The 72089-nt window shown below is 41.5% G+C and overlaps 2 protein-coding genes across 4 annotated transcripts; one reads left to right on the forward strand and one right to left on the reverse strand.

Moving 5' to 3' along the window:
• Nucleotides 1-2289: 2289 nt before the first annotated feature.
• SUPT7L (SPT7 like, STAGA complex subunit gamma) lies at nucleotides 2290-23146 on the reverse strand. 3 transcript variants are annotated; one of them, XM_054978696.1, is made up of 6 exons: nucleotides 23042-23146; nucleotides 20660-20757; nucleotides 18425-18929; nucleotides 12065-12389; nucleotides 10715-10952; nucleotides 2290-7215 (listed from the first exon to the last, which is right to left on the reverse strand). In XM_054978696.1, the coding sequence occupies exons 3-6, from the start codon at nucleotides 18835-18837 to the stop codon at nucleotides 6950-6952; spliced, it is 1242 nt and encodes a 413-aa protein (XP_054834671.1). In that variant the 5' UTR covers nucleotides 18838-18929; nucleotides 20660-20757; nucleotides 23042-23146; the 3' UTR covers nucleotides 2290-6949. The 3 variants fall into 3 exon arrangements, with proteins under 3 accessions (XP_054834671.1, XP_054834662.1, XP_054834679.1); XM_054978687.1 differs by lacking the exon at nucleotides 23042-23146 and adding an exon at nucleotides 22458-22540; XM_054978704.1 differs by lacking the exon at nucleotides 23042-23146 and having other exon boundaries at nucleotides 18425-18908; nucleotides 20660-20673.
• On the forward strand, nucleotides 22521-46952 carry SLC4A1AP (solute carrier family 4 member 1 adaptor protein). Its single transcript, XM_054978674.1, has 14 exons — nucleotides 22521-23108; nucleotides 24830-25022; nucleotides 26946-27068; nucleotides 28343-28403; nucleotides 30163-30302; nucleotides 30776-30936; nucleotides 31298-31367; nucleotides 35055-35244; nucleotides 35671-35782; nucleotides 36133-36349; nucleotides 37682-37771; nucleotides 44280-44335; nucleotides 45669-45738; nucleotides 46642-46952. The coding sequence occupies exons 1-14, from the start codon at nucleotides 22572-22574 to the stop codon at nucleotides 46689-46691; spliced, it is 2070 nt and encodes a 689-aa protein (XP_054834649.1). The 5' UTR covers nucleotides 22521-22571; the 3' UTR covers nucleotides 46692-46952.
• Nucleotides 46953-72089: the final 25137 nt, after the last annotated feature.

A 72089-nucleotide genomic window follows, 5' to 3' on the forward strand; every position in this document is an offset into this window, starting at 1 on the left:
CTTAGCATCTGCCACCAGCATCTATCACCCCCCTCCTCACCATCTTCATGGCCCTCTCTGCCTGCCAACTAGTGCAAGGAAAGTGTTTGTCATTGTCCTAGGATTGCCAGCAGGCCTGGAGGAAAAGGGCCTGTCCCGTTAAAGGTTTAATGTGTGGAAATGGGCAATTGAATCTTTTCATGGCATAGAGGTAAATAGTAAATAAATAGGGTTGCCAGCTCCAGTTGACAAATTGCTGGAACGATTTGGGGATGGGGAGAAACACACCAATGTCATGCTGGTGTGCGCTGTCACTTCTAACAAAAACTGGAAGTGACATATGACATTGCAAGGCAACACACTAGGCACTAACCTAAATATTATGGTTAAACACTGACATATGAGTATCCCCCGTGCTGTCATGAAGTTACTTTGGTTTTTGCCGGAAGTTACATCACATGCTGGTGCAATGCTATTACACACACCCATTCCTCCCCCCCCATTTTTCTCCCACCAGTCTTTTGAGATGCCAGCAAGAAGCAGGGGGAATCACAGGTAAGTCTCCTGATATAGCAGGAGACCTACCACACCTATAAACAACTCAATCTCTCCAGTCTACACAGCACTTTGCATGCCAACAGTATTTTTTTTTTAATTTCAGAACACTTATATCCTGATTTTTCATTAAAAGGCACATAAAGGCTCACAGTAAAAAACAGGAAAATACTATAAAAATAACAAAATAAAACCAGAGTTAAACATCCAGCAGGACATTTAACAGAATCAACCACTGAAGACCTTCAGAAATAAATAGGTCTTTAAACTCTTCTGGAAGTTGTGCAGGAAAGAGAGCCACTTACAGGGATGCCAGCCCCCCTTTCAGCCTCCCTGGCCCTGCTCTCCTAGCTGGTGGGGTGGGAGGAGGGGTGGCAGCCCAGGATCCACTAGCGCATGCAGAGAAAGAGTGTGAGGATGCACTCCAGAGGCTGACGACAAACTTGTGGTTGAAAAATGGGGCATTTTGACCCTACTTGTGTACCTCACTTGGGGTCGAATATAGGAGTTATACGTTTATTAAAGTGGTTCCTTGGTAACATTCTGGCCACCTTGTTTTGTACCAATGGAAGTTTCTGAACTGTGGCCAGAGGCATATCCATGCAGTGCATGTTACAGGAATCCAGCCTAGATGATGACAAGGTAGTGTTATAGTGGCAAGGTCAGCTTTCTCCAGGAACAGCTGTAACTTGCACACTCATCTAACCTAGTAAAAAGCCTTCCTAGCCATTTTTGCTACCTATCAAGCAACAAAAAGCAGTCCACTAGTATCCCCAAGCTAAGAACTAGATCCTACAAATGGTGTGTGATGGTTTGGGGTGGGAGAAGCAGGCACTAAAATATTTTTAACATCCTTTTAGCTTCTTTCATCTGGAAGGAATATACAAGGAAACGATCAATTTTGGACATTGATGAATGTATTTAAGGCACTGCAGTACTTTCTGGACCGTCTAAAGAATATAACTTTGGGACTCTTTGTGGTTTATACAAACCTCCATTTGTATACTGACTTGTCAATTTGCACTTTATGGAGGTTGAAATTGGAATTGCTAATTATAACACTGCTTTTGAAAATTTCTCTTTGAAGAATTGTTAAATGTGGATCATAAGTTGGCTTGCAGTGGGAGTTTTACCTGTAGAAGTACTAAAAAAAAATTGGCAGGATCCTCCCCCCGACCAGTACCACTGTCCTCACAATAGCAGTGTGATGATCTGGGGAGTAAATGAGGATTACCTGACCACACCACACTAAGCACACCTGTGAAAGAGGCCAAAGCAGTGTTTATTTATTGGCCTGCCAGTGCTTGGCATTATTTATTGCTGGCCACGATGGAAGCAAATTATAGCGGTGTTCCTGAGGTATCCTCTGTCTTGCCTTGATAAATCCAATTATAATCTTTTCCACCCTTAATACCAAGGAGAACAGAGAATGAACACAACAAAAGAAAGTTTATTTAGTGGGGAAAGGAAGTAAACCGGGAATATTCAGAACCAACTTTATACTGCTGAAGAGCGAGTGAGTGTGTGTGAGAGAGTATGAGAGTGTGTGTGTATAAAATCCATATCATCCAAACATACCTGGAGTATTTGCAAAGTCTGGACCATGCCTAGCATACACGGCCCCAGAAAATGAAATAAGGCAAGCAGGACCCATGCTCCTACAGAATTAAAAGGCCTGTCCAAAGGCACTGAGAATTCCATGGTTGGCAGAAAATAGAAATATTATACACAGAAATCTCAATCAGGATGATCCTATTTGGCAGGAACTCATTTTTATTAACATGTACATACTGAGACTTCACAGTATTGTATGCTGTATATTGACGCTGGCAGGAAAAATTGTGCTTATTCTTTATCTTTTGATGACTGCTGCTTAGGTTGACACTAACCGGTTTCCTTCCCAACTAAGTGACCTGAGCTGGCCTATATGGAATTGTTCCTTCATTACATTTTTATGGGGTTTAAGCCCATCTCTTGAGTCCTAACCACTATACCAGGAAAGGACTAACTATTATACCATGCTCTCTCTCTTGGCACTGCAGTCGCAGTAGTTACAATGGTTAGAGTGCTCTTCAGCTCTCATTTACGGAGCCTGCCTTTCATGTTTTGCAGTCCTTGAATAATCCAGATTCAATCGCTGCACCTGGTTCAAGAGATTACAGCAGGGCTTTCTCACATTGAACTGAATCCCCTCCCTTTCCCCATTTATCTGTTACTCCATTAAATGCAACATACAATGTTAAGTCTTAAATACATACAGGTAAAAATGATGTTTCCCTGCTCCATCTGGTAGCTCTTATCCTGGTGATAAATCATCAATAGTATTTCAGTCAAATTTCAGAGTCTGCCCTAACTTTCCATACATGTTACGAAATGCTTTTAAAAAGTCTTAAATGGCTTGAGCTTTATGAACCTTACAAATTGGCTATTAAGAGCGTACAAAAGACAGAGACCTCACATTTCTCAGTGGTTCTCTGGACTTTTAACAGACTCAGGGCCTACAGATGGATTATAGCCACCTTTCTCAATTACTAATGATTAAAGCTTTCTGTATCTACCATCAACTAAGCAAATTCTCATTTGGTTCCTAAAAATCATCCTCAGTGACTTGCCAAATCAACCTTGAAATGTCACTTTTGCTCATGATAAAAGTCACTGAAAATGTATGCAACATTGCATAGAATGTGCAAAAAGAAAGAAAATCAACCGCAAGCATACACATGTTTAAGGTAGCACTTGGGAGGGGCATACAGGGAAGAGAAAAAGTAAAGATTAACTTTACTGTTGGTTTAAAAACAGCATACAAGCCAGGCTGATACATTTCTAATCTTTCTGCATAAACAGCCCTCTGAAAAAGAGAATCAATACCGCATCTCCCACTTACACTGTAGCTACATTGTGAAATCAATAGAGGTTGACTTTTCCTCTGTATTTAAATACAAACATGAAGTATACCAGCACCGCTAGTTCTTGCCTGTGGTGGTTGCACAGGTATGCATGGTGCCAAAAGGAACCCAGAAATGAACTGAAGACAAGAGCATATAGGCTCAAAGTAGTTTTAACAGCTATTTTCCTAGGGAACCATGGGAACTGTAGTTCTGCTAAGGGCAGGTAGGAATAAAAAAAAGAGAACCCTTGCAGTTCCTTAGATTCCTTGATGTTTATAGTATAAAATTTGTAGCATGGATGTTTATAGTCCATTACTAGCCTGGGAATGCTTCAGTGTCCATGATGGCAGAGGTGCCTGGGATTCACAAGAATCTTTTAAGGCAGCCATATAAAACCAGGCTTATCCACTGACTGGGTCTGACTGTTTTGGAGAGCAGAGAACAGAGATATGGAGGTTATGGAGCTAGAAAAATAAAAATCAAGGACAGAGTATAACTAAAATTAAGAGGGGATTAGGCACCAAAAGCTTTAAGGCTGCACTCTGGGGCATCCTTGGGATTAAAGTCCTTTGAACAGAGCAGGACTTTCTTCCAGGTAGTGGGATGTGCACACCTCTCGTCTTACTTTAAAATCCATTTTGTTATTTTAAACTTTCTTATGAAGTGATCAATAAACCTCCCTGAAGAACAGAAAATATAAAGCAGGGTACCCACAAGTACTTATGGTGAGGGGGACGGACTTCCTTTTCCTTCCCCCACTATTTCCTCTTTTCTTTCCCTGGGAGCCCCCATAGCCTCTCCTCTTTTCCTGCTTCTTTCTATCCTTCCTATTCACCAGCCAACTTGCTTTTTATCTGCCCCCCTTCAGCTTTCCCTCCTTCCCTCCCCCTTGGCAGCCTCTATCCAGGAAACTATGCCCCAGTTACAGTGTCAACTGCAGGGCCAGGCCCAATTGCTCAGTGAGGGACCTGTGAAAACTTGTGGGGAGGTACTTGGGGTTGCCAATTCAGGATTGGGAAATTCCTAGAGATTTGGGAGTGTAGCCTGGAGAGGGCAGGATTTGTGTAGGAAAGGGACATCAGCAGGATATAATGCCACAGACTCCACCCTTCGAAGCAGTCATCTTCTCCAGAGAAACTGATTTCTGTAGTCTGGAGATCAGTTGAATTCCAAGGTATCTCCAAGCCCACCTGGAGGTTTACAGTCCAAGGAGTACCTCACTTTCTCCTGTATCCCCTTCTCCACAGAGTTTCTTTTTTCCAGCCTTCAGGCAGCCCATCCTCAACCTTTCCCTGCTTCCGTCTTTTTCCCATCCATACACTCATTGACCCATCTTCAGCTATATTATTTAATTTATATCCTGTCTTCCTCCACAATAGGGACCCAAAGCAGCTTACATCATTCTCCTCTCTTCCATTTTATCCTCACAAAAATTCCATGAATCAGGTTAAGCTGAGAGTATGTCACTGACTTAATCACCCAATGAGATTCCAGAGCAGAGTGGGGATTCGAACTGGGGTCTTCCAGATTCTGGTCTGATTCTGGTCTGACACTCTAATCACTACCCCACACTGACTTTCATGTAGTGGCTGCCTCTGAACAGTACCAAGTGGTCAGCACTAGGCAAGTCATGTAAGTTGGGTGGTAGCAAGTCACCCAGTGATTGCTGCTGGGCCTCGCTCTCATGAGTTCTCCCTCGTACAAAACTGCCATGGAAAGGGCCTCACCACTCTCCTGCATTTTACTGACAGAAACCACACATCCAAGGTTGCCTATATGGTGTGGTTACCTAGCAACAGCTACGGAGGGCATTCGGGTTTTTTTTTAAATTTCAGGTGCTGCTCCCCCCCCCCCCCAATTTCAGATTTTTCTGCAAACGTCGGGCTTTTTTAAGTTTGTAAAAAAGATCTTTCTTGTCTGTTCATGTTCATAACTCCACCCTGGCTTTAAATATTCACAGATTTGGCCTTGTTGAGAATTAGATATATTATTGATGGACGTGGGAATAGGTTAATTATGTTCTGCCAACACTAATAAGAGTACTACATATTATACTGTTGTTTAATGGTTCCAGAATTCAGTTAGGTTATTAACTTTGAGCTCATAGCACCCCAGGGCCATATGTCCTGTTTTTATGGACCAAGAGTTTGCCACATGGAAAAGTCATATAGCTAGTAAGCAAGATTTTCCATTATCAAACATGTTTTAAAACAGGTGTGAAATCCTCATGCTGCAGCTTTGGAAACCTGTAGATGCAATTAAATGATGTCTCTTACTTACAAATATAAAACGCAACATTTCTACTAGCTTTTAGTTGTTGTGCCTTTTCAGCAGTTAATAAGGTATGCATCATTGCTTTAATCTGTTATTTTTAAGGTATTCTGCAGTCTGCTAAAGTCTATAGGAGACATGCTGCCAGTACTTTCTTGGTTTGAGGGTAATCTAGATCAGAGCTCTCAGGGTAAAACTAAGTTCCTATTCCCCAGTAACTCTTTATGGGCTAGCAAATTTATTGCAAAACAACATGGCTGACTATCTATATTTGTATAAAAAGCTATGGAATTATTTAATCAGAGACATAAATGCAGGCCTGGATGACACCTGCTATTCCACACAAACATAATACAAACTCAGAATTAATTTTTTTAAAGTAAACTTAAATGATTTCAAAAAATAGATTTTCAAGCCCAAACTCTCCTAGTGAAATCTCAGAAGCACAATAAGATTTTCCAATGGTTGTATCAAATCTTTAGTTCCCTTTTGGTATTTCCACATGACCAGCAGATGCAAAACAAATTTGCTGAATTAATATTTGCCACAGAATCCCGATTTTTTTGGCTTCATGGAAGTATATAGATAGAACTTATACATGTAGTAGCCTATGAATAGGAAAAACAACAAAAAGATAATACTGGAAAATAGAAATAGCATGCCTGAAGCTTGAAATTTACAAATTCCAATTTGGGGCAGGTTGTGAGTTCGAATGCAGATTCATACTGGACATATGCTCCTTCCCGTTTCTGATTCAATTGAAAAGATTCCATGAAATATTAGTTGCAGAATTATATAACCGACAATTATCATTCAAATACTACAGAGAAAGCAAGCACCAAAGCAGGCTTACTGTTCTCAAATAAATTAATGTCCAACCAGAGAAAAGCTCAGTAGGTCATATTGCCATGGGCATTCCCAGCAATCTGAACCAAACATTACTTTACTACCACAGCTAGCTTTAGGCAAAGTCAATCCTCTTTTACTCAACAAGGACCTCAAGCCGATGATCTTTGTTTAACCAAACCCTCTAATTATACTGAGAGTCTGAATTACGAGCTGGTTTCATTTTATGCTATCAGTAGAGCTATTAGATGAGGTGCGTGTGTATCCAGAGCACATTCAAAGCAAACTGCAGACAGGCAGTGAGAAGGATAGGATAAAGCACTGCAGCACCTCCCCACTCCAAAATTTCAAATTCAGAGCAGAACCTCTTGGTTAGAGTCTTATTCAGTTCATATTATTGCCCACCAAATTTACATCTTCTTCATCTTCTTCTTGCTGCGCTGGTTGAAGACTGGCGAGGATCCCATTAAGCTATCTGGAGAATGGGAGCCATAACTGCTCTCAGACCCATTTGGGCTCTGAGGCATGCCAGCCTCACTCATGCCAGACATAGGCTCCTCAAACACGTCACTGCCCAGGACCCCATGGTGCCCATGGACATTGCCCTCCTCACTCTCCTGTGGTTCTATTTTCACTTGAGCCAAGTTCCACAGAGGTGAAGTATTCACTTCACCACCTTGAAGGACAAAAAAAGAGAAAAGTGATGAAGCAATAAACATGAAATGGACATAAATAGGGGAAAGTAGTGCAACTTGTTTAAACAATGGAATACGTGGAATAGAGAAACAGCACATAAGACCTCCTTACATTCTCAGAATCTCCCACTCAGTTCAGAAGCTTTTAGAAGTTTGAATGGATTCCTTAATCAGCAAAATGAGTCCAATACTGAATACAAGGAAGCAAATAAAACAAAGGGGAAATTCTTCAAAGTAATTTTATGTTTACTCCCCTTGCTTCTTGCAGTTTTATGTGCTTTTTAAAAGTACCCAGTGGGACACTCTTCCACAACCTGGTTTGCAGCAAATGGGACCCGTTGCAAAGAAAATGAATTTTTCAAGGAAAAATAAAACCACAGCATTCTTAATTAGAAAACAGCAATCTGTTAACAGAAGAGCACCAATAATGCCAGCATGTTAACCTCTTGGTCTCACACAATAAACAATAAAATAAAGACTTTGAGATGAATCATTTGCGTCCCCAAATGATCAAATAATAGTATGCTGCATCCTCTCCACCCTTGAGGTGAGTATGTTTCAGAGGTACTGTAGAAAAAAACAATGAACCCCAGCAAAACATCAAAGAGCTTTGTGTTTTCAAAGCCCCAAATTAATAAGAGTGTGAGATCTGGGCTATCTTCAATATACAACATCTTAGATTAAGGTTAACAGAAGGACCTTAAGGCTTTTTTTTTTTTTTAAAAAATGGGTTTTAAGAAAAACACCTATAAAGAAAAATGTGGTTAAGGCTCTGCAAATTGTTTAAAAAACAAGAACAGTGCCTCTTGGGAAGCAAGAATTTCTTCAGGATCTTCTCCCAAGAAGACAGATATAGTGAAAGCAGTAGGCTTGAAAGCCCTATTGGCTGAAACATCTAATGAAAAGATGGAAATTCTTACAGTACCAACATGGTTTGTCCCACATTTGCTATTATGCATCGGTTAGAATGAAGAGCTTTGGACACAAGAAGCATTCCTGTTCTAATCCTTAAGCTATCTGCTTGAAATAGACAAGTGTACCAGTTCCAATACAGACATTAAACTAGGAAACCGAGGATAACAGCCTTGTTTATGTAACCAACTGAACACTTTCTGTAAGATAATAACCACTTCCACTGCTCTGAACTATGAAAGGCCTGTACACATAACCCTTCCACATGATGACAGAACGCATGAAGGAAGTACACTCTCTCCCCCTATGATTGACAACATTTGAAAAGCAGGATCCCTGATCGCAGGGAGGGAGTGTACATGCAGACAATTCCTCTATGCTTTCAAATGGAGTGGATGGCCCTGTGATTATACAGAAGTAGGGCTAGCACACTTATGCCTGCTTTCCTTCACCTTTTATTCAGTCAACATGCAGAGAGGTCATGTGTTGAGCACTAAAGTCTCACAGACTTGCATTACCATATCAACAGCCAGTTCATTTTTCTTTCCAATTTGGACTTTAACCTACTGTCTTAGAAGAAGTAAAAATCCAAACTGGCCAACTATTTGCAGGCATGCATATTCATGAGATGAAGGCCAGCTAACCTTTTTGACTCTCTTACCATCATAGAACTGAAGATCACATTGGAAAGATGAGTAGGGCAGTATATAAATTTAATGTTATTATTATTGTTGTTATTGTTATTATTAACTACATACTGCTTATAAACTAGCAGAAGTCAACATGGTGTACTTGCTTTGACATATTAGAGATTATTAGCTGCAATAACATTGGCATATACAAAACCCCTCACAGCGCTGAAATTAAACAGATGTGCTGGAGGCCTGTGAAGAAAGAAAGCAGAAAACTTGGGAACACCATGTCAGTAGCAATTCTGCAATCACCTTTTCCCACCCAGTTGTTGAACAAATGAAGATGCCTTATACTGAATCAGACTATTGGTCCATCAAGGTCAGTGATGTCTACTCAGACTGGCAGCGTCTCTCCAGGGTCTCAGGCCGAGGTCTTTCACGTCATCTACCACCTGATCCTTTTCACTGGAGATGCTGGGGATTGAATCTGGGACCTTCTTCATTCCAAACAGATGCTCTACTACTGAGCTACAGCCCTCCTCTGTTCAACTACAAGAATTGCCATTTTTATCCTCTAATCCCCCAACAGCACTCCATATTAACAAATATCCCCAAAGCTTCAGTAAATAATTGAAAATGTGACAAATGATAAATTGTTAAAAATAATCATCCCAAGTAAGTCCCCAGCACACTTGCTTGGGCATCGCTTTTGACTTCAAGCAAGAAAGCCATATCATGGAGTGCTTTCTATTTCAAAGGAAGTACTACTACTTTAAGTATGTCTGTCTGTCTGTTACATTTTTATCACATACCTCATCCAGGGAACTTAGGGCAGAATACATGTTGTCTCATCCTCATATTATCCTTACTATTTAGTTAGTTTGTTTCATTTATAGTCAGCCTTTCTTGCCAAGACTCAAGGCGAATGACAATTTTTAAATGTAATAAAAAGAGTACAAAACATACAAAAGCTGCTGTAGAATAGTAGTTGGGATGCAAAGTGACTGGAATGCAAATCAGCACTCTGCTGGTTCAAATCCCACTACTGTCATGAGCTCAACAGGTGATCTTGGGTAAGCCACTCCTCTCAACCCCAGCTTCATTGTGGGGATACCAATACTGACCTTGTTAACAGCTCTGAGTGGGGTAATAATTTGTCTAAAAGAGAGGTAAGCAAGCACAGCTATTATTATTGTTATAAAAATTGCTGTCAGGTTTCCAGACATTAAAAACTACAATCCTGTGCCCAGAGGTCATTTCCTAGAAAAAGAACTGCAGGAACTCATTAGCGTATCTCATTAGCATATGCCACACCCCCTGACATTGCTGGAAGTGTGTCAGAAGGCACCATCCACCCCTCAGGCCCCTTTCCCCAAAAATCTCCAGGTATTTCCTTAAAGCAGAATGACCTCAAAGCAGCTTACCTTCCTCTGGAGAGCCAGCCCTGCTTGCTTGCACACATGCACGCACTCTCTCTCAAGTCACAAATGAAAATAAAGCAGCAGAATGAATTCAAAGCAGCTTACATTCCTTTGGAGCCCAGCCCCACTCGGCTTGCACTCAGTCACTCATTCTCTCTCTCCCTCTCTCTCACAAGTCACAAATGAAAATAAAGCAGCAGAGCCTGCTGCTAAAGATGAGGACAGCTAGAAGGAAAAGGAATCACTTGGGAGGCGCATTCTGCCTCCAAATGAGCCCTGACTGTGCCCTTTAACAAGATGTTCACCTGAACAATTCCATTTACAACAACAGTGCGAAGCAAGTTAGAGAGTCTTTGGCCCAAGTTGACCCAGTGAGCTTCATGACAGAGTGGGCATTTGAACCCAGTCCAGTCGTAGCCCAACAACCTAACCACTACATCACACTGGCTCTCACTGGAATGGTTTTGTTTTCCTTCTGCAACTCAAAGTGCCTGCCAGCCCAAGGCAATGTGTACCTGAAGCTTGTGGAGAGGCTTCTGCTTCCAGGTTAGCCGAAAAACGCTCACTCTGAGCTCCAAGCACCCCCACAGGCAATGACTGGTCCCCAGATGCTAGATCTCCCTCTAGCTCCTCACTCATGGGAAATGTGATGTCACTGACTGGCTCCTCTTTGATTTTGACTGGTTTGGTGTCTTCTGCTGCCTTCTCAGGGTTTACAAGCTTCTCATATTCCTCAGAGAGCTGCTTGCTAACCTGTTGGTTGCCATATGAAGGAGAGAAAAGGGAGAGAGTGATCAGAAATCTCCTGCAGAGCAACAGTGGAAAAGAGTGGCAATGGCAAGCTGTGTAAGAACAGTTGCAATAGAAACATATTATATGATTTTAAAAATGGGAATGAATGTGTGCCTGGAACAAGAATAAAATGGTCTTACAACTTTAGAATATTGCTTTTCATATAGCTAACTGGCCATTGTGAAGATAATTACATCCCACTATTGCTTTTAATACAGCTAACTGGCCTCAGTGAAAATAATTCCATTTCACAACAGACACATTCAGAATATTTATTTCATTTTTCCCCCTTGGTCCAATGAGATCAGAGGGGCAGCTTATAGGAGTTCTTGGCTTACTTCCCATTCAGGCACTGACCCATTTAGCGGCAAAGAAGGAACTTTCCATAGGGCTGCCAACTGACCAGAGAGCGACCACGGCACAGCAGATTGCAAGCCAAAGGCTCCAAGTTCAATCTCTGGCACGTTCAGTTAAAGGATAGCAGGTGGAAGCTTGCGTGAAACTCTGGAAAGCCACTGCCAGACAATAAGAGCTAGATAGATCAATGGCCTGACTGTGAATAAGGCCATTCAAGACCATTCTCAGGATCAATGTTTTCTGTATCACAGGGCTGGCTTTCTACAATTAATGAATAAATGCCTTTGCTTTTCTTTCCAACCTAGTCATCTTCTTATTTACTCTTTCTTTATAAACTATTAGGTAACCATAATCTACGGGTTGGTATAATTCAGAAACAGTAAGGTGATCGCCCCAAAAGACAACTGGAGAGAATGGTCTCAGTAGGAAGGGGCAGAAGCTACTTCACTCAGCCCCCTCAAAGCCAGCAGTCAAAGCAAGCATAATACAGAGACTTAAGTGTTAGAAGAGGAACAGAGAAACTTGGACCCAAATCCTCATTTAGCCATTGGAGAACATGCCCAATAAGCAGATGGAACACAGTGCCCACAAAAATGAACAGCCTTCACCTCCGAACTCACCTGAACAGTTTTAAGTTCACAATAAAACAAAGAATACATACCAAGATATGTAGCAATTTGCAAATATCTGAGCACACTGCACCCTGTTCTTCTCACCTGTAGCATATAACTATGATAATCTTTAATGCGGTGTTGCCAGAACTTCTGCAGGGAGAGCACACTGCCAATGCCCACTTCGTGGAACACTTGCTCCATGACATCTGGAAAGGGTGTCTGCCCAAGCCGAGCTTCTCGGTCCACAGCAAAACGTAAAAGCTTGGTGAACTTCAGACAGTACTCATGAGCAATGTCCGTCAGTGTCTCCAAGACACTTTCATTGGCGCACTCAAAGCCTGCATGGGCCAAAATAGTCGCTATAGACTGGTAGAGAAGCTGACGGCAAGAAGTCCAGCTCAACTCAGTGACTGGCTCTCCTTTGCCTCTGTAAGCAAAAAGACAGCAGACAAAGACTTAAGTGAAAACTGGAAAAAATGTTACTGACTTCAACAAACATTTTGGGTATGCCTAATGTCCCGGCTAATTTGAGAACAGCTGTGTAGCCTTCCTGCAAGGTTAGCTTTTGTGGGGGGGGGGAGTTCAAAATAAAGGCTTTGCTTTGAGGTAGCTTGCACAGTGCCTGCAACTTTACCTCAAGCCAACACTCCAATCAGATTTAAGCATGATGCTGGCAAGGCAAAAAACTATTCATGTAACTTTGAAGGGGCTCTGTGCCTCATATAAAGCAGCTACATATGCCTGTAACGGCTATAGATTTCTGGTGTTCAAACTAACAAGGCACACTAGGGTTTTTCCATAGATTGCAGAAAGCTTTAAGTTCAAAATTCCACATGAAACCTCACCAGCATCACATTTAAATTAAACCTCAGATGAATTACCATGAGGAAAAAAATAAACAACTTTTTGATGGGAGTCATGCTCTGTACGGGTTAAATCTAAAGATAAAATTTTAATAACATTTTATCCAAATATTCCCAGAGCCACTTTTAAACATTTAAAATGAACATTCTAAATGTTTAACAACAGACACTCCATCTTGTTGGCACAACACTGAAGTTTACGGTGGTGTGCTAGCCAAAATGAGGTGTTTTTTAAAAAAAACATGCATGTGCTATACTTTTACAGGCTTGGCAGATCAAGCCTTTAGTTTTGGTGGACAGTGACAATGACTATTATTTATTTAATTTCAAAATTAATACTGCACAAAACCATTACCTGAAATACCTTCAGACACATCCCACACCAAAAATATTCAGGGAACCATATACATATATTTGGAATGTGACCCATCAAAAACATCTGGTAACGATACTTTAAAGAATACAGTCACTAGAATTACAAGGAAGTTTTAAAGTGCATTCACTGAGATTAAATACAATAAAAGATTCCTCCTAAGCATTGAAATTAAATTTTGTAAGAGTGTTCAAAATTATTATAACTGTATTTCTGTATTAATGATTGCTGCAGATATAGCAAATGCACAGTAGGAGAAACCTCGTTGTTGGCTTCAAGAGTATTTGTAATTTCATAAAATAATGTAACTGCAGTCTATATGGCTCCCAAGTCAAACACCTAGGATTTAATTAACAAAACTGCAGTTTAGAGAGGATTACAATTAACTGACAGAAAGGGAAACTTCAGGAAGATGGTGCTTTGGTAGTCAGGAATATTAATAATGTAAGGTAGAATGCTGGTTTCTCCCTACTGCCTGCGAAATGTATAGACTTTCTCAATGAACACAGTACAGTGACACATGTGTGAAGCCAGATAAATCAAACTTGGTCTTTGGGGTTAATGGAGTGTCAGGCATCATAAACTGGGATACTTTCTGTTTTGATCATTTGAAATGACAGGCTGCTATCTGTTAAACACCCCTGGCTGAAGTGATCAGAAAGATTCCTTGACACAAGACAAGGCCTTTCCATTTAAGTAGGAAAATTTTGTGGCCCTTTTCCTGTTTACATAAATAACAAAGATATCTCAACAATTAATGTGATCCTGTATCACAATTTTAGAAATGTCCCATTCTTGTGATATTATAAAACAGCTTATATAATAAATTATAGTAAGATGACCCAAAACAGCTTCTGACAAGCATCTAGATGCAAGCCCGTTCTATAGATAACCTTTGTCAGAACTTTATTCTTATCTCCCTAAAATTAACCATAATTATAATAACATCAGGGACACCATGCAGCTGAATGGAATCTATCTATCTAAATATATATATATATATATATATATATATATATAAAAATAACAACAACAACCGATATATATATACACCACCCTTCAGGACAATTAACACCCACTCAGAATGGTTTACAAAGTGTATTATTATTATTATTCTCACAACAATTACCCTGTGAAGTGGGTGAGGCTGACTGACCCAAGGTCACCAAGCTGGCTTCAAGTGGAGGAATGGGGAATCAAATCTGGTTCTCTAGATTAGAGTCCTGCCACTCTCAAACCACTACACAAAAGGAGCATATGCTATATTATTTAGACTTACATTTTGTTTTCAATTCAACATTTCCATAAGAAGCAAGCCAGTCCAATAGCCTTTCCTTAGTCAGGTACAAAGTCTGCTGCTCTAATAGTAGCCAGTAGGGATTCCACATCCCCCCTGGAGGGGGTGAGGGATCCCTTGCTCCCACTCTCCACCACTCCCTGCCACCATTCACCTGGCCAGTGGGGGGGAAAGGTGAGGGAACAGGCCTCCCAGGCACACTTCCGGGGTAACGCACCGTCACTTCTAGGACTGACACCACTGTGCTGCTTTGAGAGTGCTTCCTGCTTCGCATTGGGTCAATTTGGGCCTCAAACAATATTGTTATATTGTAATATTAAGGGTATGATTTTAAATGTATGAAATAATTGAGGTAGCATGTTTTATATAATGATTTGCTATGCAGCTTGTAAGATAAAACGAGGAGGAGGGCAGACACTAGGACCAGCTAAAGAGTGGGTTAAAGCTTTAGTTGGTTTGTCTTACACTTTATCGGCATATGGGACCCGGCACCTCTCCTCCCAGCTGATAATGACCCTGATTATAATTGTGATCTATACCTTTTAGGATGTGGCAATTTCACATGCAGCTATCCCTTTGTTATTATATGCAGATGATGCGACTCTTTTGTCTTCTTCCCGTGTTGGATTGAACCGTTGCCTTAAATACTGTGTGACCAACAGACTGGAGTTGAACTATGAAAAATCTAAGGTATTGGTCCTTCCCAACTCCCGGAAATTGTATAACTGGATTGTCAATGGTAATAGACTTGAACAAGTTAAGCAGTTCAAGTACCTGGGTGTCTATTTCCAATCTAATGCTACTTGGACCTTCCACTGTAGGATGGCTATTAATGCAGCTGAAGTTAGTGCTGCAGCAATCTCACTTTTATTTCTCTGATCGAGGTAACCAGTATGTGCCTGCTGCTCTTAAAGCTTTCAATGCCAAAATTGGAGCTCAGTTATTGTATGGGCCCCCGCTTTGGATTGATGTAATTGACAATTCAGTTGAATGTGTTCACTCTAACTTTCTGCGTAAGATCATGAGGGTATCTATGTGAGTCCCATATGCTGTCTTATGCTTAGAGCATGGTCAGAATCTGTTGGCCACTAGGGCATGGCTTCACACTATCAAATATTGGTTGAGACTTCAATTCTGAACCCACCCACCCAAGTTATATGTATCACTTATTATCTACATTGTTGTTCTGCTCTTATCTGTAATTTTAATCTTACTCTGTATGGACTTGTTTCTGTTTCTAAAATTTTCTTAATCTGACTAACTGATTACTATATTATATATATGCCAATAAAGGCTTGCTTGGATTGATTGACATGCAACTGCATGGAATTATGGGGTATAGTTTTTCTTAAGAAGGGTATGTTGCTAATATGTTTGCCAACAAGTATTAGACCAGCAGGCTTTGTAATGATTAAGGAAAGGCTATTGGACTGGTTTGCTTCCTATGGAAATGCTGTCAGGTTGTGGCCTAGCTCAGCTATGTGATTGCAGAGCTGATTTATAACATCTGTGGCACAGTCGTTGAGTTCCCTAGAGATTCAATATTGGAGAAACTGTTCTCAGAGAACTCTGTGTTAACTTCCTAGTTTTCACACAGCTGAAACACTCATTAGCAGCTTAGCCCTAATTGGCTCTTGAGTTGCCGGGTGATACACTGAGTCCATTCCCAGTTAGCTTTTGATCAAGCTTTAACCATGATGCACGTATGCCCGAGAGAAGCTGAAAGCTGCAATCTATTTATCACCTCAGCATGTCCCTATGCCGAACCAACTAGGCATGGGAGAGGGCTTGCATTCTAATGGATGGGTGAGACAAGCAATAATGGATGCCATATAGACACGCTTAGGAAGCCAGCTCTCAAGTTTTAGCTAGGCAGTTTTATATAGCTAGGCAGTTTTATTATATAACAACAATTAGGGTCGTCCCCCCCCATTTTTATGCTCGTTGCCTGTTCTGCAAACTCTCCTTAACTAATAAACTTATCTTTTATTTAAGCTGAGTCTGGAATTCATGACTTATGCGCGAGTACATTCCAAAAATGATCCCTGAGATTGGAAAGCCTGGCTTTTGGAAAAGGAAGAGTTTTCAGTCTCACAAAACAAAAAGGGAACGAGTCCCAGCTGCCTGATTGCTGAAGTGGCTGTGAAGTGTTCAGAATTGGGAGGAGAGGTGCCGGGTCCCGTATGCCAATGAAGCGTAAGACAATCCAACTAAAGCTTCTTTAACGCACTCTTCAGCTGTCTGGTGTCCGCCCTCCTCTCCATTTTATCTCATATGCTGCATAGCAAATCTGAAATGCTGCTTGCCACAGCGCGTGGGGGAGGGGGTGGATGATCGGTCCAGACTGGGAACTGGCTGGAACAGCTGTGACTGCCTTGTCTCCTGCTTTAATGGGTGGTTCAAAAGTACACATACAATACCCACCTTGGGTTGCAGGATGTCCAGGAGAAAGGCAAGTATATAAATATTTTAAATAAATAAATATATCCAGGTGGCAAGACAGCAACTCTATCTGAAACAGGGTAAAAGGACCACAAAGAGTTTGATGCTGTGTAAATTGCTGAATTTAACAGGATTAACCATACCTAACTTATATTGGTTTGTAGTTGGAAACTGACCCCTAAAAAACAAAGACTTGGAAACAGATGAACAAGTTGAGGATATAGGGAACTAACAAGTGACCCTTGCCTGTTTACATTTTCGCATCTTTGATGGACAAGCGAAACATTAAAAACCTGAGATGCAAAAAATAACTTCCCCAAGTCAGACTTAAAGACTTTCCATTGCAGAGTGCTTTTCTGTTACCTTGAAAAAATGTAGAGATATATCTTTTTCTGAAGCATCCAAGGTAACTAGCTAATATTATACAATCCTACACAGAGGAGGACCACTCTCTTACACCTGTCTCTGATAATCTGACACACAAAATCATTATGGCAGGTTATTTCAGAATAACTTCAATTTACTTATGTTCATCATATAAAAACAGCCACAAAACTGAGGCCCATCTACGTTAACAGAACAGAATAATTATACGCTCGGCTTCTATCAATCATGCACAAGGACAGCAATAGATATGGCTTTGCAAGAGCTGCACTACAACATTTAATGGGCCTGAGTGAGCATGCCACACTCAGCTTCACACAGCATGGAAGAACTGTATCATGCAGGATTTTTTGAAAGTAGAAGGAACTGAAATGAGAGGGCAGCATGGGATGTTGCTCTGTTGCTTTTTATTTTAAAAAACCTGCAGCTGGAAAAACCAAGAACAGAACTCTCACAACTTACGCAGTCCTGTAAGGGAACCAAAGGTGCAACTCCTATACTACAGTAGCACAGTCCTAAACAAAAAAAACTTCACCATGCAGGAAAAAACATATTCTTCCCTCTGCTATGAAAGCACTGCTGTCTCTTCAAGATATCTACATAAATGACAAATGTAATTTTTAGCCAAGGAAGTTCAACGTCTAACCAAAAGAAAACACAATCAAAGAAGTTTTGAACAGATACACTGAAAGACTTAAAGCAAAATTAAGCCCATACCTGGAGACAAACAAGAGAAAATAATGTTATCAGTCCTCTCTCTACATTCTTCAGTAAGTCTTATGTCTTCAGGAAGATGGAGGGCACTGTGACAGCACCCAGTCATTACTCATCTATATATGTTGAACTTAACATGCAAAAGTAGGCAAAGGAAGGGACATTTCTGAAAGAGGTTGGCTTATTCACAGCCATTTGGGTGACAGCAATATCACCTCAAATAGCTTAAATTGTGGCTGCTGTGACTTTGCAAATTTGTCTATCTTCTAGAAATTCGGCAGCACTTCCTTTTGAGTAAGTGTGTTCAGGACTGGTCACAACTCCCCCTCCCTTGCATAGCTCAAGCCAAGCACAACAGAACACCCACCCCAAATGGCCCTACCACCCACCTGTAAAAGTCACTCTCTGGGTCACTGTGCCTCAGCTGAAATGGCATCTTGGGTGTTTTGCTATCCAAAGGAAGCAAGTCATCTGGGAGCGGAGGAGAGCCAGGACAAGAGGGCAGTGGCTCACTTTCTTCCATCTTTATGCCTTCTGCTTGCTGCTGGTTCTGCATCTGAGCCGTGACAATGAGACTGCGCAGCCGTCTGTTGTGTTGAATGAGCTGGATGGTGTGAATGGTGAGGCTACAGGGCTCTGAAGGGATGTCCAGCATGGTGGTAGGTCTGGGCTTGTTGGCTGAAGGCTGATGTAATGGTGGGTCCTGGACCTCCACAGTGCGAAACTCTCGCTGAAGCAAGTCAACGGAGCTGCGGTTGGTTTGACTGGAGGAAACTGGGATCTCACCCCAATAGCACAGCATCTTCTTGGTGCACTAAATCAGTTCAGGTTGCAAAAACACTAAGAATCTCTCCCAATGTAGCTTCCTTGCCACTGAAAGAAAGCAACTTGCCACTGAAAGAAATGAAAAGATTTCGTTTGAAAGATGAGAAGAACATCTCCTTCAGGCATTTATGCTGTCACTGCTACTAAGAATACCGTGAGGCGGGGGGGGGGGGGGATCGGAAATTACAACTGCATTTTCCAACTAAAGCAAACAGTTCTGTTCTTCCTTATGCTAAACTTGTGAAGAAGTAGCTCCGCTGAATCCTGAACCCAGCCTGTTTACATCATACATTTGTATCATTTTAAATCTACAATATGCTTTACAATATTTGCTGTGTTTGCCCTCATAACTAGAGATAGGCACGAACAGCAATACAAATTTTAAAAAGCCACGAACAGTCCAATCTGCTGTTCACGAACAAGCTGCTTGTGAGGCCCCATTCTAAACAAACAGGTGGTCGTTGCAAGCCTTGTTTGTTGCTGTTCGTCAAGCCAGTCTGGCACCTGCAATCAATTCCCTTGGCAACTTAGGTAGGGATTATCTGAACTCCTGCTGTTGCCCTGGAAACCCCAATCTAAGACCAATCTAGCTTCCTTTCAAGTGTGGAGCTCCAAATTTGTTACAAGAAAGCAAAGACCATGGGGGCGGGGGCTCCGAGCTCTGTCTAGTCTTTGCAGACAGTGGAGAGGGAGAGAGACAGCTGCTGTTGGCATTTTGATAGAGAGACAGGGAGAGTGCATTGGAGCTTGAATTTTCTTTGTGTGTGGCGGGATATGGATCTACCCCTTCAGGTTCCAGGGCTACTGCCAGACTCTGGGGCCAAGCTATTATTTATTATTGGTACCTTTCCTGCTGCCTGCTCAGGTAAAGTTTCTGGGAGTGGTGCGGTAGGGATCTACCCCTTCAAGTTCCAGGGCTGCTGCCAGGCTCTGGGGCCAAGCTATTATTTATTATTGGTATCTTTCCTGGTGCCTGCTCAGGTCAGGTTTCTGAGAGCAGTGCAGTAGGGATCTTGACCAAACTTGGATGATGGCTGGAGAGCCTGCTGGCCCCCACGAACATCCAACCACGGACATGTTCATGAACAGGTCATGCTCGTAAGTGTTCGTGAGTCCCTGTTCATGGATGGCAATGAACAACAAACATCATGTTAGTTTTTTTCTGTTTGTGCCCATCTCTACTCATAACCTTTTGAAATAAGTCACTACTATTAGAGAGGAGATCCTGAGCTTACAAGGCAGTACCCAAAACCATATAATGAATCAATGGCAAAGACAGGACATGAACACGACACTCAAAATACAAATCCAACTCTCTGTTCTATGGGGGGACACCACCATCACCACACAGTTTTAATTCCAGAAGCGAGTCAGTTTGGGAGAAAAGTGTCTAAAACCACACAGCAAGGAGAGGTAATGCAGGGAAGAGTTAAACACTGTTCCCTTACAGATAACACATATTTATTATGCTATACACAAATGTGGCAAACACATGAGTAAACAAGCATGGCTGCCTTGTCACATTTACTTTGGCTCTAACTCATAGGTTCTTAGACAACTACCTAAAAACTGTGGCTTCCTTGCCTTAGCCAACGAGTATCATTCTATAGTGGATGTAGGATATAAAATGGCAGAGATGTGGGAGATGGTTGCAAAGATACAAAAAGAAGTAAATTTAATTCCAAATAAGAATAGAGTTATCAATGGTCCAAGAATGGACTGGGCAGTAAAGTGATTTATACAGTATCCATTTTCATAAAAGATCCCAGAGTACTCTAATATACAATTGTCCACCTTACCATTCCATTTCCCCAAAAGTACAGTTTTAGTTCACATGTTGAGAGATGTCCTCCATCCTTCTCTTTTTACTTGTGCTGATCAGATCCCCAGCTCTGTACTGTGAGACAGTTAAACTATGAACAGTCAAGACTAAACATCGATTAGTAACAACATCAACTAAAATATACAAAATACCAGTTGAGGTGTTTATTTACTACCTTGGTTGTCCACAGAAAGCTAATTGTGACATGTTGACTTAACAGCAGTCATACTATCTTAGCCTCAGCTCTCCATCACTCAAACAAGATTTGTTTAGAAAACATACATACTCTGAATCACTAGTACTCCAGAGTGTGGGACCAACTTATTATAGATAAAATAACAGACAACTTATCTGTTAACTCCTCTACATCTAACTATTACGAAAAATGGTGGTCTTTCTTAGATTTTTATTGATAAAACCAAAACACTTCCTCCTAATCATCTTTATCAGGATATATTGAAAGTCTAGCACTACGAACTGAACTATCTATACCTACATATTGTAAATTTTTCTGTGTGTCATCCAAATATGCTACAGTAAACAAATGTTTTAAATGTTTCTCATTATACTTGAAATCTTGTACAACTATTACATCACCTCATGTATGTGCTATTTAATGTTTATTGTTATTGTTACTTTTATATAACTAATAAAATCTTGTTATTAAAAAAAAAACATACATACTCCCTTTCCAGACAACAGCTCAAGGCCACTCACAAAAACAAAATAAGCAACACAATAAGATCATAAAAACACACGTTTTTAAAAAAGATAACCAGGCAATTAAAAGACAGGTAAAGAGAAATACTTTGGCATCAGGCAAGCATTCCCAAGGCAAGGCACCACCACTGGAAAAAAAAATCTCTAGCTGTCACCTGTTTCACAAAGAACAGGGTTGGGGAGAAGGATCTTATATGGCTGGCTGTCCTAGAGGACGCAGTCCTTCAAGTAACAGTACATGTGTGAGAAGGGCAGTCAGATGATATCCCTATTCAAGAGTGGTTATCTTTTCTTGGCTCTTCTGCTTAAAGTAAGTGCTCCTGCATCCAACTACCTTAACACCCCTACCTGAAGCACATGTTGAAAGGTAAACTAAGAGAGTAATCCCAAATAGAACTACTGAGGTCTAATTCAATGGGGTTTACTGGATGGGAGACCTCCAACGAAGACCAGGGTTGCAGAGGCAGGCAATGACAAACCACCTGTTAGTCTCTTGCCATGAAACTCTCACCAGGGTTCGCCATAAGTCAGCTATGACTTGAAGGCATTCTCCTCCACCACACTCCCAGGAAAGTGTTCACAGGATTGCCCTGTTAATTGCTTCCGGGTTTTCTTGGGAAGCCCTGTTAAGTGAACTCATTGGAATTAACTCCCAAGTTGGACAGGAAAGCTGATGATTAAGTCCTAAATACAAAATTTGTGTAACGGTGGGAGCCACTCCAGGGCAACCGATCTGAAAGGAAGACAAGAGGAGACTCGGAAAGAGCGACTGCACCAAAGTAGTGTAGAAGGCGGCAGTGAGTCTGCAGGTGCGTAAAGAACTCTTGCAGAAGGACAACGGAGCATCAAGGCCTCCATTCCAATCCCTCCTCGTATCCTAGAGTAATTAGGCAGCCCCTTTAACGCCTACACTCGGGAAGAACCACAGGAACCCTTCGCTTACGGCACCGCGCCTTCCCCCCCTCTCTCCTACTCCGCGCATCCCGAACATACCAAACACCGCCCCACCTCTCTCTGCGGGCCCTACAGCATCCTCCCCCGCCCGACCCCTTTACCTCTGTCGGGGCCTGAGCAAAGTCGAGCCCTTCGCCGCGGTGCGCACTTCCCGGAACTAATCTGCCAGGGAAAGGGTTTGCCAGGGGGGCCGATTTGAAAGTCGGGCGTTTAAGATGGCGGAAATCGAGGAAGAAGCTGGGATGGGTGAAGATTTCAAGAAGCCGGTCCTCCCTCCGCTGTTCCCTTTGCGGGAAAAGGAGGCTACTGAGGCAGCTCTCCGTCCTCCGGCGGGGCCCGCCCAAGGTCCCTGTCCGCCCGCGCCGCCCCTTTGCTATCAGGAGCCTCACTGGGGCGGCTGTCCGACCGAGGACTCCTCGCTCTACAGCCTAGAGACGGTGAAGGGCGGTGCGGTGCTGGGGAGCGTCGGCCTGGGCGGCCAGAGTTGGTTCTTGGTGGGGCGCGCTCCAAGCTGCGACCTCTCCCTGGCACACCCGTCGGTGTCGCGGCACCACGCCGTCATCCAGCGCTGCCCCCCGCTCCCCGCCGGGGAGGAACGGCAGGCTCCCGAGCCTGGCCTCTACGCCTACGACCTGGACAGCGCACACGGGACCTTTCTGAACAAAGCACGCATCCCGCCCCGCACCTACTGCCGCGTCCGAGTTGGCCACGTCCTGCGCTTCGGGGGAAGCAGCCGCCTCTTCGTCTTGCAGGTCAGGTAGCCGGGACATCCTTCTGCGACCCTCTTGTGGGGCTGTTAACGCTGTGGGCGGGCGGACTGGTTGATAAGGAAGGGATGGCGTGTGGGGCTTTCAGGCTGCTTGTCTTTGGTCGGTCTGGGCAGAGAGAGCTTGGTGGAGTGGTTACATAGCAGTACATTGAGCATGCGTGCCATGCCCATTCTGCAGTTACTCCATTAAGTTCAATTCAAGGTGATGACAAAACCCTTAATGGCCTTGGCCACGCATACCTGCAGGACCTTCTCCTGTTGTCCTATGACAGTTTTGCTCGTTTGAGCAAAGCCTCTGGCAGGTGCCACACTGCAAACAGGTAAGATTGACAACTGCCTGTACGTGTGTATTCTCTGTGGTGACACCAGCCTTGTGGAATAACTTACTGAGGAGGTCCGAAAGGCTTCCCCATATATACTGTTATGTAGAATGTATAAAGCAGAAATATTCAAGAGGGCATTTTTATGAAGGGATTGCAGTATAATGGAACAGCCTAGGAGGGTGCTTTTTTAAAGTAAGGGAATCGGGTGATATACTATCACAAGGTTTAGTGTGTATGTCATTTTGGTTTTTGCTGTGTATAAAAGGTTTTGCCTCTTATAATCTAGTCTCAGAATCGCTTATTGTATGTCATGCCTTAGAAAGTTTTCAGTTTGTATTTCCTAATTTCACTCCTCCTAGTCCTATTGTGTAATTACTGGATGTGTTAAGTGATGGAGTTATTTTCTGTATTTTGGAATCTGCCTTGAGTGTCAGTCAGTAAGAAGCAGGCTGTAAATAAATAATTAAACCATAATCCCCTTCCCCCACCCAACCGGTTTAAATGCACTGAAGATTATAGATGCATTGAAAAAACTCCCCAGTTAAGAAGAGCTATATGGCTCTTTTAGCTTTTAGCCTGTCATTTATTACTACTTTGATTTAAGAGGGGGGATCTGCATCCTATTGTACTAAGCAAGCCTGTAGAGTAGGAAGTACTATAGAATGGGAAAGAAAATCTTTAATCTATTTTCAGTAGAGCATTATTAATGTCTGTTCTGCAAACAACAATTAGAAGCAGTATTCAAATACTTAAGATTTTGTTGGCTGTAAGGGGTAGGGTACTTATCTGACCAGTTTCTTATGTAATAATTGGTAACGAAATATCTACCAACTGGGTGTACTATGTTAGGTGTAGTGCAGTTTTAGGACTTCTTATTCTTACCCTGCTCACACATTTAAAATGGTGTAAGGAAATAGAAAACAATGGAATGTGTACGTCTTGAGTGTCAGTAAGGTCAAGTCAGAGTGAGCCTTGTAATCTTGCAAAGGTCCAGTGTTCTTGCATTTCACTTTCCACTTGACCTTTCCAAAATAATTCATGTATCTACAGCCATTTTCAGGCATCTTCCCCCACATATATTTTTTAAATATTGATGGAGAGATGTTGCAGTAAATGCAAGCTTAATTTTTATTTTCATTGCAAAGAGTGCATTGTATTGTACTGCAAGCAATTTAAAGTAAAGGAAACGGAAACAGTTTATATCTAACATCTAGTCTGAGTACATTGCAAATAGTAATTGTATGTCTACGGTAATTGAATGTCTACAGTTTTAAGAAACTTGGACTGTAATCCTAAATACAGGTAGAACCATGTCTAGGATTATGCTGTCAATATATTTAGTAACGTAATTCTGTGGTGGTGTCTGTAATTTACTCTGCAGGGCCCAGAGGAGGATCAAGAGCCTGAATCAGAACTAACTGTCACCCAATTAAAAGAACTGCGCAAGCAGCGACAGGCAACATTAGAGAAAGCGATGCTGGGTGATGATTCTGATGAAGAAGACAAAAAAGAAAAGGATGAACAGAGAAGTGAAAACAGTTGGAGTAATGATTTGAGTTGCTCTTGGGGAATGGGTAAGAGACAATGTATTACAGAGTTCTTGGAGAAATTACTAAACTCTTCCGGGATTTCTGAGGATTGATCTATACTGTAGCCTCCAGAAGGGATACTTTTGTGGTGTAAATTTATAAAGCATATCTTTCATTCATATCTTTAACTACAGAGGAATGAGAAGTGAATTCTTCATTTACTCAGGCCTTGTAGTATCTTTGATCAGTATGCATGTGGGCAAGGTTTAGCTGCTGTACTATTGGATCACATTCTTAATATGTGTCTTTGACATTTTTCATGTTCCCAGTACCTTAAAGCAATAAAGATCCACAAATTTAAATAACAAACAGTAGCAAGGAGACAATGCAGCAGTTGACAGATGTTTTACCTGAACTGTGTATTGCATACATGCCATTATAGTGTTGATCTGCAGTATATTAAAGCTTTAACAATATCCAGAGAGAGAATCATAGTTGATGTAATTCTTTAAATTTTTAATATTTTAAATTTAAAGTTATAGGTTAATCTCCTTAAAACAATTTGACAATTTTGTAACTATTTGCTTATTTACATGTTCTGAAAACATGTAAATAATAAGGGAGGATGGCTCCATATTTATCTTCTCTGAAGGTGCCACAACTTTGTAGAGCGTTCTCTCTGGCCAGGTGTAATGCTATGCTTTTGGCCATTCTATATGGCAGATAAGTTTCTTACGAAACTTATCCTGAAAGAAGCAGAGATGCATAAAATACTGGTTTTAAGTTCCTAACGTCTGAAATAAACTATGATCAATGAAGTGCACAGATATCAAGTTCAAGTTAGCCTTTATTGGCATATATCAACAATTCAGGTTATCCACTTACAAAAAGAAAAACAAAAATTAAAAGGCTACTACATACAAATACATAAATACGATTGTAACTTATTTCTGTGATATCCTTTGACACAACTTCAAAGCAGAATGGAGAAACTTAGCCACCTTCTCGGTGACATCAGAAAAGGAATCATTCAACAGTCTATAGACTTTGAGCGAGTCAGAGCAATCCATCATACTAGCTAGAACAGATTTTAAATATGTTTGATGTATACCAGTGTACAAATGACAATGCAAAAGAACATGTGTAATTGACTCAACACATTTTGTTCACATAAACAGCATCTAGCTGAATAGGCTAATCTGTTAAATCTGCCATATAGAATGGCCGAGGGTATAGCATTACACCTGGCCAGAGAGAGCGCTCTACGAAGTTGTGGCACCTGCAGGGAAGATAAATATGGAGCCATCCTCCCTACAGTGAGAGGAATTTCAAAGCTCAGAGGAGAGCAGGTTTTAGTAGCCAGGCTTTATCAGTGTCTGCTCTTTTGGGCATGCTAGTTTAGCCAACATATAGACAGAATTGTTTTTTTAAAAAATGCACACACAATCCTTTACATAACTCTGAGTGCAGAGTTCATACATTTCTAGTCCATTAGATGTTTTAGTTCTTGAATAGGTAGTCAGTAGAATGAAGAAAAAAAGAACTCGGATTGTAGTAAAACTGTTCTAAATTTCATTAATTTTTACTTTATTTACTTAGTCCCATTTACTCTGGTGTAGCAATAATGGCATGACGTGTAGGTCAGGTCTAGAGCTGCATCTGCTGGAAGAGGTTGGCATATGGTGTGCCCTCTCTTCTCCTAGGTTTATGTTCACCATAGTGTGCCAGCCATTGCTTGCAATGGTATACATGTTCACCAGTCACCCTGTCCTTCTCAGGCCATATGTGGATGAATCATGCCTTTTATGTGCAACTGAAACATTACTGGTGAACTTAAAGAAAACCTTTTGTGTTGTTTTCAAATTCAAATGATGTCATAACAATATTTTTTTCCTTTTAAAAGAGTTTGCATCTGACTGATTCCCACTTGAGCTCTCATTACTAATTTTACCTATCCTTATCTTCCAGGTGAAGATGCAGAGGAAGAGGAGGGTGAAGAAAATCCAATCGCAATTGAGTTTCAAGAAGAACAAGAAGCCTTTTATTTGAAAGATCCTAAGAAGGCACTGCAAGGGTTTTTTGACAGAGAAGGTATGTGTGATATTTGTCATCTTGTCAGCTGGGCACATATGTATGCAAGTCCTTTTGTATTACATAACAATGCTTGTTTCCAGAGTGTGTGGTTTTATATTGAAACCCTATAGGATGTTTCAGCACATGAAGTGTAATGTGTGACTTTCTGTTCAACTTCAGTGTTGGTGTTGAGGCCACTAAATTCCACATCTTGGTCTAATGTAACAACAACAACAACGTTCGATTTATATATCACCCTTCAGGATGACTTAGCACCCACTCAGAGTGGTTTACAAAGTATGTCATCATTATCCCCACAACAACAACACCCTGTCAGGTGTGTGGGGCTGAGAGAGCTCCTAGAAGCTGTGACTGATCAAGGTCTCCCAGCTGGCTTCAAGTGGAGGAGTGCGGAATCAAACTCGGCTCTCCAGATCAGAGTCCTGCGCTCTTAACCACTACACCAAACCAGCTCTCCTATACCATATTGGCTCTCCTATACCAAACTGGAAAAATGTAAATTAATTAATCAGCTAAAGCTCCATTATGGTGCTTTAGTTCATTAAATTCTTAGAAGTGTCTGGAATCTCTGTAAAGGTTTGCTCCAGCATTTGTTTATTAGTTTGAATTTTACTGAATGGGTTCAAGTGGAGTTATCTGTCATAATAATTTCAAGATAACATCCAGAAATGTTTGTGATGTCTAGTGACAGTAGATTACAAGGACTTATTGATTAATATTTAATAATTGAAATGATTTGTTTAGGCTGAACATCTGTCAGTAGCTAATTATGTAGAATAATGTCTCACATTTGAGAAAGATTTAACTAGAAAGTCAAACTATAGCTTACTAAATTTAATGCAGGCTGTCCATTTTACCAGAGAAACCCAGTACAGTATTTACTCAAATGCAAGACTTGATTTTTCCTCAAGTATGACATAAAGGGGGGGGGGTCTTCCATTTGTGTACAAGTTATAGTTATGGCCAAATAATTTTTTGTGTGTATAACATTTTAATGGGGCAGTTTTAAATCAGAATTATCTTCTTTTAGTAATGCATAAGATCCAGTCAGCTGCATATGACGCAAGTTCACAGAATGAATCTTTCTGCCTTCCTTCTGCAGCTTTTTGCATCTCCCAAAGAACTTTCTTAAGAAGTGACTTTTGGAGTCTGCAAGGGAAGAGAGAAAAATCCATTCCTTGAATTTGTTCCAGTCAGGCTTCCTTGGATTCAACCCAATGTATACAAGTATGCTAACATTTCCTCCCCACCACCACCCATTTTCTGTCTAGGTGAAGAACTAGAGTATGAATTTGATGCCCATGGAACTGGCACCTGGCTTTGTAGGGTGAAGTATGTATGTATATATACTTGGATATGAAACAATGTTGTACAATGTTATCCCTCCTCCAGGGAGGCTGGGGAGAGTGGTATATTCAATATGTCTCTTAAAAACCAAACTAGAACTGAATTTCAGCATCTCAGTGAAATGTAAGAGTATTGATCACAGCCTCATTTATTGCCTGGAGTCTCCTATCCCTATTAAGTGCTAACTGTTGACTACAATTGCTTTTAACTTGTCCATGCTTTCATAGACGAAGAAAGTGCTGTTGGGTCAGAACCAACTCATGGTAGTCCCTTCCTGGGAAGTTCCAGGCGTGACATGAGTAGAGGTAGTTTACCATTGCCTGTCGCAACCCCAATCTTCCTTGGCAGTCTCCCATCCAAGTGCTGACCATGGATGACTCTGCTTAGCTCCCAAGCCCTCATGTGCTAGTGCCAAGCTGGGCACATTGGGCTGCTTCACTGATAAGAATGGGAAAATAACTTGGAAAGAATTGAGCAGTCTGAATCTTTTGTTCATCATAAGGTGCTACAGCATATCAACGTAGTGGATTATCAGGACTGTTTACTGAAGGGAGCTTTTAATGTCAGAATCTGAGGTGTTCTGTAGTTATATGCTCAAGACTCTCCTACAAAAAAAAATGATAAAAATGAACATAAATGTTTTCAAATCGAGCACCACTTGTGACAGAAATATATAATTCTTAAATATTGTAATACTTTTGTTTCTAATATGCAAAATAAATATTAAAAACCCAAATGGCCCTTTCTGAGCCCACTTATTAAAATTATAGTTTGGATCATGGAAACATATCTTGCCCCACTAGCATGGTGTAATTGGTTAGTGTATCAGACTAGGATCTGGGATACCCGGGATTGAATTTCTGCCGTGTCATGAAAGCTTGCTGGTGACTTTGTGCCAGTCACAAACTCTCAGCCTAACCTAAGAACATAAGAGAAGCCATGTTGGATCAGGCCAATGGCCCATCCAGTCCAACACTCTGTGTCACACAGTGGCCAAAAACCAGGTGTCCTCAGGAGGTCTGCCAGTGGGGAAGGGACACTAGAAGCCCTCCCACTGATTGCCCCTCACCAAACACCAAGAATACAGAGCATCACTGCCCTAGACAGAGAGTACCATGTGGCTAACAGCCACTGATGGACCTCTGCTCCATATGTTTCTCCAATCCCCTCTTGAAGCTGTCTATGCTTGAAGCTCCCACCACCTCCTGAGGCAGTGAATTCCATGTGTTAATCACTCTTTGGGTGAAGAAGTACTTCCTTTTAACCTATTTCATGGGGTTGCTGTTCAGATAAGTTCAGAGGAGTGTCAGCCACACACTTTGCTGTAGCTCAGGCCATTTTTCTCTTCTCCTTACTGCATCTTTGATTAGCTGCATGGGTTATCACAGTAAGATGGGTATCACTCAGACTAAGTCAGTACTTTGCGTAGCCAGTCAAATTTGGCTATGTGATGCAATCACTGAGGGCCAGCTACTATTTTAGTGCCAGGGCAATGATTCTTAAGTTGGCTCACACTTTTTCCCTTTTGAAACAACTCCTTGAAAGTGAGTTCCTCTTTTAGCCTGCCCCTATCTATAATACTTTCATTACAAGTTTTACAAAAACGAATTGTAAGATATTTGGTAACCAATGAGTTTGAGACTATATGGAAGGGTAATTCTCAGTAGTATGCATATGCAGAAACTAAGCAAAGATTTCAGCACTGTTGACTTTGCTTTGTACTATAACTTTCCAAATTGAACAGGCTGCCCGTAGATGATGTTTCAGGAAAGCAACTTGTGGCAGAGGCCATTCATTCTGGGAAGAAAAAAGAAGCAATGATCCAGTGTGCACTGGAAGCTTGCAGAATACTGGATGCGAGGGGTGTGCTGCGGCAGGAGGCAGGTAGGTTTAACTGGGCAAACATTTGGTCTTCAAGGCTTGTAGGATCTTGATCAGGCCTTCATGATTTTAATGACTGAATTCTTCTTTAAAATGGTGTTGATGTCTACATGTAGGCCCCATGTATGCTGTAATGTCTAGCTTTGCCCTTAACATGCAACCTTGCAGGATAAATTTAAATGTTGTTTTGTGTTCTTTATTTATTACATACATATATTTCCCTTTTTCTCAAGAAGCTCATTGTAGCACACATGGGGCTATCTTGTTTTATTCTGTCAACCACCCTTGTGGTAACATACCTGTACATGCAGTACATGTTCGGCTGTTTTAAGAATAGAGCTAAGAGGGTTAGACTATCACTGTCTTATTGATTTTAAGGTATACAGATAAAGCACAGATCAATTATAGGCTTCAAGGTATTGGTATTCATGATATTGTCCAGCTGCCATACCTTTTTGTCATCTGATTCTCCATAGTGTCACGGAAAAGAAAAGCAAAGAATTGGGAAGAGGAAGACTTCTATGATAGTGATGATGACACATTCCTTGATCGGACTGGAGTTATTGAGCAGAAAAGGCTGAACAGAATGAAGAAAGCTGGGAAGATAGATGAGAAACCAGAAACATATGATTCATTGGTAAGACCAACTTCACCTATCCCTGACCCAAAGTGAAAGATTCAATTTAGCACCGACTTCTGAAATGGGTTTCTGAAGGATCGGCTGCTTCCTTATGAACCTGCCTGATCTGATCATCATTTGAAGCTTTGCTCTGGGTATCCCTCACCTCTGAGGTTTGGTGGGCAGTAGCTGAGGGCATGACCTTCTAGATGGTGGCATTTTATTTTGTCCCATGTCCTCTCAGCTGGTGTCATTTTTTATTTTAGGCAACCGTATAAGACATTTAAAAAATATTTTCCTGACTAACTCTTTTAAATTCTAGATTTGTCCTGGAACTGCATCTGTTTTTAATGTGGATTTTCTTGTGTATTGATGGCAGGTTGCAAAATTAAGTGCAACTGAGAGAGAACTGTCTGAGATAGCTGACAAACTGAAATCTTCAAGGACAGGTAAGGCCAATTTTTTAAAAAAGCTTGGGGAGGATAGCAAACAGAAGTGCATAAAGTAGGATCCCAAGAACCTTCTGCTTGAGCAGCTGGGCTTTCATGTATTTCTTTCCCATGGCAGCCTCTTGTACCCTCTAAAAGCTGCTGCCAAAGGTTAGGGGATCCAGTGGACTTGTATGAACTGTAGCTATGGGGAATGGGCAGGAATCCCCTGGGTCATTCTCATCAGGAGTATATTCTGCTCACACGAGGAGGCTCTCTGAATTCCACCCAAAATGTATCTAGATTACTTATAGGTGAGGCCAAGGTTGGAAGTTATGTTAAATATTTTGGGCTGGTAGTTAGAATGTCTATGAATTACTATTTTTTATCCAGACTGGCTCCCAGAGCAACTTACAATTAAAATCCATCACAATGGGCAGCATAAGTGTGGAGCAGAAGGTGAGGGATGTTTGCTGCTTGCTCTTCTAGCTTTGTTTTTCAGTCTTGCATTTTGTGTTTCTGTTGCTGTAGTTTGGCCAGCCTTCTGGGTATTTTTAATTCAGGCCAATTGGCAAAGTGCAGCGGTTTTTTTAAAACACGGTGGGGGCGGGGGGGGGGCTCCAGCATCTGTTGGGATCTGAATGATGGGGCAAGCTTCCCAAATGCTAGTACTCTCACCCCTTCTTCAATACTGCTGTTGATGTCAGATAACTGGAAATTAATAAAAATAAAATGGGGCAGCACCGATGACCTTCCTCAGAGCAGACTCAGTTCTTGAGTTACCTTAGGGATGGACTATGGCTCAGTGATAAAGCATCTGCCTTTTATGCAGAAGGTCTCTGGTTCAATTCCCGGCATCTCCAGTTAAAAGAATCCGGTGGCAGGTGATGTGAAATATTTCTGCTTGAGATTGGAGAGCTGCTACCAATCAGAATAGGCAAGACGGATCTTGATAGACTGATGGTTTGTGTGGCAGCTTCATGTCTTCAAATAATGGATGTTGGCTCTCCTAAAGAATATTACTTCAGCTAGGGCAGGGATGTGCATATGGTACCCAAACAGTTGACTCTGATAGCCTTTATCTTCAGAAGCTGTGTTGTATTACCTGATGACTGGGTTGTAGTGGCCTCTGAAAACTTGATGATGCTTTCTGTAGAAGGCTGGCCATGCTCCATTCCACAGAGTAGACAGAAGGGGGGGGGGCTTAAAAAAACTGAACTGGATACTTTTTAGCTAGATCTCCAGCAGCTAGGTAAGAAGATATTGTTTAAAAAGTCTTAGGGTCTATTTGTAGGGATCCTGGTTTAGAGATCCTAAACTTTCCCTCTGGAATTGAAGGAAATTGTTTATTGCAATTGTTGCAGAGATAGATGGTTCTGTTCAGTAAAGTTCATCTATATAATATTCAAGCACTAACGGCTTCTTATTTATTTAACTTATATACTGCCTCTCCACCATATTTAGTGCTCGAGGTGGTTTACCATACATATAAACACACTATTAATATAAATACAAACATTAAAATCGGTAATACAAACAACTAAACCCATACATCTAAAAGTACAGTGCCATCTGTTCCCACCTTTATGTTCTGTCCTAAAATGAGTATTCTTCTACCTCAGAAGAAGAACTTGAGATAATTGATTAATAGCTTAAAGAAAATCTTGGGATAATGCAGACATTCAACTTTCAAGTAGTAAAACATAGAGATGTGGTCTCTTTAGGTTAACACTAGGGACTGAGTTTTTGTCTTCTGTTAAATTGGTATGTCATGTTTATCATGCTGACAGGTAAGAGATTGCTGAGACACAAAATGCCACTGATAAACTGTTGTTGTCACAGCACTTGGCAGTCTTTCACCGCTGTTGCATGTAAGCTTCTCTAATGGTTTTCAAGCCCCTGGCTTTCTCTGAGTGCTTAACTTCACAGCCCTAAAGAATAGTAGTGGATCAGAAAAGCTGAATGAATGACAGGCTGAATTACTCTTTTTTGCCATATATCCCTAGAGATTAAGTAGTTGTTGGAGTTGAGATAGTTTGCAGACAGCTTCTTAAATCCTTCTAAACAGACTACTGATGGATCAGTTGGATAAAGCCTCCCACTTTGCAGCATCTGTATAAAAACATTTTTAATGTTTTGTTTGACAGTTAAGTTTGTATGGGCTAACTTGACATGGGTTGCATATGCCAGAGAAGCAAATTGCCTTCATATTGATAACCTTTATCTTGCATTGGAATTACTGTACTATTGTAGCTTCTTCAGAACAAAGAATATCAAACTGCCCTAAGTACAGTTGAACTCTCAGTAGGTAGGAGGAGGGGATGTGCTCACCTCTGGGAACAGGTGAACAAAGTGGGGCTTACTTGGGACAGGTTGTCATTTGTGGCTCCCCTTCCACATGCATCTTTGCTGCATTGTGCTACTTTAAGGCCCCAATAGTTCCTCCTTCATGCTACTGCACCTGCAGATATGCTTGTATACACACATAAGTTGACCGCTTAGCGACCTTTGCCCAGTTGGCAGTTAATCTCTAGAAAAATACCACTTTGCACATGACACATTCACTGGGTTGGTGCAAATATAGGTCTTCTTTATATAGGGAGCAAAACAAAGGTCATTCTTACAGTGCATTTATTCATTGAGTGACTATACAGGGGGAATGTAATTTATTAAATGTTCTTAATCAACCCATTACTTCTATACTAGGTAGCTGCAGTAGAGCATATTGCTGGCTTTAATTTACAGCTATACATTTTATTCTAAACTATCAAGTAATGCATATTGCTGGCTTTAAATTAATATTTGTCAGAACAGAGGAATAGTAGTTAAATGAATTTTACACACAACCCAGTCTGATAGTCTTAATAATACTGCAACAAAAGCTGACCTAACAGAGCTGCCCCTAGATCTATTTCCAGCAGTCCCTGTTCTGCCCTACTATTAAATGGATCTACTGTATGATTTTCCCAGATCCTGTGGGGCTAGCAGGGAAGGGGGCGGTCTTTGTTGAAAGAAGCCTAATTAAAATGTTGGCAACACAATATTTTTGCAGTTCTGGTTATCTGTCTCTTTTAATAAATACTTTGCAGAATAGAGCAATCTTCAAGGCACTATTTCTTCCTCCCACAAATGAAAGCCTAAGCCAAGTATAACTATACAGAAAAGAGCAAAGCTCTTCCATATTCATTACTGCAATAGAGAATGATTGTCCAGACGATGCTTCATGGGAGAAATATATATATCATGCAAGCGTACTTAAAACTTCAAGATACCCAGGGGATAACACATGTTTTGACATGATCGAGTTCTTCTCACCTTCTCTACCCCTTTATGTGGGGGGCTGGTTGCCTATCTTTCTGTGAATGTGAGCGTTCATAATGTGCATAAAGAATCAACAAGATCAGGCCTTTTGTGTTAAGCCTCCCCACCTCCAAGTTTGATCCTACATATTTCAAATTCCCACTATTAAATCAAATAGTAATCTAATAGGATACAAGTATGTACCCTGTTTTTAAAGGAAGAAAAAGTATATTGCTGAGGAAATTTTGGGTTAATTTGTGTAAGGATGTTTTAAGATTCAGAAACCTCAAATCATTATAAAATTAAGCCACTGACTGATTTTTTTAAGAGAGATTGTCTTGGGCATCCACTTTTTCCTGTTGGTTACTAAAATTGGATCTTGTCATTTTTAAAATATATTTCCTGTAGTGCAATCCCAGTCAGCAGCTCAAGATTCTTTGGATGAATTTATGACTGAAATAAAATCAGGATGTGCCTTAGACAGCGTGGCTCGTAAAAAGCTTCACTTGCGGACCTTTGAACTGAGGAAAGAACAGCAGCGTTTGAAAGGGTTAATAAAGATGGTCACTCCTGCGTCGCTGCCAGACCTGAAATCCCAGTGAGTCTTGATTGTACAGCCCAATAGTTAGGATGTATGTTATTCTTTTCTTTAACTGTTGTCCTCATTGACATTGATTACCAAATGAATATGGAATAGAGCATAGGGATGACAACAGATAAATATGGCATAATTTCATGACATTGAAAAGTTGCTATTTCCAAAGAGAGAGGTTGAAATCCTACTTTAGAGAGAACCCTGGCCAACTATATTTAATGCTAGTGCATTACCCAACCCGGGGTGGGGGTGGGGTACAGTTGTGTGACACCCCGCTCCTCGATACCAGCATCATGAAGGAGTGACTTTCCCAAGACCACCAAAAATTCATGTTTCCTGCAGGACTGCCCTGAACTGCTGTGCACTCTCAAGGCTTGATACTAAAGCTTTTTGAATGTTTTTATTTCATTTCCCCTCCATCTTCTCCAGAACTGGAAATCAAGATCTGGGAACTGAAGGCAAGCCTAAAAAACTAACTTTGCCTCTGTTTGGTGCAATGAAAGGGGGAAGCAAATTCAAGCTGAAAACTGGGACTGTTGGGGTAAGTTGAGTGATTAATAGGTTACACAACTGTCTCTTGCATTGCACCACTGCAGACACACTTGGCTATCCTTAGATTCATTGGTGTGGATCAAAGTTTGCTCTATTGCAAAAGGCCTCTCATCATAAAAGTGTACTTCCTTACAGAACAGTCCAATCTTCAACTAGACATGTAGTTTTTCCTCTTGTATAGAGAGTCTACTTATGTTTATTGAGGATTGTATTGGTCCAACAAGCATTTATCACTGCCCCATCACTGAATTGTCACAGTGTGAAATATTCTGTTCACTATTTATGCATGGCAGATCTTATAAACAATGATGTTTGATGCTATTTGTGTTTGCCTCCTAGAAGTTTCCTGTGAAGCGACCAGATATCCCTGTAAACCTATTAAATATGAAAGATGAGGAGCCAGAGGAGGAGGAGGAGGAAGAAGAAGAGGAAGCAAACATGAAGGCAGCAGAACAAGGCACACAAAAAGCAGAGATGAAAACTACAGCACAACAAGGAAGTCTCCTGCCTGGTTCTTACTTGCACAGCAATGAAGATATGGAATTAATTTCTAAGGGTGAATTATTCTTACATTTTCAAATTTCCTGCATTTTAAATGAAGCTTTAAGGGCTAACAAGATTTGACTTACTTATTTTGTGTATTATTAGTTGATATCCCACCTTGTGGCATGGAATCTACAAAGTGGCTAAAAACACCAAATCATCATCATTGTTGAATATTGCAAATATAACTAAATTGGACAGTAAAATGTAGCCCCAGCTCCCCCTCCAACCGCTAGAGGTACTATTCAGATAGCAAATGCCTTTCGATTGGCAGCAGTCTCATGCTGGTGTAAGCCCCCCCAACACACACACACGACGCCCCACCATCCTCCAGTTTGGCCCACTTGGGACCTGGCAACCCTAGTTTCAGAAAATTGCTAAGAGCTGTTCTTGGAAGGGAGGGGGATTTTCCCATATTCCTTCCAACCTAACAAACATCAGTTTCTTCTTCCAGTGGCCAATATCTAATAATCTCAACTTCTGAAAGAGTTAATTAGGGTCAAAGGTATATGTGAACTAGCTATGGAATGCTTTGGGGTGATGGCTGACCCTTTACCATTTCAGAATGTTTAGAAGGTCTGAACTGATGATAAAGATCCTTGTTGCTGTATTTCATTGCTCAAAGAGTTGCTATTGGTTTACAGACTAAGAAGAGGTGACAATTAGGTGCTGTATGAATAAGGGTATTTCATGCAAAGTCATTAATCTGAACTTCCACTGTTTTTCTTACTAGAGTGAAAGGGAAAATAGTTTACATTTCCAGTTTTTGTTTTTTCTGGACATTATTATCGTAGCATCATTGGGTTATGTAAAGCTAATCATTGACAGAAAACTTCAAGGTAAAACTTCCTTGAAAATAGGTGCTTTGGGTTTGAACCACATCCATGGACACAGTTCTAGCATGCAGCGGAGTGGTCAGAGGGCATTCCTGGTCTGTCCTCTTTTTTGCTCTTGGCATGCATGCTTGTTACTTGGCCCAAGGGGAAAAACTGGGCTCTTTATATCACTCACCAATCTCTCTCTGTGCAGGTCCTATATACTCAGTACACTGAGGTTTAATATGCCCATGTTCCCTGCTTGCTGACTCACACAAGTGAAATTCTAGGTCTCCATTAATATTTCTGAATTCCTGTAACTGTACTATGTGGAAATGTTGCTTTAAACCACTGTTTTAAAAACTGATTTCATTGATTTTAAAGCTACCTTGGAGTACAGAATTATTTTTCTTTTTTAAAATATAGGACTTTCTTTTCTTGACTTGGTCAGAATTTGTTTAGGTTTAATTATTGGTCCCATGATCATTAAGAGATTGGGGTAGCCAAACCTCTGGGGCCCTATTTTACAGGAATAATGCCTCTGTCTGAGCCATTGCAAGAAGATGCAACAAGACCAGAGAGCAAGTCTGCAGCCAAGGCATTGCAAAAGAAATCACAAGGTAAGTAGCATTGTGCAGCTGCTTATCTTCCAAGCAATCTCATCCCAAGACATAGTGTAGGTCCGTGCTGTGCAGGGAAAGTGGTGCAGAGGAGAGATTTTAGAGAGCATTAAAGAAAAATGAGTAACTACATTGGAAGCTGAAGTCCTGTTCTGATCTGTGCACAGTTTAAAAAGAATATATAGGCTTCAACTGTGTTAACACATTACAAGATTGGAAGCAATATTTTAAAATGTATATTTAGACTGCTAGGATAGAAAACTTCTAAGTAAAACTTTGTTCAAATCCTTTTTTAAATTGTAAATCCTTTCTGTTAAAAACAAGTGATAGTAAAAGCAAGGGAATAGATGCAATACCATTTGGTTCTTTAATAGCTTCCTTATAATTAACCACTTGAAAATTCAGGCTTTTTGTATTCTCAAATGGTGTCTAAATTCAAAGAACAAATAATCAAAGATGGAGGCTGGTTAAGAGAGAGAACTGTTTTTGAACAATTAATCATTGGAGATTCAAAACACCTATTAGGAAAAGTATATAAAATATTATTGCAATATGATACAGAATCAGAACAAGTAAAAAAATTGTATGATAAAATGGTTGCAAAACTTTGGAAAAAATATATGAGCTAGTGGGGAAATTTATGGACCAAAGAAATCAAATTTACAGAATATGAACTCTTATGACAGAATTGGCATAAACTGTACTTCAGATGGTATATTACCACCAAGGATGTTGCAAAAGCTAACAAGGATTATAATGGAAAGTGCTGGAAATGCCAAAAGATAGGTGCAACATTTTATCATATGTGGTGGACATGCAAGGAAATATTGGATAGAAATACATGAAGATATGCAAGATACTAAGGTTCAAGTTTATGATGAACCCCAAAATGTGTTATTAAATATTTTACCAAGTAATATTACAAAAATACATAGTGAACTACTTAAGTATATGGTGGTGACCATGGCAAGAGCAGTATTTACAACAAAATGGAAGGAAGAATGATGGCAGATTTGATGGAATGGAAGCTATATGAATATGTGTTAACATACATAAAAGGCCAATCTCGGAATTCCAAGAAAAATGGTGAAGTAATGAATGATTGTAAAGATATGGTTTAGATGGTGTGATATGGTTTATGTTCTTTTGTTTGTGTTCCTTATTTGAAATAAATAAAACACTAAAATATTTTTTAAAATTCAGTTTTTTTCTGAAAGGGAAAAAATAGTGTTACTCTCTTATTTTTTTCTTCCTGAGAATATTTTCTGACAGACAGAGGTATGGCAATTCTTGCAGATTCCCACTAAATTTCTGGCATGAGTTCACCGTGACACAAAACACAAACTCCCAGGAACAGTTCTTCAACCACAAATAGACAATATTATCTCTATCAGAGACTTAAAAAAGATTTAATCAATAATCATTCAAAGAAGAATTGAACAGTTAACATAATTCACATATTCAACATTAAATACACCAAGCCGATACAAAATCAGTGATCATCAATACATTCTCTCAAGAGTAAATACAGTCCAAAATCATTCATCAGTTCAATAAAGTGCAATCAACGAGGCAGGGTACGTCTTGGGTGTGTTTGTACATCTCAGTGTATCAGTCCTACTGGTCAAATGGGAAGACATGCTCCTTCTTCGTGCTGTGGAATTTTCATCCAACAACTTCACCCAAGTTTTCAAAAGGAACAAAAAAAACCTCTGCCCCAGCAGATGCCCTACAGATTGCTTGGCCCCATCTGTTTCACACTCCCTGTGCTTCCTCATGGGCAGTCAGTAAATCTAAATCCCGAAATACAATCAATAAATATGTTTCCCAATTGTACCTCAACAATCTATAATACAATAAGAACAATAACTACTCACAATAACGCATTCCTCTTTATGCTTCCATAGCCAAGAATGGCTCGTTTCGACGGGAACTGTCTCTGCAAAGGGGCAGGGAGGCAAATCTTCCTATTTAAGGTACACGCCGTCCCTTGATCTTAAAGGGGTAAGATCACTCTTAAAGGGATGGTTATAAATAACATGACAGGTCCCATTCTAAGTTTAAACCTTTCGGGCACAATGTTTGTAATTTGAAAATCCACCTGGATTCACAGTGATCAATGCTATTGAATATTATGACAAGCGTTGTGATAAAGAGGTTGGTTTCTTCTTTGTAGACGCTGAAAAAGCGTTTGACAATTTAAACTGGGACTTTATGTTTGCCACTATGGAAAAGCTACAATTGGGAGAAAGATTCATCAGAGCAATTAAGGAAATTTATAGAGACCAGACTGCAGCAATCGTGGTGAATGATGAATTGACCAAGAAATTGACGATAAGTAAAGGAACAAGACAAGGTTGCCCGTTATCTCCATTGTTGTTCATTTTAGTATTGGAGATTCTGATGATACAAATACGTCAAGATGATGAAATTCGTGGAATAAAAATAAAGGACTATTCATACAAGGTCAGAGCATTTGCGGATGACATAATGTTAATTGTAGAGGACCCATTGGAGAACATGCCAAGAGTGATAGATAAGATCAAGGAGTTTGGAGACTTGGCAGGTTTCTTCATTAACAAAAAGAAGTCAAAGATATTATGCAAAAATATGACTAAGCAGAAACAACAATTGTTAATGGAAACAACGGATTGTGAAGTAACAAGTAAAGTGAAATATTTGGGAGTCGAATTAACTGCAAAGAACATAGATCTATTCAAAAACAATTATGAAAAACTATGGACTCAGATAGAGAGAGACTTGATTAAATGGAATAGATTGAATTTGTCATGGTTGGGCAGGATTGCAGCAGTTAAGATGAATGTGTTACCAAGAGTAATGTTTTTGCTACAGACAATACCAATCATCAGAGACTCCAAACAATTTGAAAAATGGCAGAGGAAAATATCAGATTTTGTTTGGGCAGGCAAGAAGCCTCGAGTGAAAGTGAAAGTTTTACAAGATGCAAAGGAAAGAGGCGGAATGCAACTGCCCAATCTGAGACTTTATCATGATGCAATCTGCCTAGTTTGGTTGAAAGAATGGATGACATTAAAGAACAAGAAACTATTAGCCCTAGAGGGATATAAAAAAATATTTGGATGGCACGCATATTTATGGCATGACAAAGTAAAGGTCAACTCGATGTTCCTGCATCACTTTGTTCGGAGAAGTCTATACATAATCTGGAAGAAGTACAGAATTTATCTACAAGAAGGAACCCCTTTGTGGGTGGTTCCATATGAGGTGATAGACCCGAGAGCTGTTGATAATGAACAACAATGTTTAACGTATAAAGAAATAACTAAAACTGAAGCATCCAAACTTAGAATAAAGACACAAGAGGAACTATCACCTAACTACGATTGGTTCCAGTATAGACAGATCAGAGACTTATATAATTCGGACTCTGTAAAGGGAGGTATACGAATAGAGAATTCGGAACTAGAGCAGACCCTTCTTAAAGAAGATAAGAAAAGAATATCCAAGGTATACCAAGTACTGTTGAAGTGGTATACCGAGGATGAGATAGTTAAAACACAAATGGTGAAATGGGCTATAAACTTTAATAAAGAAATAACAATGGAGGCATGGGAATACTTGTGGAAAACTACAATGAAGACAACGACATGTATTAATATCAAAGAGAACATTTACAAAATGATCTATCGTTGGTACATGACACCAAAGAAGATTGCGCTAGGGAATTTGAATACTTCTAATAAATGCTGGAAATGTAAGAAGCATGAGGGCTCCCTCTATCATATGTGGTGGTCGTGTGAGGTAGCCAGGCAGTACTGGGGGGAAATAATAAGAGAAATGAGTGAAATTTTACAATTTCAAATTAATAAGAACCCAGAACTCCTGCTACTGAACTTGGGAATGGAGGGAATTCCAGCCCAACACAGGACGTTGATATTTTATATGACAGCAGCAGCTAGACTTTTGTATGCGCAAAAATGGAAAGTACAAGAAGTGCCAACTATTGAAGATTGGACTTACAAATTGCTGTATATGGCTGAAATGGACAAGATGACAAGAAAACTGAGAGATCTGGACTCAGGGCAGTTCAACACAGACTGGGAGAAGCTGAAACAATACCTGGAGAAGAAATGGGAGGTGGGAGGAAAACTGTGGCAGTTTGAGAACTACTGAAGTATTGAAGTAGAGGGGGGAGACTTTACCGGGGGGAGAAGAGATAAATGTGAATTAATAAGCAGTCAGATTAATAGATTGACATATATATAGATATATATAGGTTAACAAACAGAACATAGAGAAAATAATTAATTATAAGGACTAAATATAAGGAGCGATTAACTAACAATATTTTCTTTTTTTCTGATAAGTTTTGTACCAAACTGAATGTCTGAAGATATAGATGGGTCAAATTGATTGACTACGTGAGGAGAGATATATAGAACTATTATAAAAAGATAGAATGAGTAATATATATAGAGAATAAGTCAAATTGTTTGATATAAACGAATGTATGATCTATATGGTTTATGATATATAGAAATATCTGAAATTGAAAAATTGGGATAAATTGTTTATCTAAGATGGAAACAAAGACTTACAGTTTGGGCATATAATGTTAAAAATAGTTAAGGATGTACTGCTTAGAATAATGGAGAATATATATTTGTTTTAGATAGAGGAAGCTAATAAAAGTAAGGGAAAGGGGACAAAGGGTTGGAAAGCTGTTGGAAGTCAACAAAAAGGGGGGGGAAAGGGAGGGGGTTAGAGATGAAAAAATTGGGGAAAATTGAATGTAAATGTGGAAATAATGGATTCTAACCCAATAAAAATTTTTCAAAAAAAAAAAAAAGAAAATCCACCTGGATTCTTTCTGTAAAAGTATCCTGTGTGGGAGTCTTCCCCCTTTGTAGGTTACCACTTCTAAAACAGTATCTTAAGTCCTGCACCGTGTGTTTTTGATCCTTCCAGTGTGTAACTAGAGGGGCTTCTAACACTTGTCTCCTGATCTTACAAAGGTGTTCCTGTATCCTAATACGTAGGGGTCTAACTGTGCTTCTAATGTATAATGCAGCGCACGGGTAGATAATGACATATATTACCCCATCTGTGCTACAAGTAGAGAAGTGTTTCAGATGTACAGTTCTATTCCCTCCTAATACCAGTTCCTGTGCCATGGTTGATGGTTACACTGCAAATACACGGCCTATTGGTCACCATCGTTCTGGCCACTGTAGCATTTGTAAGCTTACTATTGAAAGACAGGAACTGGTATCAGGAGGGAATAGAACTGTACATCTGAAACACTTCTCTACTTGTAGCGCAGCTGGGGTAATATATGTCATTATCTACCTGTGTGCTGCATTATACATTAGAAGCACAGTTAGACCCCTACGTATTAGGATACAGGAACACCTTTCTAAGATCAGGAGACAAGTGTTAGAAGCCCCTCTAGTTACACACTGGAAGGATCGAAAACACATGGTGGAGGACTTAAGATACTCTGTTTTAGAAGTGGTAACCTACAAAGGGGGAAGACTTCCACATAGGATACTTAAAGAATCCAGGTGGATTTTCAAATTACAAACATTGTGCCTGAAATGTTTAAACTTAGAATGGGACCTGTCATGTTATTTATAACCATGCCTTTAAGAGTGATCTTACCCCTTTAAGATCAAGGGACGGCGTGTACCTTAAATAGGAAGATTTGCCTCCCTGCCCCTTTGCGGAGACAGTTCCCGTCGAAACGAGCCATTCTTGGCTATGGAAGGATAAATATAAAGAGGAATGTGTTATTGTGAGTAGCTATTGTTCTTATTGTATTATAGATTGTTGAAGTACAATTGGGAAACATATTTATTGATTGTATTTTGGGATTTAGATTTACTGACTGCCCATGAGGAAGCACAGGGAGTGTGAAACAGATGGGGCCAATCAATCTGTAGGGCGTCTGCTAGGGCAAAGTTTTTTCTGTACCTTTTGAAAACTTGGGTGAAGTTGTTGGATGAAAATTCCACGGCACGAAGAAGCACATCTTCCCATTTGACCAGTAGGATTGATACACTGAAATGTACAAACACACCCAAGATGTACCCTCCCTCGTTGATTGCACTTTATTGAACTGATGAATGATTTTGGACTGTGTTTCTTCTTGTATTGATGATCACTGATTTTGTATCGGCGCGGTGTATTTAATGTTGGATATGTGAATTATGTTAACTGTTCGATTCTTCTTTGATTGATTGTTGATTAAATCTTTTTTAAGTCTTTGATAGAGATAATATTGTCTATTTGTGGTTGAAGAACTGTTCCTGGGAGTTTGTTTTGTGTTTGGAATAATCCCAGTGTATTGCCCTTTGTGGTTTGTACTATGTTCACCGTGGCCAAGAACATTCTGTGTGGCTGGGAACAGAGGAAGCGCAATGCTCTGATTAACAGCTTCCTGGGTTTTATTATAGTTTATTTTACCTGCAACTTGTTTGTTAAAAGTTAGTAGTAGTGATAGTACACTTTATCTGTTTTTCCCTAGCATCTGAGAAACCTACAGAAAAGTCCCAGAATAAGAAAGCTAATGTTGACAGCAAGGTAAGTCACAGGAACAACTAAAACCTATAAAAAAGGTAGAAGTCCTCCAAGAACCTGCATTTTTGGTTATTGTGTTATGTGTATTTTTTTAAAGGTTGATATTAGCATTTCTCGGCAGCCATGTCTTTGATGCATCAAGCTGATATTGTGGACTCAACACAGACATCATAGTAACAAACCATAGTTTGTGCTAACCATAGTTAAGAATCCAAGTTAAGGTTTGAGCATTCAAATTATACAAGCAATTTGTGTCACAGTGAGTTGCCTGCTTTCCGTTTCTCTCATAACTCCAGTCTTTAGGTGTTTCCAAGCAAGTGCCATAACTATCTTAAACATATTTTGCTAACCCATTTCAAATTGTGAGTCTCATTTCCTGGCCATTTGTAGATCATCTTTGTATATTAAGATATCACACTAAACAACACAGGTGAAGTATGCAGCTGCTGCAAAATGAGGAAGTTACGTTTCTTTGAAAGGAGCCATTTGTTTTTATATCAGGAATGAAAGTACTGATTATAAAAAGCTACAGGAAGCTATACAAGTAGTTGCAAACCAGACATAGGTTTTGATGGAACCTGCAATGCTGGCCTTTTTTAAAGATTTGCAGCTGATAAGATTTCATTGATAATAAGGAAACGTTCAACTAACTAACCCATTTGTGAGGGATAACAATTGGGACAAATGAGCTGTTGGCCACTATTGCAAGGCTGCAGTACTCTTTTATTTGGTGTCTTTGTCTTTCTTTGTTTCCAAAATGAAGGGGGATTAAATGGATGTCATAATATTCTTAATAACAAGTGTTTTGTTAAATAACCAATTACACAAATTTGCAGCTAGAACAAGGAGAACTTATCACTGGGGATGTCTGAGATCCTTTACTGCATGCAGTATTAAAAATATGTACATTTACAAGAGTGCCTTTAAACAAAATAAAGAAAAAATTGGTTATATTTCATTTTATTCCTGCTGAGGGGCATCACAGTGTCATATCATAACTCAGTAAAATATGTTTTAAAACAATTTGAGCTTATTCTCCTAAGAGATTTACCATGTTTCCCTTTTCTGTTAGTAAAATTCCCCAAACCAAAATCCAAGATGTTTAATTTATAATACAGGTTTATAAGAAAGTTAACCAGCTTTGGGCATCTCGTAGATTATTACTGTATTTATTGTGAATTCTGTAGATTTGAACCTGGAATTCTTCACACTCTGTTCCTGCCTTGAGCTCCTTTCTCTTCCACCTGTACAACAGCCTTAAATGTAGTTATTTTGAACTCTCTGTATCTTAAAAACAATGTTAATAGTTGTTTAATGTTCACATTCTTTCCCGCAGGTTCAACACACAGTGTCCTCACAATATCCAGAAGATGACCCAGACTACTGCATGTGGATGCCACCTGAGGGTAATGTGTAGTCTTTTTTTATTTATCAAAAATCAACAGATGTTCTATGATCTTAAAGAACTACTGTATAGCAGCAACAGATAAAAACTGTCATCCAGTAAAGTGATAGCCTTACTTACCAAACATTTGCTTCTCCATTTCTTGAAAAGCTAGGACAGAGTTTGATTTGAAGAACTTCTTTAGAGAAACTTACAAATAAGGGACCCAGTGCTACAAAGATCCTGCTCATCTATGCTAGTGGTCTTGTTTCTTATAGAGACTCTTAGTAAGGTTCATCGCAGATTCATTAATTCCTCTTAAGTCCCCCATATGCATAGTGCTCAGAGTAACATACTTGGATGAAGTTATCCCATCTTTCCCTAGTAAGAACCCCATAGAGAGCAGTGTGATTCTTTCAGCATGGATATTGTGTGCACTTACACCTTCCAAGAAGCTGGCAACGGCATTCTAAACCAAAAAGTTTTTGAATTGTCTTCAGACAGCCCCATGTAGTATGTGTGTAGAGTTTAAAGGTATAAGAACACAACATGAACCCTGCTGAATCAGATGAGTGGTCCATCTAGTCCAGCATCCTGTGTCATACAACTGCCAGCCAGTTGCTCTGGAGTGCCAACAAATTGGGCACAAATGCCAAGGCCTTTCCACTGGGTTTCATAGGTTTTACTGCCTCTGAATATGGAGCTTCCATTTATTAACCATTGCAACCATTGCCTCAATGTATCTGTCTTACTCTTTTAAACCCACCTGTGTTCTTGTATGTACCATGGAGGCTAGATCACTCTTTTTTTTTTAAAGGAACAGTTGCAATTTGCAGCACCCCCCGAGGCTGAATCCTGTATAGGAAGTTTTCATTCCTTAGTGCGAGCAGAAATACAACATTTCTTGTCCTTCTTTATTGAACAGGTCAAAGCGGTGATGGTAGAACATATCTGAATGCAAAATATGGCTATTAAACATCAGATGGTAGCTTTGGGACATAAAGGACTGCGGCACAGCATTCAATAGATGACTGTATTGTGAGCAAGCAAGCAACGGATCTTGTTCATTATTTTTAAACTCCTTTTTGTGATTCCTTAAACTTGCCTGCCAACTCTTCTTTTCTCCTCTAAGTGTATATATTGCGTGTTAAACTTGTATGTAGATGTGAAAGCTATGGTTTGACATACTTATGTACAGCAAGGTTGGATTTCTACAATAAAAATCAGGAAGCCTTATGCTTCTTTCAATAGTGGTATTTTAAAAAGAGAAACTATGGGCTGTTCTACACATTATAGGTTTCATGACAGAGGGCATGTCATCTATTTGTCCTGTATGGTAATTTTACAAGTGTGTAAGAGTGTGCGTGTTTGGTATTTTTACGTAACTGATTACAGGAAGCTTTCGTTCTGTTTCTTCAGCCACATTGATCACTGGTTGTAATTCCTTTGAAAACATAACTCCAGGCAAAATGAATCCTGTGGTACTTTGTCTAATACTTTTATGAGCCAGAACACATTTCATGAGACTCATGAATTGCAGACAGTAACCTCTAGATGGAGCTAATCAACCCCAGCCATGTTATGTTGCAGTTTATTTTACTTTTGAGAACGGATAACCTGCATTCCTTTTGGCAGAGGGAAATTTAGACTGTAGGTCCCAGAATCTCCTGTTTTTTTAAAAAAAAAAAATCTGATAGCAGATCTCAGCAAGGCATCTGCCTGAATACTGCTACCAATTGGAATAGTAGAAAAGAGCAAGAGTACAGAAGTGAGCTATGACTCATGAAAGCTTATACCCTACCACAAATTTTGTTAGTCTTATAGGTGATACTGGACTTTTGCTCTTTTTTACTGCTAAAGACAGACTAACATGGCTACCCACCTTGATCTACAATTGGAATAGACAGTGATGAACTAGAATGACTCAATGGTCTGACTCACTTTAAGGCAGTTTTTATTTATTTCACGTGCTTTTATTTTTAGCTGATTACAATTAAAATACATCATAATTTTTACATAGACCCACTGGCTGAGATGCAAAATTCTGGGATGTTTTTATAATAACTGGAAGACACATGTATATTTGGACCTATTGGGTATGTAAAGTAAATAGAACCAGTCTTCTTCTGTTGGGTTTTTTCCTATATCAATCTGTCTGGCTTGCATTGTCTATTACTAATTAAAAATTGCCTCATGATCTTGAATTTCAGATCAAATCAATTTCAGATCAAGTCAAAGCAGGAAGAAACAGATAGGATCACTTAAGGAGGATAAGAGGCATGCTTAGCATACTGAGTATTTTTACCCATCTGTATTGTTTACCATCTAACCAATGAGCTGTCTTCATAGGCAACCCATGTACTGAGGCCTGTCCTGTTAAAGTGACATTTGTACACAGAGAGATGATTTATTAGGATAGCCCAGGCAAGCCCGATCTCAGAAGCTAAGCCCTGGTTAGCACATGGATGGGGGACCACCAAGGAAAGCCAGGGTTGCTGTGTAGAGGCAAGCAATGGCAAACCCCTTTTTCCATCTGGCATTTCCAAATACAGCCTATCCCCTTTATGTATGTGGGATTGATATAACATATTTCACTAACCTTCAGAGTTAGACTGGACTTTCCAGTCTGAAAAACTGGTAAAAGCTGTCCAGTGACACCCTAAAACCTGGTGGTTTTCTTGTCCAAAATGGTTCGGTTCCATCCATATTGTGTTTTCATAGTTTCCATGTTGCAGAAGAGCCACTAGTCATTTCCTTTTGTGAATTCAGCTTCAGTTTGCTTGCTCTTTTCTAGGCCCCATCTAGGACCACATAATATATAAGGAAAGATTGCCAGAGTTAAATGAAAATGAGCTCTGACTTACCCATCCACTACCCTCTGCATAATTTTACTCAGCAGCCTCTGACACACATCAGAAAGGAAATGGAAGCCAGCTGGGGCTCTGCAATAAATAACACTGAGCAGTAAAAAAAATAGTTGAGCATATAACAGTGATTGAAAGTGAACATGGTAAAAGGACCTGGCCTGAAAATGCCTAGAGAGTTGAAGTCATAAAAATCATCGCACCAAAGTGTACCCAATGATCATCCACTTCAGCCTTTAATGACATAAATGTTTATAAAGTGTTGTCTAGTAAGAAAGATGATAGATTAGGAAGTGCTTTGGGAAAGGTTCTTGTTTACATTATCTGCACACATATATAAAAGAAGTTACTTGTTAAGAGCTTTGGAACATTAAAGCAAGACAGCAAAAAGCTGCAAAGAAATAGCTTGAGACAGCAGTTAAAAATTAACAACTTAATTTAACTTGCTATTTGGAGGTTCTTTAAGTCTGTAATGTCTAATCACCATTTAGTTGTCTTTTTGGCCCAATTATGCTCATCTGTAAGTGAAATGTTGGTCTGATATTAGCACTAAACTAGTATCCATTACACTCTGATTACATGATCCTTATTTGTCCTTTTGCACACAAACTTTTGAAATCATCTGATGCCTGAAAGTGCATCTCTCCTTTTCTAGCTATGTTTTTTACTCCCATGTGAATGGGTGGGAAGCTGTTATTTCAGAATCCTTTAAATAACCAGTATGAATTTCACCCTCATAAATTCTCATCTCCCTCTGTTAATAAAATAAGCATATATTTTTCTTAAAAACAATTTGGCTTTACTGCTTTGACCTTTCTGCAGATCTTGAAGGATTTATCCTTGACTCAAAACACATCTCCCAAACCCAGAAGGAAACTAATTCTAAAATGCTGTTTTTGAGACTGGGTTTGGAAATGTCAAGTGGGCAACCAAGTAGCATGAATCACAGGAACCGGTTCAACTGGCAGAGAACAATGCGTGTGCAATTAACACTGAAAGAGTTAGAATTTAATTGTATGCTGACGAAATCCCTTTATCAGGCTGGGATCTGAGCTTCCCTTTAGTGTCACTAGGTTACTGTAAAATAGTAAAGAGTCCAGTAGCACCTTTAAGACTAATCAACTTTGCTGTAGCATAAGCTTTCGAGAACTACAGTTCTCTTTGTCAGAGGCATGGAGGGTATGAAGAAACTGGCCAGATATATATAGGTGGTGAGGGGAGGGGGGAGTGACTCGAAAGCTTATGCTACAGAAAAGTTGGTTAAGTCTTAAAGGTGCTACTGGACTCTACTATTTTGCTACTACAGACTAACACAGCTAACTCCTCTGGATCTACAGTTTGAGCCTGATTCTGCTAAACCCATGGTTTTCAAAATTTGAAGCATGTGCTCTGTGGCAGAGGAATCATTCCTAAGGGAGGCATGCATTCCTTGCTCACAATCAATCCTCTTTCCCAAAGTCCATGTTCAGTATATATATCATAGGACTGTCAGGGAGAACATTTTTTTTATTTATTTCATTTATTGTCCACCTTTCTCACTGAGATTCCAGGTAGATTACACAGTGCAAGTGAAATACAATATCATCAACAGGAAGAACATTCACTGAGCAGGTACAATAATATATTTTCACTGAAAATAGATACAATAGGGCACAGTAGCAGAAAATTTGAAGATAGCATAAACTCAAGCAGAGATGAAATCTTCCTCCTGTGGTCCAAAACTGGGGCAATCCTTACTCCTGGGTAGCTCATCCTCCTCTTACGCAGGGTTGTCCGACTTTGCAATCCTAAGGGGGAGGGGCTTCCCTTGCTCTCCAGTTTTTCCGGCCCTGCTCTGCAGGGAAGACGCATTTCTTGCTCCTCTGGAGCAGCGATCCTAATTGAAAGAAGCTGAAGGGAAGAAAAGCGGTGCTTGGCTCACAGGGGAAAATGAAGGACCTGTTCCTCCTCCACCACTCCCGAACGGTGGAACAGCAGGCTGCGAGTGCGCGCAGCAGAGCCAACGTTTCCTAGTGCTCTAGGACCTGGCATCTGCAGGGGTGGCAGCAAAGCACTTGGGATGACCCAGCAGCCACAGAATTGAGCACTAGCCGCGTTTGGCGCCAAAAGCGGTGGCAGCCCCAAAGTAAGCGCCGGAATGCGGTAAGATTCCCTTGGATAGAGGAGTGGAGGAGGCATGTTAAGATGCTAGGTCAAGCCTGGATGGTAGTTAATCCGGCATGTACCTACATTTAACCACTTGGAATTAAGTAATCCCTTTGCGCTTTTGTTTTAGGCGGGAGTAGTTTTGGCAGGAATGTCGGAAAGAGCGAGCCTTACAGAGAGTCAGTCAGCAGAGGCAGCCTTTAGTAGCATGGAGTCCCCATGCTCCTCACGATCTGTCCCAGGGGAGAGCTGGGAAGCAAATGATCCTGACCTTTCAGGATAAGAGGCAAAGTCCAACATTCTGGTGTGGATAAGGTCGTAAATTAAGAAAGGGCTAGAAGGGGCGGTGAAAGACCTTAGAAGGCAGGCTGTACCCTCCCCCCCAGGAAGGAAAAGCCAAGGCCAGGCCCTCCAGAAGGGAAAAGAAAGGCCAAAACGCATTCCCATACTGAGGTAAAAAGAAGGGTAGAGAACTGGCTAGACAGATATTCCAGTGCCTCAGAAGAGCCCCAGTTGTGTTCAGAACTTTCTGACCAATCCTCTGATAGTGAGGAAGGAGAGATTTCTGATGAAGAAGAGGAGGAAACAGGCCAAGTTCAAACTAGGCTTTTTCCTCAAGAAGTGTACAATAAGCTACTGGCAAAGGTACTAAGGACCCTAGAAATAACACAAGCCTGGGATCACAAGACATAGATCAGTTGTATCCCCAAGACTTGGAAAGAGCTCTGCCAAAAATGGGGCCCAAACAAACAGGGGTACCTCTTCTGGCCGCTTTCCCTAGCTTCCTCAAAGCAGAGTGGGATAATCCGGCAAAGCCTAAGGTATATCATTCCGTATTCCATATGCTCTATTCCTTGACACCGGATGCAGCGAAAAAGGTCAAGCTGCCTATTATGGACAACCCGGTTTCCAGCCTAGCTACTTCATCAGTTCTACCAATGGATGCAGAAGGCATGCCCAAGGACCTGGCAGACAAAAAGATAGAGCTGGCGCTGCGCAGGAATTCTGAAGCCTCAGCGGCATCCTTGAGATCATCAGCCACCATCTTTGTTTGCCAGGGCAGTGTACACCTGGGCCTCAGACCTAGCTGCGGTAGGAAGGAAGGTCAGCAAGGAAGTCAAGAATGAAGTCAAAAAGATTGCACTAGCAGCAGCATTTGCAGCGGACACCACACTATACTCGTTCCAGATGTCTTCAAGGGTCATAGGTTTCAACATAGCTGTGAGACGTAACACCTGGCTGAGAAACTGGGACGTGGACCCCCAAGCACGTAGTAGGGTGGTGGCCATACCTTTTTCTGGGAGCAAGTTATTCGGGGAGGCCCTGGAGAGAGAATTGGTAGAAGACACCAAAAAGAAAAAAGGTCTTGCCTTCAAAGAAACAGGACTCTTAAGTACAAAGTCAGACATTCCTTTTGGGATGGAAGGAGGACCCCTAGATTGGGAACTGAAAGACCCTTCAAAAACCATTGGCAACCCAGGTTGCGGAATGAAGGCAGATCATTCACCTTCAAAAAGTCGTCTGCACAAGCAAAAGGCCCAAAGAAAGGTAACCAAGCATGACTATCAACAGTCAATCTCTCAGATCGGAAGGCAGCTGCAACATTACTTCCATCAGTGGAATAAACAGTATCGGACAAACGGGTGCTGGACATAGTATCCAAGGGCTATTCTTTGGAGTTCGAAACAATTCCACGAAGGCGATTTATTCAACTGCCAAGGAACACCTTACATCCAAAATATTTCAAGATAAAGAAAGCTGTTCGACACCTACTAGAGATAAAGGCCATAGAACCAATACTAAGGCAACATCGAAGGCAGGGAGTGTACTCGGTGTTCTTCATTGTCCCAAAGGAAAACAGGGATGTCAGAGCAGTCTTGGATCTAAGCTGGTTGAATTAGTACATAAAATCACACAAGTTCAAGATGGAGACTATGAAGTCCACCACCAAGGCCATACAGAAAGGGGGAGTTCTTAGCCTCCATAGATCTCTCAGAGGCCTATCTGCACATCCCAATTCGAGTAGCACACAGGAAATATCTCCGCTTTGCCTACAACGGGGAACACTATCAGTACAGAGCCCTTCCATTCGGGTTGAAGTCTGCTCCGCGAGTGTTCACCAAGGTGCTGGTAACCCTTATAGCCTTTCTCAGAACTCAAGGAATAGCCCTATCTCCGTACTTGGACAACATCCTTATCAAAGCCCCGTCCTTGGAATCAGCTCGAGAAGCAGTGAGGGTGTCTGTAGACTGTTTGGAAAGACACGGTTTTGTCATCAACAAGCAGAAGAGCTCTCTGGAACCAGCGCAAAAGATAACTCATCTGGGAGTGATTGTGGACACGGTCAGAGACAAAACCTTTATATCCTTGGAGAGAGAGCAGAAAATGGTGTCCATGATAAGATCGGTACAAAGGGAGAAACAGGTGGAAATAATGCAATTAGCAAAACTGCAAGGAATGATGGTGTCATGTCAGGATACACTTCAATAGTCAAGGTTCCATACACGACAATTACAACAGTTTCTTCGACCATATCAGAAGGTCACACACAAATGGAGCAGGACGGTGGAGTTAGCAGACATATTGTCCAGGGAGCTGGATTGGTGGATGGAACCAAGCAGGTTCATAGAGGGAATGCTACTCAGAGAGCCAAAGAGGCTGGTACTGACTACAGACGCGAGTCTGACTAGATGGGGAGCGCACATGAAGGACGGAATGATACAAGGGTCTTGGAATGACAAGGAGAAGACATTCAGCATAAACCTGTTGGAACTGAGAGCCATAAAGATCAGCCTATGGGAGCTACAGGATTGTCTGAAAGAGCATGGTCCACACAGACAACATGACGGCAAAAGCTTTTATAAACAAGCAAGGAGGAAACAGGTTCAGAAAGCTAAACAGGGAGGCAAAGGAAATCTTCCTCTGGGCAGAGATAACGCTGAGGTCCATAAAGGCCATACACGTAGTGTGCCAGCAGAACGACCTGGCGGACTGGCTGAGCAGAAACAGAGTGGACCAATCCAAATGGAGACTGAATACACAGGTGTTCACGCAAATATGTCAGAGATTCGGGAAGCTAGACGTGGATCTGTTTGCAAAGACCCAGAATGCACAGGTCCCAAGATTCTTCTCAAGACAAAGGGAACAGGAAGCATTGGACACAGATACATTGAGCACGGACTGGCCGAGGACTCTTCTGTACGCATTCCCACCAATAAGGATTTTACACAGCGTAATTCAGAAGATAGTGGAACAACAGGCAGAAGTAATAATGGTTGTTCCATTCTGGCTTCGGAGACCATGGTTCCAAGATCTGAAAAGGTTGTCAATGGAGAAACCATGGAAAATTCCGTACAGGTCAGATCTGTTGACACAAAGAAAGATACGACATCCAAACCCAGGTTCCCTAAGCCTCACTGTTTGAAGGTTGAGCGTGGCCAATTGCAAGATCTTAGATATACCAAGAAAGTGATTTCTAAAATGCTGGCATCATGAAAAAATTCAACAATCAAAAGCTATGATAATACATGGCAGGTGTTTCATACATGGTGTGCAGAAAAAGGGAAAAATCCAATGACAGCATCGGTGAAACATTTTGCTATTTTTGCAAGCTGGACTGGATAAGGGACTCAGCACTAGCACTCTGAAAAGACAAGTAGTGGCATTGTCGGCTGTTAAAGGATCTAAGAAGGGAATGACACTCACAAAGCATCCCCATATCAAGAGGTTCCTGAGAGGCGCTATGCTGATAAACCCACTACAAGTCCATAGGTTTCCCACGTGGAATCTAAACCTGGTACTTACGTCCATCACGAGAGCCCTTCGAACCTATAGCAACATGCTCCTTAAAAATGCTGATACTAAAGACAGTTTTTCTAGTTGGGATAACTTCAGCGAGAAGGGTGTCTGAAAGGACTTACGTATTTTTCATAATGACAAAGTAGTTCTAAGGATAGACCCTACTTTTACCCCTAAAGTGAACTCACGTTTTCACTGGGAAGAAGATATTATTCTTCCTTCCTTCTGTGTGAACCCCAAACACGAGAGGGAGAAAGAATGGCATAAATTAGACATGAAAAGAGCACTGAGTTACTACATAGAAAGGATTAGACAGATACACAAAGTGGAAAAGATGTTTACTTCCTTCAGGAAATGCTCATTGGGAGATAAAGTTACAACATCCACTTTAAGTAGGTGGATTAGAGAGTGCATCATTTTGACATACAAAACTAGGAAGGTAGAGTTACCAGTAGGAATCACGGCTCACTCACTATGGGGTGCAGCCACATCAGTGGCCGACAGAGCTTTCCCCTTATTAGAGAGGATATGTAGAGCGGCAACATGGAAATCGGTACATACCTTCACAAGGCACTACAAAGTAGACCAGATAGCATCAGCCGAGGCAGCTTTTGGAAGGCAGGTGCTGCATCATGTCCTGTTTAAAAAAAAAAAAGGAATGAATATACCCACCCAAGGCTACACTGCTAGGCATACATCCCAGGAGTATGGACTGCCCCACTTTTGGACCACAGGAGAATGGAAGATTTGTATTCACTTACCGTGAAGCTTCCTTTCTTGATGATCCGGAAGTGGGGCAGTCCATAAAACCTGCCTAGTTTGTTTAGATTTTTTAAAAAATTGATGTTAGATTTTTGCCTGTTCACAGTTATTGTGTTAGTATTATAGCCTTCTAGAACAAGAAAGATTGGAGGTGAGAAAGAGCACCAGAGGGGTGATTTGGGCTTGGATACAAACTGAAGAGCAAGGGAACCCCCTCCCCCTTAGGACTGCAAAGTTGGACAACCCTGCATAAGAGGAGGGGGAGGACTGCCCCACTTCCAGACCACCGAGAAAGGAAGCTTCACGGTAAGTGAATACAAATCTTCCATTCTGAAACAATTCATAACTAGAGATGGGCATGATCCGCATTACGATCGAAAAAACCCCACGCTAATGGTGATCGCGCAATCGTGACCTGGCGGATCGTGATCGTCCACGGCCAACGATCCAGCAGTCGGGAGAGGCCTGGATCGGGGCGATTGGGCTCGGTTTGGGGATCCAGATACACAGGCGCCAGCAATCTATTCCCCTGGCCAGGGGAATGCCTGAACTCTGTTTGCCCTCCTTCTGTCACCCTGGAAACCCGAATGGAAGCCCGGCTTTCCTTAATCAGCAGGGCTTCCTTCCAACCACAGAGCAGCAAAGCAGTCACAAGTTGGGAGAAGACACCCAGGGGAGGGAGGGGGGAGGGGTGTTCTGTAGCCATGGGCACTCCAATCTCATCCCTGCAAACCCTGATAGGCAGCTCTGATGGCCAAACACAAACCTCCTGTGTTGCTGAATGGGACCCATGCCATGGGCTCCCAGGCTGGGTTTCACTTTCTGCGAGCAGTGGAGTGGGACAGAGCTCTTGCTTGCTGCTTGCTAGCCTTTGGGGAGAGAGAGAGAGAGACTGAGAGAGTCGGCCGCCGCCACAACCCAACTTCCCACATACCTGGGAATACCAGCGTGCCCTGCTGTGGCATCCACGATCCATGGTTCGGAAACAGGAGATGATCGGTGTGGATCGATAATTCGGGATTGGCGCCGGCGCCAATCCACGATCAGCTGGATTGTTAATTTTTTTGGATCATGCCCATCTCTATTCATAACTAATTTACATTTACTCCAATCTCCTGGAGTTCAATAGCAATACCACCTCCCCTGCCAGCTGTGTGGGGTTGGTGGAAGACCGCATAGTCAGGTGGAGTTAGCTGGGATAAGGACACCTTGTAGTACATATTTATCTTGCTCTTTTTGTAGAGAATCCATAGTGGCATACATGGTTCTCCCTGTCCCATCTTACCCTCACAACAACAATCTTGTGAAGTAAGCTAGGCTAAAATAGCTTGACAGGCCCAAGTCCATCCAGAGAGGTTCAGGGAATTGAACCCAGTTCTCTGAAAACCTAGTTTGACACGAACCACCATGTATGTAATGACAGGTGGTGCTGGGTGGGACCAGTTGAACAACTTACACTTTTGTAACTTCCCCCCCTTCAACCATCCCACCAGTGGGAAAAGTGCATAATTAGGCTGTCTGGTTATACCTTTTTTTTATTAGTTTTTTACCAAAGTTTTTCAACTAACCTTTTGACAAGTGGAGACAGCCATCAGTAGTGGCTGCTAGCACATAATAGCAGCCCTAATTATATGCCCAGACTATGATGCTTCTGTGTTCGAAATAATAACTGTATGGATCTCAGCTTGTTCCTTCTAGTGAACCTCTTGGGCTAACCACAATCCAAAACAGCCACTGGTACTAATCTGCCAGCGTCCATATTTTCAACTAGTTCTTTTGTTGAACCATTATATTGCTTCCTATGGGCTGTTTCTTAGTCCTAGTATACCAGAGCAATTGTGCTGCTGCCCCGCCCTGCAGTAGGGAGAATATATGGGTCTAGACAACTCTGCTACATTGTGCAAATTATACTAAAATTGCTGCAGCGCAGAAGAAACTGTCAGTATCTGGATCAACTAAAATCAGATAGCATGATGATACTACTCAGTTGTCAGCTGAACAGTAGAAACCATAAAGCAGCCAGATGGGTGCAGAAGACTGATTATTAATAGTCATTGTAGCCAAAGCTCATGGCAGTTGCCTTTTGCATATATCAAAAGGAAAAAAATCCTTCTATACCCAGATCATTTGCTGTATGTTTGAATAGTGCCACCAATGAAATAAACATGTCAGTATGACACAGCAAGGACTTTTCCAAGGATTCGTAGACAGAAATGCATCTTAGGGTCTATGACTTCCATAGGGTACCTGTATCTCAATTATAAATAAGCTTATAGAATGTTCTAATAATAGAGGTACCTGCCTGCCACTGTCTTGCTTAGAAACTTTCATCAGCCAAAGAGGGCGACACATTCTGAATTGACAAGGCAAATAATGCTGAGGGTGTTTTTTTAAAAGAAGATAGTACATGGATAGTTAAAAAGAGAAAAGAATAAAACTCCTGGGCAAGCAGGAATTCAGAGGTTTGCTTCATAAAGTAAATTTACAACACATGAATAGTGAAGTCCCATTGAGAAACTGAAAATTATTGAATGAGTAGTGATAACTTCAAAACCAACTGCATGACCAGGGGATACAAGTTGGTGCAAAAAGGTAGTAGGGAACCTCCAGGCCAGCTGCTCATATAAATTCTATCTGACTGCCATCTATGCTTCAAGACCTTTAGTGGAGAAAATCCTTGAGCATCTGTATAAATACTGGACTCTTGCACGCTTTGCAAAAGAATGCAAATGCTGAAGCAAAAAAAGCAAAATTCTAAGGCATATAAAAACATGCCAATCATATTCATTTGTATTTGCATATGTGTATAAATCATTCTCTCCTCCCACAATCCTGGTGCAAGCCATGCTGAGTGGCTCCTGTGAGGCTACAGCACTGCAGGGCTATTCAGCTCAGTGGGGCCAGCAATGGGCACTAGCTCAACCATTGCAATTCCCCCATACTGGAAACAATGCAAGAGGAGACTATTGCTAGGGTTGCCAGGTCCTCCCTGTAGTGGGGTAGTAGTGGGGTCCCTACTTCGTGCCCATGCTCTGCTGCACCTGCTGATGACATTGCTTCAGGGTCGCACTGGAAGTGACATCATTGGCCGGAGACACAGGCACACTCATACCCATTTTCCTGGATGGCCTTCCAACTTGGACTGATGGGGAGCAGTGTCTGGGCAGCCTGCCTCCTCGCACCAATCACCAGCAATCGGCAGACAAAGGCTACAATTGCCAGGGGGTTTACTTATCATTGGTGGAAAATTGGCAAGGCTAACAATTGATGAGCTGATGCCAACTGTGATCTCTGATGAGGAGTCTGAGTGCAGAAGAGCCCCCTGAGGTTAGGATAGGGTTGCTGTTGTTTGGCTCAATTGTTTCTGACCACCAGTAGCCCTGTAGGGCAGTGGCCCACCAGGAAATTTTCCTGTTGTAAGTCTGCCCCTACATGAAAAGGAAAGGGCACTGTCATGTAGTCCTCCTTGCTTACTGCAGCTCCTTCTCCTGTGCTTGCCAGGTGGTGGTTTATCCATGAAGGTCCCTGATCCTCCTTGGCAATTCAGTGGCAATCCAGATCATTCTTTTTGTCTAAATCACTACAATAACAAATCTCCTCAGGCTTGAAAGTTCAAACCATTTACTGGTTTCTTGAGTAGGTAAACAAATTGGAGTGAATGTCAGAAGCTGTTTTTAAAAAAGCAAAAATAAAAAGAAACAAAACCAGAATGTGTTGGTTTAGTTACAGGAGCACATCAGCCCGTTTGTCCAAGTATTTGGTTTGCTAACTTCCCTCTTTGCCTATTTATTGAGGGGAGACACAGGTTGAGCAGAGTCCTGGAACAGGAGCTTTATTCAGTCACAGGTCAGGAAGAGAAGAAAACAGAGGAAAACGGGCGGGGGGTGACAAGAAGGCAGAGATAATGGCAATGCTGAAATGCCATGTCCCCCTTTAGATGTGGGGGAGATGGGACAAGGGAGTTCTGATGATTAAGAAACCATAGCATTTGGTAATGATCTGCAGCTGTAGGAATGAAAGGACTGCTCTGGGATTCATTAATAGGAGGAAAGGCCTCCAGTCTTTTCATGGGGACCTCAAGCAATTGGTGAGATCAATTAAAAACTGGGGAGAGGGAGCAGGCAAGGAAGATTACTTTAACATCTGGCCTGTGTGAAACAGATTCTTTGAAACAATGGCTGGCCTCATCTAACAGCACATGCTGACTGTCTGAGCAGCTTTTAACTCCAGGAAGTATGTCAAAGGCCTTGTTCTCACTGAGCTGGTAAATCTCTGTCCAGACTGTGAGAAGGCCTTCACATGACATGGCTCCTTCAGACAATATTCTCTCCTATCTCAAATAAAACTGTATTTAAAGATGAAGATGAGGCTACAGCTCTGCTCCATGACATGTGAGTTTCCATGTTGAGGGGAATAATCTTCTCCACTTTTTGTATGGACAATTCAAAGTAGTGAACCCCACCTACAGCTGAAAGTAAAACCTGCTCTATTGGAGTTAAGGGGTTTTCTTGTCACATCTGGCTGACATCTCTGAGAATTGTTAAACATTTCTTTACAGTATATTTCAGGTAGTCAGTTGAGCTACCTGGGGAAGTCTTAGTAAATTTATTCCTTGTTTGCTATGGCATGCTTACTGAACCAGTGAGAGCACTATAATGGGAAGAATGGTGAAGGTGGACAGAAGAGACAGAGGTACAATTAATACTCTGTGAGTAGTCTTCACGAGTCATTCTTAGTCTAGTCTATATTGTGTTGTGAAGATAAAGTGGAATTTTCTCATAGATGCAGAAGAATACAAATGTGATTATCTCCATAATCTCAGTTTGTATCTTGCTGTGTTGTAGATGATTCTAGATGGGTAGCCTCGTTAGTCTATACCATCAGAATAAAACAGTATTTTTTTAATCTGAGGTGCCACTGGACGCCTGCTTTATTGTTATATATGGCACAGAAAGCTATCTTAAATGTTACATATGAAGGTCCTCTGTATCTGTAACTAGAAGTTCTAGACTCATAATAAAAATCACAATTTTTAAAGATGATACCTGATACAGGTTTATCTCTTCACTTGCACTCGGGACAGAATAATCCAAAACTGTATTTACAACAAGTGATCTCTGGATATTTGATGGGATGCACAATTCTTTACAGCTCCCTTGTTGTCATTTGCATGTTCAGATACCAAGTAAGTTTATTAGAAATATTCATGGAGTCTTCTAGCTGGGTTCTGAACCAGTTGCAGGAATCTTAGCAGATATCAAGATAGCCTAAGAAGGAAATGTTAATGCAACACTAACTGAAATATTTTAAAGGGGAGTTGGCTAAAGAAACATGTATTCACTAGGTTGCCTCAGTTTATCTGTTCTATCATGTCTTTGTCCAGACAAGAACTTTCAGTTTTTTTCTCCTCCGCTTATAATACAGGCCTGCACAGTTCATGTTGCCATGAACTGTAGCCTTCCAAATGTTTCACACACAAACATACAATTTTTGCCGCCAACACCCCTCCTAAACTAGAAGTTCAAATAAAACCTCTCCTTTTTGCAGTTTTTTGCAGAGGAAGGGGGATGGGAGGTAGCCAGACCAAACCCATACGTGGAGGCTGTCCAGAAGTTATATAACTGTGTAACATCAACATCCTTCCAAATAATGACAGACATCTTGTTTATAATTTCATTCTGAAAGAGAGAAGAAAAGTTACTAATACTGTTATCCCAAGTCAATTCAATTGACTTTACCAGTGATTTTAGATGGACAATGATGGAAGTAAAGCTATAGCAAAATTTCAGACCAATATAAAAGAAATGCAGATGCCAAAGTATTAGGTGAAGCTTCCCTCAAAAGAAGGAAAGTCAAGGTACTTATACCAGCCATCACAAAAGGTAAAGATCTGCACTCTACAGAGCTCTGTCACGTTGCTTCCAGTTTACAGCATGTTGCAGAAGTATCAAGTCTTAGGCATTTGTTGATATGATCCACAGCCACATAAAAATGATAAAAGATTAGCCCTAGAAACTGATGCGATACAGATGGCAGCAAGCAGGGGACTTAAGAACTGTATCTTGACACAAGCGGGAAGAGATGTGAGGTTGGCTGAAGTCAAGAAAACTAAATGGAGCCACAGAAAGGTGAAAGGGTTGCACTCCCCCCTTAACATGTTTCCCATAATTGCTGATATGCGTAGAAGAAACTTCTGTCGTTTGCTGGCAACACAATGTGCTTTGCACTGAGTTTTATATATTTAATATTTGTATCCTACCTGTTGAGCTAACTACAGGCTTTAGTAGCCATAAAAATCTATAAAATTACATTATATACATTTCTTTAAAACAATAGAATCTTATATAGTAATAGCCAAGTGGCCCTGATCTGACAATACTTGAATCTGGAGACGAGCCATGAACGTACAGAGGAGAGGAACCTTCCCAGAGCTGTTTGGGCTTTTGAGGGAGGACTCGTTGGGGCCAGGCCCAGAAGCAACTACCAGGCAACTTGATGCCACAAGACTTGCATGACTCATCCACGCCTGGCCGCTTGCTGCTGTTCAACAGCAGCCTCCCTCCCAAAAGCCAGAGTAGTGGTTAGAGTTTCAGAGTATGATCTAGGTGACCCAAGTTCAAATCTCCACTCTGCTATGAAAGCTCACTGGGAGACTTGATCCAGTCAGACACTCAGCCTAACGTACTTCTCAGGGTTGATGTAAGGATAAAACAGAGGCAAGGAAAATGATGTAAGCTGCTTTGGCTCCCTATTATGCAGTATAGCATTATATAAATGAAGCAAATTAATAATTATAGATGAAGATAGGGCAGATAAAATGCAAGTTGTTTAGTGAGTTTGAAGGAGAGAAGGAGGTAGGCAGGTGAGCATATGGAGGCTGCCAGGAGGAGGGAAAAGGAAAAAAGTCTAGGGAAGGGGATGCAGGGGGAAGAAAAGTACCCCTAGCAAGTCCTTGTAGGTTCCCCCCATACAACTAGGCCCAGTTCAGTTGGCACGATGCAACTGGGCCGTAGGGTAGAGGCTGATATGGGGTGGGGAAGGACTGGAAAGGGGGGGAAGTGAAGATAGGGGGGGCAAACAAAAATGATTAGGAAGGAGAGAAGGAAGCAGGAAAGGGATGGCGGCAAAGAATGGAGAGAGAACTTGGGCGGCGGATGTAATGCCTTCAGCAAGCCCTTGTGGGTCCCCACTTACATAATAAAACCAGTTCATCAATGCCACAATACAAGATATTGTGTATTATGCGTGATCAAGTGGCTTCTGATTTATGGCAAGTATGAATTAATGGTCTCTAAAAGAGCCTATCACTGACAGCCTTGCTCTGGTTTTGCAGACCAAAGGCTGTGACTTCTTTTATTGAGCCTATCCATCTCATGTTGGGTCTTCTTTTTTCTACTGCCTTCCACTTTTCCTAGAATTATTACTGAATGCCCAATCAGCTCCTCATCTTGTTTTAACAAACAGAATAGAGCTTCTCCATCTTTGGCTTCTAATTATGTAATCTATTTGATTTCTGTATTGGCCATCTGGTAACACCCATATACAATAGTCTATTTGGTTGCCTGAAGCATGTGTTTACAATGAACAAATTGTTGGCTTCATAAAATTCTGAGTCACTCTCCTGCTTCATTTTGTAATCCTCGTACAAATTTTCCAACAATATTTGATTTTGCTTTGTTTCCAGCTTTTGCATACCCATCACCTATTATTATCAGTGGCATCTAGTTTAGGTATATGATCAATTTCTTCCTGAACACTTTCATAAAAGTTTTCAATTTCTTCCTCTTCAACATCTGTTGTTTGAGCTTAAACTTGAATGAATTTATTATCTATTTTATTTTATTATTTTCGATTTTTATTCTGCCCTCCTTGCACAAGCAGGCCCAGGGCGGATTACATCAAATAAAAACATTTATAATAATTTGCATCTTAAAAACAGTTAAAATCAACAAGCAGCACAAAAATACAAAAATACAATATGTAGTTAAAATATACAGTGGCAATCAGCTAATTTGAGGGAGTCAATCTGCTACTTTAAAACTGGATGGTGGAAGGGATCTGCTCTTCTCCTCTATCCAGGCCAGTGGAGGCCTAGCCGAGCCTCAACCATATGCCTGGCGGAACATCTCTGTCTTACAGGCCCAATGGAAAGATAGTAAATCCTGCCAGGCCCTAGTTCACTAGACAGAGAGTTCCACCAGGTTGAAGCCAGGACCAAGAAAGCTCTGGCTCTGGTCAAGGCCAGGCAAGCCTCCCTGGGGCCAGGAACCACCAATAGTTGTTTATCTCCTGATCGGAGCATCCTCTGGGGCACATATGGGGAGAGGTAGTCCCACAGATACGCTGGTCCCAGTCCACATGGGGCTTTGTAGGTTAATAACAAATCCTTGAATCTGATTCGGTACTCCACTGGTTATGAAGTTTATGTTCTGTGACGTCTGACTGATATCATTTGGTCAGACTTTGCATTATAGCCCGATTGCTTGTGCTACTTCTAGGGCTGCCAGACCCCCGGTGGGGGCGGGGGATCCCCTGCCCCCACCCTCCCACCCCCGCCCCCACTTACCTGGCCAGCAGGGGGGGCGCACACCTTCCATGCGCGCCCCCCTGCAGTGCTGCGGGCCCCCGCGCACAGCAGCCACCAGGATCAGGCCTGTTTTGGCCTGGATCGGGGCCCTTGTGGAGCGCAGGAGCGTTCCTGCGCTCCACAGGGGCCCACAACGGGCCCAATCCGCGCCCATTTTGGCATGGATCAGGTCCGTTTTGGCGTGGATTGGACCCGTTGTGGGCCCCTGCGGAGCGCAGGAACGGTCCCACGCTCCACAGGGGTCCAAAATGGGCCCAATCCGCATCAAAACGGACCCAATCCGTGCCAAAACAGATTAATTAATTCATACTTCTCATATTCCATGCTTCTATTATATGTATCATACAGCTCTGGACTTTCCTTTTGCATCTATTAACATCGGCTAATGGATGTCATTTTGTATTTAATCTAATACATCATTAAGAACAGTGCTAGTATTCATACTTATCCTCAGCTCTTCTCCAGCAGCCAATTGAACATGTTCTGACCTGACTGCCCTGCCTTCCAGCACTATATCTTCTTTCACTTTGGGTTGTCTCATTGGGTTTTCAGACATTATCAGAACTGGTTTACTATTGCTTTCTTCTGCTCAGTATTAACGAGGGTTAGCTGAAGTATCAAGACCATTACTGTGAAAGATCCTCTGCCACCATCACCTTTCACTATTGCTGCTGTCCAGTAGCTATCCTACAAGGATTCCCTTTCCATCACCAATGGAACTGTCATTTCTCTTCTGCTGATGTGACCATTGATTCCTGAAACGGGTGGATGCATCTTAACCTACTATCTCAGCTTCCCCGCCCCCCCCTTACTATGTTAAGGTATGCATCAAAGAGGGAAGTGCTGGACATTACTAAAACCCTTCTTCAATATGAAAGTCTTCACCAACCTTGATAAAGTCCTCATCATCAAAGCAGACCTCTTTGGGCAGGAAGATCCAGCACAAGGGAGACACCACAGAAAAAGTCCTGATCCTCCTCTCTCTAGTTCCACCACAGATGGCAAAGGAACTCAGAAAAGAGGCTTTTCTGAAGATGTTGACATCCATGGGAATACACAGGAGATGAGCTGTCCTGTCCCCTGTCCCCAATTTAGATTATCTAGGGCCTCATATTTCAAGACCAGCACTTTGAATTAGACCCAGAAGCTAACTGAATGACAGTAAAGCTCTCAGAGCATTAAACACTGTCTTTGGCCAGATTCTGTTAGTCTAGCTCTGCATACCTGTTAAAGGTAGTTTTCACCTAGACTGCATTGCAATGATTAAATCTAGAGGCCATCAAGGCATCTGTCATGGAGACAGAGTTGCCAGGTCCTCCACAATGGCAGCCCAGCCTCCACCAGCTGCAGCACTCTGCCGCTGTTCACCTGGCCGGTGGTGGTGGTGAATCATCCAGAAACAGAGGAAGCAAGCCAGTAGGTGTATGTGCAAAGCACGTGTGTGCCTGTGTCCCCTGTTGATTACCTCATTCCCAGCATGACCAAGAAGCAACAAGTTGCCCCAGAACCAATTTTTAAAGAATCAACCCCAGGAGCAACTGTCACTGGAGCAACAGGCATGCTTTGCAGCACAAGCACACAAGTGAGTATCCCATCACCCTTGTATCCCCCGCAACCCCCTCCCCCATTTGGAACTTGGAGGGATCTGGCAACCCTAAATGGAGAGCAAACCTTTTATGTCCCAGAAAGCAGTATAGTTGGTGCATCTGCCCTTGGCCACAGATGCCATCTGAACATTTAGGAACAGCATTGGGAAGTTGCTTCACATATTCTAGGACTAATCTCAAAGTATGCTCTGATGAGCTATGGGACTCAAACCCTGGGTGGAGCCCTTTCAGCTGCAAAGGAATAAATAAATTGCTGGTGTAATCGTCAAAACCTGATCTTAGTAATTTTTCATCTTGGCTCTGGGTTTCAGTAGTTGTTTCTCCCCCAAGCATTAAATAATACCAATGCTTTATTAAAAGCATATTTACCAAGGTTTTGCAGCAATTGAACACACATGCATGTCCCACGTAGGAGATCAGCCCGGGTGAATATGGTTTCAATAAGTCAGTGGTATTTAGCTTACAAGCCATAACTGTGGTGTTTGGTTTAAAATGAAAAATGCCCCACTTGAAGTAGCCATTGAATGGCTGTTTCCAGAAAAACAGGCAGCTGCAAACATAGCAGGAACGAGCAACTGCCCGGGACATACTCCATTTTTCTCTTTGAAAATATACCTTTTCCCCAACTGAACACTGTTTTGAATCACACAGTGCCAGCATCAGGGGGTCACTGTGGTTGGATATCTGCTGAGATTCACTGCCTGGCAAAGGCCCCACCCCACCCGCAACTGGAGTCAGTGGGTTGGTCTCTCATTTCCTAATGGGAGAACTACCTAGGAAAAAACTGACTAAGCAAAGTGCAAGAAAACCTTATTCTGCTGTCTTCTCCAACCACTTCTCACGTTTGGCCAAGAGGACACTGCAATATTACAAAGACTCTTTGTCATTACTTTTAGACCCATTAGAAGCAACAGAGATAAAAGCAGGGTAAAGAAGTTTTACCCTGCTCACATTAACATAGGTGCTCTTGGGTGAGGGAGGAGAAGGTGGCTATAATCGGAAGTAAAATGGCAATCACTGAAGGGTTGGAGCTGTGATGGATGGTCCCATAGCCATTCTGTGCCTATAAAAGCCTGCATGTGACTATGGACCCAAACTAGGAACTGAACCAAGAACTTGCCAATACAACTGAACCAAGAACTTGTATATTTAGAAGGCTGATAACAGCTCTCTGCATGACTTTCCCATGGCCTGCAGCATGGACTTAACTAGAGTGACATCTTGGACTCGTCATGCTCATACAGTTGCTCCAATTCTCTGTAGTGTTTGGACTTGGGATCTCCATTGTCTGAAATGTAGATCTCACTAGTCCTTGAATAAAATAAGGGCATATCCTATATCTCCTCCTAATACCAACCCCTGCAAAAAGGAAAGTCTATGTCCTACCGTCCAAAACAACAGCCATCAGACTGTGCACTCAAAACTAGATTAGGCAAATCAATACAGTGTAGTCTGTACTTTTGTGTATTTTGCAGGCTTTGAGTAAAACTGTTGTCATTGTACTTAAAATATTTTGGGAAAGTCACCGAGAGAGTCAGTGTGGTGTAGTGGTTAGAGTATATGATTAATATTGGCAAGATCTGGACAGTCACTCACTCACTCTGCCTAACCTACATCACAAGACTGTTGGGAGAACTAAAGATACTACTCTGTGGAGAGAGTAAGGGAGAAAGAGATAAAAATGGAATAAATAAATAAGAGCTCAATCCTGCATTCCACCCCAAAGATGGACACCCGTCATAAATGTCACCTGCCCACTTTCAAGTGTGTCTCCATGACGATGAGGTCCAAATGCTTGTTCTGCTTTAAATAAAAATGGGTATTTCTAGACAATCAGATTATGACACATATGAGAAGGTATGTGAACTTCCAGGCATATAGAACTGCATGTAGCTAACAGTGATTTTTATGAGTTATTAGAAAGATTGGAATATCATTCATGTCAGCCCTACACTGTACTGAGATCACTTACTGTATTGCAACATGCACCATACCTAATGGCAAAAATATAATACGGTAGACAAGCCAAAGGAATTTCTTGGGCTTTCCCTAGCTAACATTATTTTGATTGCCAGTTCTAAGTGCCTCAAAACAAAGTGACAAAATAACCTGGACCAGCAGAGGTTACAGGTGAGACACTACTAGTATAGTTCCACAGGTGAGAGGTGTAAAATTCTATGGCATATATCAAATTCTATCTCCCCACACACACACCAAAATTCTGAGATTGTCTAGTTACCTTATCCAACAACCTGCATACATTTTATATTTAGGCCTCACATAAGAAGCATCTGGATACAACTGGTGACATGGAAAAATTAAGACACTGGAAGCAAATATTAAACCTTCTATGAGCTCTCAGCCAGACCACAGACTTTGTTGTAATGGTTTTGTCATTTTTTCCTGCTCATTCAGTCCAGTAGTATTACGTGATGGACCTTGTTTCACTAATACTGAGCCAGAACATAAATAAAGGAGCAATATTGCTTTCATTTCAATGGTCAGTTTCTTCTAGAAGTAGCATCTGCAAAACACGCAGAAGTACATATGCAGCTTGTATCCAAAGACAATGCTAACACATTTCCCATTCAACAGAAGAAATTTAAAACAAGAAAGAAAAGAAGCTACAAGGAAGTGGTAGAGCCCTGCACATTTGAGAACATCAGGCATTCAGCTGTGCCCCCCAATCCTTTCTACAAAGCAAGAAACCATAATTTAATTTGCATAACTCAAACGATTGTGCCACATGATCAGACTCCAAGTGTGAACAGGGCATACCACATTAAGGGAGTTTTAGGACAGGAACTTCTGGATGACTCGAGATGTTATATGCCACATATTTTGCATTGTTGTTTTTTAAAACCCCAAATCACCACCCAAGTCACCCCCAGTGATTCTCAGGAACAAAATTTCAAGAGGTCGAGTAGGCTGCAGCAGGAGAGACACACAGGAAAGTTCTATGAGGCCCATGGATTATTGGATACATGCCAACATTTGTCTAGCCATTAAAAACTTTATTCCCATCCTCAAAGGAAGTGAGTTAAATACTCTTTGAAGGCTTGCTTCAACAATGACACTTTGGTACATTGGACCTCCTACATTCTAGCACCATGCTATCTACCTGGCATGCCAATATAACATGCTTGCACCTTGCTTGTGAAGTTTTGAGAAAGAAGCATTGGTGCTATGGCACACTATGAGCTGGTGCAGCAAATCTCAAAATTATCTATTTATTACATTGTGATTTAAAGAATTGTGTTAAAGAAGGATTCATTAATAGAGATGGGCATGAACAGAAATATGAACCAAAATTAAGCATGCACCAGGCCAGCTCGTGGTTCATGAACCACGGTTTGTCAGATCCCATTTCTGACGAACCATCATGAACTTTTAGGCTGCTTCGTTTGGTTCATTTTTTGGTTTGTCACTGCAGGCAGCCTGGTGCCAATCAATCAGTTTCCTAGGCAACAGAGAATGGACTTCCTTCAGACCTTCTGCTGACCCAGAAGTGAACTTTTGCTGGCCAAGAAGTGATGATTTTCTGACCCGGATGTGCCATTTTCACAAACCAAATGAACCGGTTCACGAACCGGGTACGTTCATGAAAGTTCATGGTTCGTGAAATTTGACAAATCACAAACCACATGGTTTGGTTTTTTTCCAGTTCGTGCCCATTGTCAGGGCTTGCAGCGGCTGCCGCTGGGCAGGGCGCTGGGCAGGGCACTGGGCGGTCTGCTCCTGACATCAAAGGGGGGGCAGGGATTCTGCAGGACCCTGCTCTGTGGAAGGAGGGGCAGTACACATCACCCAGACTCCCTCTCAATCCACTCACTGGCCTGGTCAACCTGTGCCACTCACCCTCTTTGGTCTCTGCCACCTCCTCCTCCTCCTCCTTCATCCACTCTCCTCCTTGCCTTTGCTCTCACACTGCTCTGCTCTCACTCTACACCATCACTCCTTGCTCACACCCACCACCCCAGAGCTCTTCCCAGCCAGCTTTTATAGGGCCTTCTCTCAGCACCCCGCCCTCCTTGCAGGTTCTTCCTGCCAGGCCACACCCCTCCTTGGCCTCCCAGCATTGGCCTGGGCTGTCTCCAGCTGCTGCAGCTGGGGTAGCTGGCTGGGCTGCCTGGATCAGCAACAGCTGTGTTAGGTTGGCTGGCTGCCAGGCCTCTCTGGCTGAGCTGATTACTGAAGGTAGGCCCAGCTGTGGCCCCTTGGCTGGCTTCCCAGCTCTTCCCACAGAATGCCTTCAGCAGCTCCACCTGGAGGGGCTTGGTTGCGAGCATCTCCTGAGCCAGGCTGCTGTCTTCAAGCTGAGGTGGAGGCTGGGGTGTGGCTCTGAGCTGCTGTGGCTGCTTCTCCTCCCTGCCACGTAAGAGCTCTGTTTGGGCTGCTGCTGGGCCCCTATTCCCCCTGCCTTGGCCCTTTTCCTCTGGCCTGCTTAGCCCCCTCTTCTCCCCCTGGAGCGTGGGACTAGCTGGTCTCTCCCTGCTCCCCCCAGCCCTCTGCGGCTTTGGCCTTTCTCCTCTTCCCCCTGGAGTAGGCAGGTCCTGGACCTGGTTGCTGGCTTGGGTGGCAGGGCCGCTACCTCCCGGTTGCCTCCCACTGTTCCTTCCAGGCAAGTCTGGGGGCTGGGACTCAGACCCCGGACACCCATCTCTCTATTCATTAACAGTCCTATTGGGATAATGTCACTTTCCAGACAATTAAATAGAAAACAAAAAAAATCTTGGTCATGAGATAATGTCGGAATTCCAAACAATACTTTAGTTACATGCAGTCCTTCTGTGTGCTTCTGCATATCTGCAAGCACTGCTGTGTGCAGACTTAGTCAGGATTTTGTGTACTTTCTGGACACACACATACAATTCTGTGTCCAGGTTACCTAAATGTCTATTACAATAAATTGGGCAAATTTGTCGCATTACTATATATTTGCCTATAAAGAATGGGAGAAAATACATCAGCATTAAATAGTTGGGATGACCTAAAAGAATTACTATTGACAAGTGTGTTTTGTAGGAGCAAGAGCAGGAGAGCAGAATAATAGTTTGCATATAAGGCAGCATGACAGCATAAGGAGCATCATGCCTACCATAGCACAAAAGAAACAGGATGAGACCCAAACAAATGTGTATAGGCATATATGCATTATTCACAGATTCCCCCTTATGGACTTCATTGCACATTACACAATTCATGTGTTTAATTTCAACTTGTTTCTCTTTTTGGCCATGAAAGATAGGTAAGGAGAAGAGAGAAGTAAAATTATATTTGCGTAAAGAGCCTAACAAGAGCAGGAACACTATCCTATTATCTTCACCCATCAATAAAGAAATTGCTTTCAAAACCAAGCCATAAGAGTGATACATCAAAAGAGTAATACATCAATCAAGGCAGGCTTTTAGCAGCAGATGGAGAGATACATAGAGATCACATACAGATATAGTTATTTATAATTTTAAAAATTCAGGGGGCAGGTCCCAGACTACGATGTTTTGAGTCCAAAAAGTAAGACCTCTAGCAGGCAAACAGAGTCAGGGCAATTAAACTCCATAGTAACAAGTCTCCTCAATGTCTCTAATTACCACTGGTAATCAGAGAGTAGTTAAAATTATGGCACCATCAACTGGCAAGCGTTCAGTTGCAAACAAAACACAAGTTACATTTAATCACTCATTACTAAGCTGTTATAAACATGAGGCCAAATGCAGCACCAAGAGCAGTCATACCATTACGAAGGATAAGGCAGACACAAGGGTTGTGTGCTATATAAGGAGGACCTGAGAGCCAGCATGGTATACTGTTAGATTAGGGCCAGGAAGACATGGGTTCAAATCCCTTCTCAATCATGAAACTCACTGGATGGCCTTGTGTTACTCATCCTCTCTCAGCCTAACCAACTTTATGGGTTGTTGTGAGGAAATAAAAGGGGGAGGACACTAAAGAACATTGCTTTGTGTTTCTAGTATAAATGATGAGCTAAAAATGTAATAGACAGATCCTTCCACCGCCAGCCTAAAGAAATCAGCAGAAGAAAAATAAAGATCAATTGATTGTATAGTTCAAGTTAAAGCCTATCATGCCTGAAGAAAGCCTGACATTGTTCTCATTCCTCTTACTCATATCTCTCTTGCACTCTGTCTTGCTTCAAGGACAGGAATTTGCTCAAGGGATCCATGAAGGGACAGTTTTTCTGTCCATCCTGAACTCCTGCTCTAGGCAACTATTTCTTCATCTGGGTGGACAATTCCTGTTGCTCAGCTCCTTGCTGATCCCTTCGTGCTATAATCAGTATGGTCTTTCAAGGTCTTAGTCCACCAGTTGGCCTGAAGTGACCCTGTTGAAGTTATATGAACTGACAGGGAGGTAATAAGGCTGCCAACTTGTTATTTGAACTGTAGGGTGATACACTGATAAATGTTCTGCCTGTGCCCTGAAAGGGGGAGCATGAATTTAAATTTAAGGCAAGGGGGAGAATTATTTACCTGAGACTGTAGGGGGAGGCTGTATATATTTTGCAGCTGTCAACATTTGTTTCTAAACAAGTCAATGAATATTTTGCTGTTTTGCAATCATAGAAAATATATACTAGAAGGCTGTTTCT

The sequence above is a fragment of the Eublepharis macularius genome, chromosome 1, assembly GCF_028583425.1.
Source record: "Eublepharis macularius isolate TG4126 chromosome 1, MPM_Emac_v1.0, whole genome shotgun sequence".
NCBI classification, from domain to species: Eukaryota; Metazoa; Chordata; class Lepidosauria; order Squamata; family Eublepharidae; genus Eublepharis; species Eublepharis macularius.

Coding starts and splice junctions, on each gene's coding strand:
- SLC4A1AP (XM_054978674.1), top strand. CDS start 22,572: ATGGCGGAAATCGAGGAAGAAGCTGGGATGGGTGAAGATTTCAAGAAG. Junction 31,368..35,054: donor ACTGAAATCTTCAAGGACAG/GTAAGGCCAATT, acceptor TATTTCCTGTAG/TGCAATCCCAGTCAGCAGCT. Junction 35,783..36,132: donor TGAAAACTGGGACTGTTGGG/GTAAGTTGAGTG, acceptor TTTGCCTCCTAG/AAGTTTCCTGTGAAGCGACC.
- SUPT7L (XM_054978696.1), bottom strand. CDS start 18,837: ATGCTGTGCTATTGGGGTGAGATCCCAGTTTCCTCCAGTCAAACCAAC. Junction 10,953..12,064: donor ATCATAGTTATATGCTACAG/GTGAGAAGAACA, acceptor GGCAACCAACAG/GTTAGCAAGCAGCTCTCTGA. Junction 7,216..10,714: donor AGCCTCTCCACAAGCTTCAG/GTACACATTGCC, acceptor TTGTCCTTCAAG/GTGGTGAAGTGAATACTTCA.